Source organism: Olea europaea, chromosome 11 (genome assembly GCF_002742605.1).
Source record: "Olea europaea var. sylvestris chromosome 11, O_europaea_v1, whole genome shotgun sequence".
Lineage (NCBI taxonomy): Eukaryota > Viridiplantae > Streptophyta > Magnoliopsida > Lamiales > Oleaceae > Olea > Olea europaea.
In genome coordinates this window covers 30,224,195-30,296,283 of record NC_036247.1, presented here as the reverse complement: position 1 = coordinate 30,296,283, position 72,089 = coordinate 30,224,195, and the positions used below count along the sequence as shown (strand labels likewise).

The 72,089-nt window shown below is 35.9% G+C and overlaps 4 protein-coding genes and 1 pseudogene across 4 annotated transcripts in view; 1 reads left to right on the top strand and 4 right to left on the bottom strand.

The window, feature by feature from the left end:
* Positions 1-1,907: 1,907 nt before the first annotated feature.
* Positions 1,908-2,794, top strand: LOC111404971 (auxin-responsive protein SAUR50-like). Its single transcript, XM_023033692.1, has one exon. The coding sequence runs from the start codon at positions 2,019-2,021 to the stop codon at positions 2,373-2,375; it is 357 nt and encodes a 118-aa protein (XP_022889460.1). The 5' UTR covers positions 1,908-2,018; the 3' UTR covers positions 2,376-2,794.
* A 10,594-nt stretch (positions 2,795-13,388) lies between these two features.
* On the bottom strand, positions 13,389-16,857 carry LOC111404697 (uncharacterized mitochondrial protein AtMg00810-like). The gene is made up of 4 exons (XM_023033464.1): positions 16,848-16,857; positions 16,389-16,674; positions 16,037-16,217; positions 13,389-13,442 (listed from the first exon to the last, which is right to left on the bottom strand). Exons 1-4 carry the CDS (start codon positions 16,855-16,857, stop codon positions 13,389-13,391), a joined length of 531 nt encoding a protein of 176 aa, XP_022889232.1.
* A 103-nt stretch (positions 16,858-16,960) lies between these two features.
* Positions 16,961-17,381, bottom strand: LOC111404696 (uncharacterized mitochondrial protein AtMg00820-like). The gene is made up of 2 exons (XM_023033463.1): positions 17,174-17,381; positions 16,961-17,118 (listed from the first exon to the last, which is right to left on the bottom strand). The coding sequence occupies exons 1-2, from the start codon at positions 17,379-17,381 to the stop codon at positions 16,961-16,963; spliced, it is 366 nt and encodes a 121-aa protein (XP_022889231.1).
* A 16,044-nt stretch (positions 17,382-33,425) lies between these two features.
* Positions 33,426-57,921, bottom strand: LOC111404694 (annotated as a pseudogene).
* A 14,033-nt stretch (positions 57,922-71,954) lies between these two features.
* LOC111404023 (LRR receptor-like serine/threonine-protein kinase ERL2) overlaps positions 71,955-72,089 on the bottom strand; it is a 73,562-nt gene continuing 73,427 nt past the window's right edge. The window contains exon 2 of the mRNA XM_023032737.1: positions 71,955-71,988. The gene's annotated coding sequence lies outside the window, so the exon portion shown is untranslated. The remainder of the gene's footprint in view (positions 71,989-72,089) is intronic.

The following is a 72,089-nucleotide window of genomic DNA, read 5'->3' as shown; positions in this document are numbered from 1 at the left end:
TGATAAAAACATATTCTCTTGTTTGTTTCACTCGTTCTCCTTTTCTTGAAATTGAATCTTCATAACTAATAAATAAATTCAGTAGTTACTAAACTGTTATTTCTTAACTGCACAAAAATAATTAGAAAAAGAAAAACTTCTGGTAGTTACTGTCTGTTGATCTTTAATTAATAAGTAAATTATTTTTAATTAACAAGTTCCTAATCTCTTATTAAAATAAGTGAAAATTCAGTCAGAATAATTAATAAATAAGCTTCAGAATATGGCAGACTTTCTCTTTGCACATGTCTATCGCTTTCAATAACAATGTTCTGTTCGAAACAAGTTGAAGCTGAAATTAATTAATGAACCAAACTCGTTTTCTTGTTGAATGCGAATTGGAACAAAGCGCTTGACATTGGATGTATGGGTCCCTACGACCGAAATTTAAGTGTTGGTATGTGTATATACTTTCTTACAACTTATATAAGTAATTATTTTGGAAGAGTTTCTAGCGGCTCACGACTCACACTGGTTGGGGGAATGGGTTGAGGAGAGAGATGATGACGGAAAAAAAAAAAAAAGGATTTCTTCTTTTCAAGTAAAAATGACTATTAAATATTTTCTCATTTTTAATCTATAAACAATTGGAGAGCGACACTTGATTGAAATATTAAAAGAAATGTATGAGATATTTCTTCATTAGAGACTTGGTTCTGAAAATTTTACGAACGGTTGCTAAAGTATCAACAAGATACATATAATAAACAATCGTAGAGGTTATTGATTGTCAAAGTTCGTAATCAACGGTCAAGATGTTCAACTATGGCTGATTTGGCATAATGACTAGTTCTCCATAATTGAAAACTAACATATAGCACCAACTACATATCGATGACCTCCATCAACAACTATAATAATATATACAAGATATAACTATATTTATTGTCTGCCTATCAAGAGTTAACACAAGTGACATTTACCGGTTCTAGCCATAGATCATGGCCCGTTGTCAACGACAACATCCATTGTCGATTCTCACCTATATGGGCAATAACAATCATTGCAATTTATCAATCTTGAATCTTTGACATAGAAATAACTAAAATTGAAATTATTTTCCATAGGTAACATACAATATAATGACTTGTGTTCAAACATTCTAGTATTGATTTAACCTACTAATATAAATGCCTATCAAGAGTTAACACAAGTGACATTTACCGGTTCTAGCCATAGATCATGGCCCGTTGTCAACGACAACATCCATTGTCGATTCTCACCTATATGGGCAATAACAATCATTGCAATTTATCAATCTTGAATCTTTGACATAGAAATAACTAAAATTGAAATTATTTTCCATAGGTAACATACAATATAATGACTTGTGTTCAAACATTCTAGTATTGATTTAACCTACTAATATAATGTGGGATTAAAATATTTCAACACCAAATTAAATCCAAACATATTTGAGAAAATTGGAGGTGGGCTTCTTAACCTTTCAAGAAGTGTAGATTTGGTTTTCAACCTTTAAACTAAGGTTCTTAAATTTGTGAATTTTTGAGACGTTAAAATTGTATGCAACTTTCGAGTGACTTAAGGTAAAGGAAAATAGTCAAATATTAACGTGGAGACTCATTTCAGAACTAGCATGACTTTCACGTTTAATTTTAATATTTACATTCAGGGTTTTTGTTAGACAAGAATCAAAATTCACATATTTAAATACATTGGAATCCCTTATCTTCAAGTTGAAAGCCAATACCACATTAACTATGTGATTAGAGAGCCACCCTAATTTTTTCATATTGGATTATAATTATAATTACACAATACGGAGACTTCTATAGGAAATTAATTGTCTATAAAATACATTTTTAATTCCTCCCTTCACCCCACCCACCCCAAAACCCCTATATATAACGGACCTTCTTTCTCATTTCCCAAACCCCACAAATTCCAGTCTTCTTCTCCATTTCTTCATCAAGAATCAATCTCTCTTCCTTTCGGAGAAACTTCAGCTCCTATATAAAATGGCAAAAGGAGGCAAACTCACCAAGCTCAAGTCCATGCTAAAGAAAATGCAATCTTTCAAGCTCGGCCGCTCCAATGAGACCTCTATCAACAATTTCTTAGATGATGATGAAACTGCCCCCGGAAAAGACCTCCACCCCGTCTATGTGGGCAAGTCACGGCGGCGCTACCTCATCACCACCGATGTCATGGACAACCCACTCTTCCGTGAGCTGGTGGAGCGGTCCGGGGCCTCTGGTGACATGATCACGGTCGGGTGTGAAGTTGTGCTTTTCGAGCATTTGCTTTGGATGCTGGAAAATGCTGATCCTCAGCCTGAATCCTTAGACGAGCTTGTCGAGTTTTATTCGTGTTAATGCATTTATTAACTGAAAATAACTTGTGTTCTATGGATCATTCCTATATATGGTATATAGTTTCTAAATATTAATGTTTTTTTCTAACCTAGTCTCGTTTTCCTTTTTTTAATAAAGCAAGATAATTTCTCCCTAAAATGATAATACCAGACAGTGATGGAGGATGGTGTAACATTCAAAGTATACTATGGAAGAGACTAGAGCTAAGCCATTTTACTGGAATCATCTTAATTAAGGAAAATCCTAATGTGTATCATATCAATAATTTCAGTTGTATTGTTGATGTTATTTGTTCATCATTTCAATTTGTAGTTCCCATAAGGCATGTTAACGATAAGAAAATATTTATTTACTCAATCGAACGAAAATAAAATTTAATTTGACTTTTTGTTGTCTCTTTTACCATAAACATTTAGAACATACTTTCTATTAGGCCGTAGGGATTTTGAAAATTGATTTTTTGACCGTTAGAAGAAAAATAGGGACCACCTGTGATAGAAGTCATCCAAAATTACGGTTGAAATAATGAAATAACGGTAAAAAAATCAATTTTTTGGAGTGAAAAATCACTCCCAAACACCTCCTTAATAGCTTATTTTGTACCAATGTTGACAATTTTTTTAGTTGGTATTTGTATTTCATTCAATTTTCAAAAATTATATTCCTTGGAAAATACACATTTGGTTCCACTTTTATTAATCAAAAAAGTTATATCCCTAATGTAAATATATGCAGTGTAATCTCTATAAATTAATAATCTTTATTATATACAAAATTTGGTTCCATAATTAAATAATATATCTATTATACCCAAGTTAAGACAATATTCATCTAAGCTAGTTAATTAGTAAGGATTTAAAACGTGGATTAGCACAATCAAGTCCAGCTTAGTGTTTTAATTCCGAGCACCAAATGCACCATTTGGAACTTTGCGTTTATTATTAAATAAAAATGCATACTTTTATTTACAAAATGCAGAAATTTATATTCTTATTCTTCAAATATTTTTAATATAATATTATTATAGAGCAAGTGAAGTTATACAAAAATTGAGGAGAATCAGACATTAATAAAATGTATATCGATAAGATAATTTATTAGATTAATTTTACGGAGCAAATGATTAGGTTGGTAGGGATGCTGTTTTTGGTGCCCTTAATTTACCATGCGCTGTGTTTGTTGTTAGATGGAATTTTTCATCACACTTTTCGAACAACACAATTTATAATAATGCTGCTAAGTGGAAGACACGACATTTATATTTATTTAATTGATTTTGGCATTTGGTAGCTTCATTATCTGTAACGCGTTTCTACCTTCCCCCACTTAGCTAATCCATTTCCCGTTTGTTCATTGTCGAGTCCACTATAGTTAGGAATGTCAAAAAGGCTCGACGGCTCGAGCGGCCTGCAGCCTTGCTCAAAGCAACCGAGACGAAGCTCGGGCGAGTCCCATTTTGGGACACGGCCAAGCCGAGCTGGCCCGCGAGCCCCAAAAAAAAAAAAATAAAAAAAAATAGCCAGCATTTGCTGCCTTTTTACTGCTTTTATCTGCCTTTAGAAAGGCAGAATTTGCTGCCTTTTTAAGAGAAAAAAAGGGCCAAGGTAGGCAAGAAAAAAAGAAATCGAGCCGGCGCGGCTCGACTCAGAAAAGCCTGAGCTGAAATTTTTTGTTTGAGCAAAAGCTCGGCTCCGCTCGGGCTCATAAAAAGTTCGACCATTTTAACCGAGCCGAAAGTTTTAGGCTCGGGTTCGGCTCGACTCGACTCGTTGACATCCCTAACTATAGCCTAACATATTAAATTCAGGGACGGATCCAAGATTGGATCAAGGATCGGGCTAAAAAATTTTAAACCGGACTAATACGCGAAAAAAATAAATAAATTTACATTTAAAAAACTAAACTGGTTTTTATATATATATAAAAAAGAGAAATTACACCTAGACTTGTTTTTAAAACTTACATTTCATTGGTCAGATTTTAAGTTTAATCTTTCATAAATCAGGTTATAATTATTTTTTTTACATTTATTAATAAATATACTAATAATAACCACTCATTAATTAAAATTACATATCATTTTATTTTCTCTCCCTACTCATACATTTTCTCTCACTACTTAAACACACTTGTAAATCAAATTTGACAGTGGCAGGAGGCAATGGCGTGGTGGTTGCTGGCAGCGTTGTGGAGGAGAAATAGTGTGATTGGTTGAGCTCTAGTGTGTCGGAGGGTAGAGAGGCCAGATTTGTAGCCGCCGCCAACTCTGATCACCACCGCAGTTAAATATGTGTGTATTGATGCAAGATAACGACGGTGCGAGAAGAGGAGAAGTCAGTTGACCGCAATTTAGGAAGGGATCTGTGCCAACTGGGTGGAAACAGGCGAGTATAGATAGTCTGGTGATTGATGCTTTAAACTGATGAAAGCTTGGTAAATCAGAGGAAACGAGCGGGTAAAATTGTCGTTGCCGAAATCTGATGAGAAAAGGTTGTTGAATGACAGGATCTCAAGTTTGGTTAAATTTTCGAGTAATGGCTCGTCTAAAGAATCAACCGTCAACATCTTCATGGTGGATCCTTCTTCTCAATGTCTGGGATGTCATGAATTAGAAAATACCAAATTCCCTAAACCTATTTCGTACAATCACAACAATAATAAAAAAAAGGTGATAATATAATTAACTGTAAATCTGCAAACAAAATCACAAAATGTATAATCTAGAAATTAAATTCTGAAAAATTGAATACAAATTCACGACTTACCTGAAATAGATGTAGCAAATTGATAAATTGGAAACTAATAAATAAATCCTGAGTAAACCCAATTCTTTTGTAACTTTTGTGTGTGTGTGTGTTTTTGTTTTTGTTTTTGTTTTTTAAATTTCTTCTGAGGTCAATTACAGCTATGAAGTATTTGATAAATAATGGTTTCAAGAACGGGTGAAAAGAATTCTTCTGTCAATTTAAGAAAGGTACCCGATAAATTGAAAGAGAGTTCAAACAGGAATAAAATTATTACATTAAGCCGGTTTGCGACTTTTTGTGAGGGTGGGATGTGGTTTTGAGGTTGGGGCGTAATCTGGATTTTTTGTGACTTTTTATGATTAGATTTGTGACTATATATAATTTGATTACATACAGTCACAAATTAGACTAATCTAATCACGGCCAGTCACGATGAAGCTAACTTTGGTCACATTTAATACAGGATAGTGATGGCAGTATTTATGGTTGTGGATTTGAGTTGAAGGTGGTAGTGGTGGTGTATTAGAGGTTATGGTGGCGGCGGATTACGGCGTTGGTTTGTGGTGTGTGCATATTTGTTTTTGGTGATACTCTATGACCAAGTATGTGCTTATTGCAATTGGTTATGATCAATTTTGTGTTAATTGTGGTCGATTGCGACTTGATCACATATCGTCATGGTTAAAATTGACCTGATCACATACACTCACATTGAAGACAAATTTAGTCATAATAAAGACAAAGTTAGTCACAATTAGTCAAAGATAGCACACGTAAGTGACTAGGTTGCATACAATCATAGAAAGTCATACTGAAGACAAATTTAATTACGGTTAGTAACAAATAACACAAGTTAGTTACTAGTTTTCACAAAATTCAAAAATGAAACCAAAACCGATCAATTGCAAATTTAGAAGGGAAAGAGAAATAAGTTTGGAGCGAGAAATTGTGAGATTAAATTAGTGGAATTTGTAAATAGAATATTGAGACGACAACAAAAGAGCAAATGCTTGAAGGAAGTAGTCTATACGTGTAAGAACTGATAAGTGTGCATTAAATATTCATGTTTTGTGATAATTTTTGACTAAGAAAATTATCCAAAATTGAAGATTCATGGTTGTTCGCAACATTAAATATTAATGTTTCATAATCACTTCGTGAGTTATATAAGGTTTGAAAATCAACAGTCGAATTAATTTGTGACTGAGAAATAAGTCCTAATTAATTAATTTGATAAATTATGCAGGAGAAATAACTTGTGATTTATTGATTGTATGTTTTGTGTAGTATATGACTAGGTTCTATTTAATAGTGACTATTTGTGAGCTGGACTGTGTAAGGTATTATGGTCTATGACCATATTTGTGTAAGATGTTATTATTTGTGATCAAATTTGTGTTATCTGTGACTATTTGTGATTGACTCAGTATTCATTGTGACTGTTTATGATCAAATTTGTCTTATTCGTGTCTGTAAGTGACTAAGTCCGTGTTAACAATGAAATGCGTAACCAGACATTTATTAGAAGTTATTGTTTGTAACATAACATGTTTACCTTGTAAAACTAATGACCATTTATATGTTAATTGTAATCTTCTATGATTAAGTCAGCGTTAATTGAAGCCTTTCGTCACCAAGTCTATGTTAAATATGACCTGTTGTGACTGAGTTCGTCTTCATTGTAACTGATTGTGAATAGATTTGTTTTAACTCTGAGTGTATGTGACTAAGTCTCTGTCAACGATAACATGTATAATCAGACATCTGTTAACCGTGAATGTTTATGACAAATCATGTATACATTTGAAGTTCATGATAATTTATATGTTAACTGTGATTGATTGTGACCAAATTTTGTGCTAATGGTGACCGATTTTGACCAAATATGACTTCATTATGATTGTTTGTGTTCAGGTTGTCTTAATTTTGACTGTTTTGTGTGCATTCCACCTAATATACGAGATTTCAACCAAATCACAAATTTATAGGCCACAACTATTTATCGATCACAAATTTTCAAATTAATAAGTCATATATTATTTTTCGATTACAAATCAAAAATTTTATGTCACACTTCTTCATCAATCACAAATTATAAATTAATATCCCAGATTGCAAAATTTATATGCCACAATTAATTTCATGCTAACAAATTATCAGATTAATTAATCACAAATTATTTCTCGATCACAAATTATCAAATTAATTTCTTAGAACTTAACAATTTGCAAATCATGATTGAAAATTTAGTGGGAATCTCACATTTTTCAGGTCACATGTCATTTATTGGTCACAATTATCAATTTTATCGATCATATATTATATATAGGCCACATATCAACCAACGTATTGGTCACACTCAACCAAATAATTTGTGACCTCCACCATGGTTCGACACCCCTGTTGTTAAAAATTGAATCAAGATATTGCTTCCAAATGATCAAAAAACAACTATCTGTTGCAATAATTATTATTGAGTAATCACCAGTTTGAAGGTGTGTAGAAATATGCTCTGTCTAAAAGTTCAAGCTTTTCAATTGCCTTCTTTATGACTTTCTGGCTTCCATCATTTCTCATACACTTGGTGCTAAAACAACGTTATTTGATCAATTCACTCCAGTCAAATAAAAAGGTATCTTCTATTATTCATCTAAAACATTGCCTATAATTGGTGTAAGCAGTGAGCACCAGCTCCATTTTAGTCTCCTTGGTAATAAACACTAACAAAAAGACAAAACAAAAATTTACTATTCTTTAGCTAGAATTAATGTACAGCTGCCTGTACCAACAACCAATCACCTCATCACCGTCGCCACCATCGCAATCGCAAATGCACCACCGCCACATCACACCCACAACACCTCAGCAAACATGATGACAATAAAACAAAGGTAGATTAGAAATAAACCTAAATTTTCCCAGATCAATTTACCTAGCTACTAGAAACCTCCCAAAACCTTCTTCCCACAACAAATTCATCACCAAAAGGTCCACGTTGAATTGCCAAAATGCTACCCAAATCGAAAATACACATCGCCTCCTCTTCCCAACACCATTGGTGCCACCTCCTTCTAATGGTCCTCCTCGTTGCGCTCAGCGGCAACTATAGGCAATGATGTGAGGGTCGCCACAGTAGTGTTTACCACCGCAGCTGTGCTTCTTTGGTGGTTGTGATATAGAGAGAAAGGGGAGGGAGGGAGGGAGAGAGAGAGATGGGAGAGACATTGTGGAAGGGGGGATGAGTGAGAAAAGAGACGAAAATCGTTTAGATTTTGAGGGTTTGGGTTGGGTGGGTAAATAGATTAAGTTAATTTTATAATATTATTGATTTTTAATATTAAAATTTTGAGTTAAACACCTGAATTTTGAAATATTTTCACAAGATTGCAAGGTTTGAAATGTAATTGTTATAGTGTAGTGTAATTGTTATACTGTAGTAGTTGTGTAATTTTCCCTAAAAGAATACCCTTAAAAACTTCTTGGGCTTGAGTGGGGGAACTACAGCCCATCCTAGCCCCGCAAATCCGTCCCCGATTAAGCCCCTGTTTGGGCTCAATTTTTTCAAAAAATATTCTTTCAAAACTTATTTTCAACCACACATTTCAAAAAATACGTAAAGAGTCATACAAGATTCACTCTTTCCAAATCCATGGCTTGCACAAAAGAAAATAAAATGGAAAGAAACAAAACGAGCTAGCAAACATAAACAAAAAGGGGGATGTAATTACCTCAAATTGCAGAGCACTTGCTTTGCATGCGAGAGGCAATGAGTTCGTTGCTCACATTTCTGTGACTCGATGTTAACATTGGCCTGCCTCACTATTATTGGTATTGGACTATTATGTTCGGTATTGGGCTGCTGGAACTGGGCTTCCGGGTTGTGATGTATTGCACTTTATAAATGTGACTTTGTCTCTCTTAAATGATTGATATCAGGCCCTACACGTGGCTACTCTTCAACTATCGGATTTGAGTAATTTTTGGGTGATCTTTTAACTCCCAAAATGCGTTCATTTGAAAGGTCAGCTTAGTGTGTTGTGCATTTGTCTAGGGCTTTCTCTCTGATTTTTTGTACTTCTTTTTCGTGATTCAATCTCTGTTCTTCTTTGTGAAGGATTCTTGGTTGTATTTAGTGTACAAATTGAGAGATTGTAAAGAGTATTGTTTTTGTTATATAGAGAGGCGAGAGAAAAACATTGTGAAGAAATCTATAATTTCTTCATACCTTTGTACATATTCTTGGTTGATTCTAGTTAATTTGGAGCATACACTACTTTGGAGAAATCACCCAAGTTTTCAATGGAACAACAATCGGATGCTCAGATTGCACCACAACAGATTGCACCGCAAGGTTTTCAGCAGACTGAAAATAAGTATTCTTTGGAAGATCTTATTACTAAATTGGCGAAGATGTCTAACCAACACATTCAAAGAACAAATAAAACCTTGCAAGTTCATTGAGCTACCATCATAAACTTAGAAATTAGATGGGACAAATAGCTGAAGCACTTTCGGAGAGACTATTAAGATTATTGTTCAGTGACACAGAGACACATCCCAAACAGTAGGTAAAGATATTAAAGGTTGTGAAGGAAGAGAAAATTGAGACAATAACTACCTACAATGCAGTTCAACTGCCAGAATGTAATATAAAGAAACTAGTTGCTACAAAAGAAATGTACATATTACAATTGAGGAACATTTGGAAAAATCTGAGCATAACAAAAAAGTAGTGACAGAAAGAGCATTAGAGAATCCAAAGGTTAATGAAACTGCTCATACTAAAGAATTTGTGCCACCACTACCTTTTCCACAAAGACTAAAAAGAATTTTATCGATCATATATTATATATAGGCCACATATCAACCAACGTATTGGTCACACTCAACCAAATAATTTGTGACCTCCACCATGGTTCGACACCCCTGTTGTTAAAAATTGAATCAAGATATTGCTTCCAAATGATCAAAAAACAACTATCTGTTGCAATAATTATTATTGAGTAATCACCAGTTTGAAGGTGTGTAGAAATATGCTCTGTCTAAAAGTTCAAGCTTTTCAATTGCCTTCTTTATGACTTTCTGGCTTCCATCATTTCTCATACACTTGGTGCTAAAACAACGTTATTTGATCAATTCACTCCAGTCAAATAAAAAGGTATCTTCTATTATTCATCTAAAACATTGCCTATAATTGGTGTAAGCAGTGAGCACCAGCTCCATTTTAGTCTCCTTGGTAATAAACACTAACAAAAAGACAAAACAAAAATTTACTATTCTTTAGCTAGAATTAATGTACAGCTGCCTGTACCAACAACCAATCACCTCATCACCGTCGCCACCATCGCAATCGCAAATGCACCACCGCCACATCACACCCACAACACCTCAGCAAACATGATGACAATAAAACAAAGGTAGATTAGAAATAAACCTAAATTTTCCCAGATCAATTTACCTAGCTACTAGAAACCTCCCAAAACCTTCTTCCCACAACAAATTCATCACCAAAAGGTCCACGTTGAATTGCCAAAATGCTACCCAAATCGAAAATACACATCGCCTCCTCTTCCCAACACCATTGGTGCCACCTCCTTCTAATGGTCCTCCTCGTTGCGCTCAGCGGCAACTATAGGCAATGATGTGAGGGTCGCCACAGTAGTGTTTACCACCGCAGCTGTGCTTCTTTGGTGGTTGTGATATAGAGAGAAAGGGGAGGGAGGGAGGGAGAGAGAGAGATGGGAGAGACATTGTGGAAGGGGGGATGAGTGAGAAAAGAGACGAAAATCGTTTAGATTTTGAGGGTTTGGGTTGGGTGGGTAAATAGATTAAGTTAATTTTATAATATTATTGATTTTTAATATTAAAATTTTGAGTTAAACACCTGAATTTTGAAATATTTTCACAAGATTGCAAGGTTTGAAATGTAATTGTTATAGTGTAGTGTAATTGTTATACTGTAGTAGTTGTGTAATTTTCCCTAAAAGAATACCCTTAAAAACTTCTTGGGCTTGAGTGGGGGAACTACAGCCCATCCTAGCCACGCAAATCCGTCCCCGATTAAGCCCCTGTTTGGGCTCAATTTTTTCAAAAAATATTCTTTCAAAACTTATTTTCAACCACACATTTCAAAAAATACGTAAAGAGTCATACAAGATTCACTCTTTCCAAATCCATGGCTTGCACAAAAGAAAATAAAATGGAAAGAAACAAAACGAGCTAGCAAACATAAACAAAAAGGGGGATGTAATTACCTCAAATTGCAGAGCACTTGCTTTGCATGCGAGAGGCAATGAGTTCGTTGCTCACATTTCTGTGACTCCATGTTAACATTGGCCTGCCTCACTATTATTGGTATTGGACTATTATGTTCGGTATTGGGCTGCTGGAACTGGGCTTCCGGGTTGTGATGTATTGCACTTTATAAATGTGACTTTGTCTCTCTTAAATGATTGATATCAGGCCCTACACGTGGCTACTCTTCAACTATCGGATTTGAGTAATTTTTGGGTGATCTTTTAACTCCCAAAATGCGTTCATTTGAAAGGTCAGCTTAGTGTGTTGTGCATTTGTCTAGGGCTTTCTCTCTGATTTTTTGTACTTCTTTTTCGTGATTCAATCTCTGTTCTTCTTTGTGAAGGATTCTTGGTTGTATTTAGTGTACAAATTGAGAGATTGTAAAGAGTATTGTTTTTGTTATATAGAGAGGCGAGAGAAAAACATTGTGAAGAAATCTATAATTTCTTCATACCTTTGTACATATTCTTGGTTGATTCTAGTTAATTTGGAGCATACACTACTTTGGAGAAATCACCCAAGTTTTCAATGGAACAACAATCGGATGCTCAGATTGCACCACAACAGATTGCACCGCAAGGTTTTCAGCAGACTGAAAATAAGTATTCTTTGGAAGATCTTATTACTAAATTGGCGAAGATGTCTAACCAACACATTCAAAGAACAAATAAAACCTTGCAAGTTCATTGAGCTACCATCATAAACTTAGAAATTAGATGGGACAAATAGCTGAAGCACTTTCGGAGAGACTATTAAGATTATTGTCCAGTGACACAGAGACACATCCCAAACAGTAGGTAAAGATATTAAAGGTTTTGAAGGAAGAGAAAATTGAGACAATAACTACCTACAATGCAGTTCAACTGCCAGAATGTAATATAAAGAAACTAGTTGCTACAAAAGAAATGTACATATTACAATTGAGGAACATTTGGAAAAATCTGAGCATAACAAAAAAGTAGTGACAGAAAGAGCATTAGAGAATCCAAAGGTTAATGAAACTGCTCATACTAAAGAATTTGTGCCACCACTACCTTTTCCACAAAGACTAAAAAAGAAAAAGCTCGATGATCAATTCTAGAATTTTGTGGATATGTAGAAAAAGCTCCACATCAACATCCCATTCATCGATGTAATCCGACAAATTAGATGTTTGCAAAGTTTTTGAAAGACATGATATCTTACTGGGAAGAAGTGACATTGACCATGGAGTGCGGTATGCAGCAAAATAAATTGTCACCAAAACTCAAAGACCCAGGGGGTTTCACTTTACCTATTTCACTAGGAAAAGCATTTCATTTTAATATTTTATGTTACGAGTGCAAGTATAAAGTTAATGCCTTTGTCTACTTTCAGGAAACAAGGAGTTGAAGAAATCAAAGGATCGAATGTGATGCTACAGCTGACAGATAAGAGCATCAAATACCTATGGGGCAAGATTGAGGATATATCAAGGTTGGAAAGCTTATATTCCTAGTGAACTTCCTTGTTATGGACCTCGAAGACGACCAAGATATGTCAATAATATTAAATCGACCTTTTTTTAGCAACAAGTCGAACCTTGATTGCATGGAAAATGGTAAGTTGATTGTAAGGATGAAGAACGTCCATAAGATCTTTAAACTACATAATCCACCCGAGCAACCATTAATCCTGGAGGAGGTCAAATATGTTGTTTAGGAAGTTCAATAGGGGTTGAAGGAAATAAAGTCTAAATGTCTAGGGAGTCTCGCTCCAGAAGAAAATGGAGAGCTTAAGGTTTAGAGGACAAAAAGAGGATGTAAAGCAGGAAATTACAAGGAGTGTAAGATTGTAAGATTCCTTCCAGCATGAATTCCCATGATCAATTCCTCCATAAAATCTAGTTAAAGACTATAAATTAAGCGCTTATTGGAAGGTAACCCAATTTTCCAACCTTTTTATCTATTATGCTTTCAGTATTTGCATTGCATGTAGTTATTAGGATGCATTAGTTGTAGGCACGTTTCGTTTCAATAACTGGATCATCATATCTACACTTATCCTAGATAAGAGAATACTATATTTGAGTAAAAAATAGTAGAAAAATCATGTGACACACACTTCTAAGTTCCAGAGACGTAAAAAAAATCTATTTATCATACACACCACATTTTCACTATCTTATGACCCTTATAATTATTTTCTCTCATCCTTGATTGGTATTTGGATATCAAGATGAAGAAGCTTAGCAATTTGATAAATGAAATGTATTGTTGCAATAAGTTACTTTAAAAATATCAGACAAAAAATTTAGGGAGTACTGTTTCCTATTATTTCCCACCATTTTATATGCTTACTTATACTTTGAAACATTGAGGACAATGTCTACTTTGAGTTTGAGAATGGAAAAACATTGCGTTTTTACTTTTATGTCTTCTTATGTGTTTATTGCTTTAGTATATAATAGAAAAATTTAAAATAAAATAAAAAAAGTTGAAAATTTTCAAGAAACAAATAAATTATTTTTTCGTTTATTAGGTTGTGTGCTTATGTGGCTTAGATAATCTGACCAACAATGATGATTGAATTTAAGATTTGGTGTTGATTTATGAATTGTGGATAGATTAAATGCTTAAATTGATTGATTCTTAACCATGTAAAACTTGATGTTATATGCACACTAGCATTGAGTGTTACATCATGACGCAATAAGTTGACTTGTGTTGGATAGGTTGATAGATTGAACATAGATGCTATACCCAAAATTGTCCTAAATTAATGATCCTTAGACGAGATTTAACATAGTTTGAGGGTGATTTAATTGTTGTAAGAAGATATGAATATGAATGGGGATTACTTATGTGAAAAAAAATTTGTAGATTGTCTTAGATTAATGGGATAAAATTGGGCAAAAGTCTTAAGTTGGAGGTTAGTTTGTTTAAATAGGTGCTTGATAAGAGACATTGTATTAATCAAAGCATAGATTTTTTGAAATGTGAAACTTCTCTTTTAAACCTTTATGCCTTGAGTAATTAAGCCAGCTAAGGTATCTTAAAATTTGGTACTCTAAAGTCGTCTGACTTAGAAGTCATCGACCTAAAACTCGATACAATGGTCGTTTAGAAAACAAGTAGACAGGAAGCTACACTAAAAAATATTTGTTCTCTTTGAAGTCTGTAGAGGTGTTTAAAATTTGGTGATCTAAAATCATTTGATTTGAGAGTCATCAGCCTAAAATATGCTACTTAGGTCATCTAGAAAGCTTAACAGAGGGAGTGCAGGAAAAATGCTTTTAAAAATTAGAAAAAACAAGTGCATGAAAGAAGCATAATGACTAAATGCTGTGGTAAGTCTTATACACTTGTTCGAGAGAATTTGACTTTTGAGAAGGATAATTAACCTAGTTGAGTCTTGGAGGTCAAAACAATCAAATAAATGGAGAATCCTAGATTACTGATGTGTTGACTTACAATTGGTGTAATCCATCTATACCATAGAATGTGAGGAGTTAGAATATCCTAACTTAGATCACACAGTGGGAAAATAGTGGGAAAAAAATTGGTGATGTGTAAATCATATGAGAGATGAAATAATATATTTAATCACAAAGGGTCACGAATTGAAGCAACTTGTAGATTTATAGTTGTCTACTTAATTCTTCATACACACACGTCGATTTTGTATTGGAGAAGTGGATATTAGTTTTGGTATTATAACTTTAAAGCTGTTTGTAGATTTAATATCATAATTTCAAATCCTAATGTAAAAAGCCAGATTATCTAACCAAAACATTTTGCATGTTTGTGTCTTTGTTAAGTTAGATTACAATTTTGTTTGAAGACAAACAAATGTTTGTGTTTGAGAGTGTTTGGTAAGTGTATTTTATACATTTATTTGGACCTAAAAATATAGACATTTAATAGGTCTTTTAAGCAATTATAGTCTAATTTATTGTATAAACATGGAAACTTAAAGAATCTTAGCTAAATCAATCAATACAGAAATTAGCTTTTTTAAAATGAAAGAACGTAGCCCTTAAAAAGTAAACCATGCTGTTGCCAGATTAAATATCACAGTTAATAAAAGATGCTTTTGGAATTTAATTCTTTCAATCAGGTTAAGTAGCTTTTAATTTTTGTCTCTGAAGAGTTGACGGAGAAGAAGGTTCTAGAACTTGGAGAGAAAATAAAATGGCGGGAAAATTTTGTTATTTACTCCATCTGCTTGATTGATAGAGGTACACTAGCACATACGTATATATACATGGATATAGAGACTAAGGCTAAGACTAGAATGTGTGCAATGACTTAAATACCCCTATGCTAACATGACTCAATACTCCTCCTCAAGATGGAGAGTGTATATTCAATATTCGCATCTTGTCCAACAATGACTTAAATTTTGCTCCTCCCTATGGTTTAGTTAGCAAGTCTGCTAGCTGATTTTGTGACCTTGTATGTAGCATCTTTACTTCTCTTACCTGCACTTTGTCCCTTACAAGGTGGTAATCAATTTTTATGTGCTTCGTTCTTTCATGAAAAATTGGATTGCTAGCTATATGTATGGCAGATTAGTTATCACAAAAAAGTAAAGCAGCCTTAGTATATATAACACTTAAGTCACTTAGTATTTTTTCAGCCAATTCAATTCACAAACCATAGCTGCCAATGACTGATATTCTGCTTCGGCTGATGATCTAGAGATCGTGTGTTGTTTCTTGGATTTCCATGACACCAATGAATTTCCCAAAAATATAAAGTAACCAGTAACAAATCTTCTTGTATCTAAATATGTGGCCCAATCTGCATTGCAGAATCCTTTAAGTTGTAAATCATATCTGCTATCAAAAAATAAACCTTGGCCAGGTATTCCGTTTAAGTACCGCAACACATGATGAGCAGCTTCTAAATGAGTCTATTTTGGTGATTCAAGAAATTGACTGAGAACTTGAGCTGCATATAATAGGTCGGGCCTCGTTATCGTCAAATATAGTATCCTTCCCACTAACCTTCGATACATGCTAGCATCTGCAATAGCTTCCTCTCCATCTTTGCTTAATTTTAGGTTGTGTGGCAAATGACTCTTTGTTGGTTTGGCTCCAAGATAATTAACATCTGCCAATATTTCTATTGCATATTTTCTTTGACAAATGGATATGCCTTTGGAGGTTCTTGCTACCTCAAGTCCTAGAAAATACTTTAAAACTCCCAAGTCCTTGAGTTTAAATTGATCATCTAATGTCTTCTTGAACTGCTCATTATAAGGCAAATCATTCCCACATATGACAATATCATCTACATAGATAAGCAACACAGTGAATGAGTAGCCATTTTATTTGCTGAATAAGGAATAATCAGATTTTGATTGCTTAAAACCCTGTGACAAAATGTAGGTTGTTAACTTGGTATTCCATTGTCGTGATGCTTGTTTGAGTCAGTATATGGACTTGTTTATTTTGCAAACTAACTTCTCTCCATTCTCCCCTTGCTGCTCATGACCTGGAGGCATCAACATATAAACTTCTTCATCAAGTTCACCGTGAAGAAAGGCATTGTTGATGTCTAATTGATGGAGATGCCACTATTTTTGTGCTGCAACAGCCAGAAGAGTTTTCACTGTAACTAGCTTGGTAATAGGTGAAACTGTTTCTTCATAATCCAAACCAGCCTGTTGGGTGAAGCCCTTAGCCACAAGCCCTACCTTCTTCCTTTCCTTTGTGCCATCTGATTTGAGCTTAACTTTGAAAACCCATTTGTAATCCATAGCCTTCTTATGTACTGGGAGTGGACTAACAGTCCCAAGTGTTGTTGAAAAGTAGAGCCTGATACTTTGTATCCATGGCTTGACACCAATCTGGGTGTTGAGATGCCTTGGCAAAAGATTTAGGCTCATAGATGGTAGATAGGGCCAATGTGTATTTCCTCTGTGTAAGAGACAACTTGTCATAGTTCAACAAACTTGATAGAGGGTATTGCCTACTAGATTCAGGTCCTTTCTCCATAGAATCTGGTTGAGAAATAGGCACCTGAGACACCAAGCTACAATGGTAGTTTTAAAGATAGGATGGAGGATGTTTAGGCCTAGCGGATCTATGAAGAGGAAGTATGATGGACTGTGAAGAGGGTATTTCTGATGGAACAATCTCAAGTGAAGCTTCCTTATGTGAAGTATGTGATATGGAAAGAGAAGGGTGCTCAGGTGAAGATGAATGATGAGTATTTTTAGGGGCTAAGTTTGAAGTTGTGAGTGAAATATCAATGTATTGGTGTGATGAGACTGGAAATAGAGTCTGATTTGGATGTGAGTGATCAGTAGAACGGGAAAGGAGTTTGAGAAAGTTCGGATGATGAAAAGAAAATATTGTCTCATGGAAAGAAACATCCCTTGACGTAAAGACTGTATTTGTCTGTAAGTTATATAGTTCGTAGGCCTTCATGCCATAGGGATATCCAAGGAAAATACAAGGTACAACTCTTGGATCAAATTTGGTTCGATTTCTTTTAAGATTGGAGGCATAGTAGAGACAACCAAATACTCTAAGTTGTGTATAAGATGGTTTAGTTTGATATAGTACCTCATAGGGAGACCTGTTGGCAAGAATTGTGGTTGGTGTTCGATTTATAAGATTTGTGACAGTAAGAATGCAATCTCCCCTGAACTTGTGAGGTGATTTGGCTTGAAATTTAATGGCTCTAGCAATGTTGAGGATATGTTGGCGTTTTCGCCCAACTACACCGTTTTGTTGCGGTGTTTCTACAAAACTTACTTGGTGTAAGATACCTTTGGAGTGAAAAAAGTAAGTCATAAGAAATTCTAATCCATTATCTGATCTGAGGTATTTTATATTACATTTGAAATGTGTTTGGATCAGGTAGAAGAAGGATTGAATAATGGACCTGTTTTGAGACTTATCCTGCATGATATAGGTCCTGGTCATACGACTATAATCATCTACAATAGTTAGGAAATATTTGGAGCCATCCAAAGAGGAAACTGAATATGGGCCCAGATATCACAATGGCTGAGTTCTAATGTCTTGGAAGTTCTTGTTTCACTATGTGAAAAAGGTAATCTGTGTTGTTTGGCTATAGGGCAAATAGAGCAATGCATATTGTCATCAAAGGTAATGGCAGGAACAGATTTATGTAAAAAAGACAGTTTAGAAATAGAAATATGTCCTAATCGACAATGCCAAATATCAATATTCATATTTACAGCTCTATCATTTACTGAGGTACAAACAATTGGACTTTCTTTATTACATTTCAAAGGTAAGACATAATTATGGTGTGGAGATCCTTCATTGCCTTGGTGTTCAGGATGCTGAAGATGATATAGTCCACCTTCAAGCTTGCCTACCCCAATCGTCATCCATGTTAAAAGATCCTGAACAAAACAATAATTGTGAATGAATGTTAAGAAACATTTATGCTTGAGTGTCAATTTGCTGGCAGATATTAGATTGAACTTAAATGATGGCACAACCAAAACATTTGTCAAAATCAAGTCATCAGATAACTTCACTGTCCCTATGTGTGGGACAGCAGTAGTGCTACCATCAGGTAGCCTAACAGATCCATTAACCGTAGCATTCACAGTGGCTAAGTATTGAAGAGTACAAACCATGTGTTCTGAAGCTCCTGTGTCTATGATCCACTTGCCTGCAAGAGCGGGATTATTGGAGCATGTATGATTACCTGAAAATGCAAATGCATTAGGCATTGAAGGAGGAGATATCACATCTTGAGTCTGTTGGTTACAGGTTGGAATCTGTCCCTGCAACTGTGGTGCCAATACAACCAAAATTTGTTGACATTGATATGTCATGATGGTGAGGTTGGAAAGGAAATTCATCATCTATGAACTGTCAACCCGTGGGGGTTAACTAACTGCACTTGATACTGGACCTTTTTCTTTAGCAAATCTGTGCCCAGGGGGATAACCAACTAGCTTGTAACATTTCCCTTTAATATGCTCAAGCATTCCACAGTAGTTACAGATTGGCCTTTCCATTTTTTGTAATGTATTAGCTCTTTGAACATTGGACTTGGGAATTAATCAGTTGGAAATCTTTACCTTATTCTCATATTCTAAATGACAAGAAAGCCAAAAAGGAAAAGGAAATAAGTCAATTTTTATAGCCTGGAGACAGCAGCTAACGTACTGCAATGTGCATATAATAACATTTCTTTGTCATTTTCCAGTTTAACCCAATTTAACCAAATGGTGATGCCCTAATCTATATTTGGAGGAAATCAACTTCCCTGACCAGCAATATTTACCACATTTATCTCTATTCTCCATACTTGGCTATCATAGAAAGAAGAGATCGCCAAAGAATAAAGGTAAATGCCTAGAGTTCCAATGGTACAGGGCATGCATCCCCGAAGAACATTTCACTAAAATTAATAATTCTGTTCTGTTGTAGGAAAACTTGTTGATGAATAAAATGATGAAATCTACTGCAAATGCACAAATTGAAAATACACTAATCTAAATGCATGCCACGTGTATACTTGATCCCCATATACTTAATGGACTCCCCTGCATGTACACCAAGCCTTACAGCTCGGTGTAAATCCCCCTTACATGAGGGGCAGGACCCGGGCATTAATTGGGCATGGGCCCCTTCCCCCATGTGAGGGGAGTGTACACCTTGGTGTACAAGGGGCTTTATTCTACTTAATGGTCATTATATTTGATAGTTGTGAGCATTTCAATTAAAGGTTGTTCTACGGTAGTAATACCCGTCCATTAATAGATTGCCAAAAATATCCTTTAACACTGGTATGATTCATACAATACAGGCTTGATCTCATACTCCCAATGGATATGACAAAAATTGCCTAATATTAATGTTGCAAGAAAACCATAAGTAAAGTTTTCTTGCCATATGAATAGTGAGATTTTTTACCCCCCACTAGGGACAAGAGATCAATTTCATCATGCAATATACCTTACTTCTTTCCAAAAATGAGATACCCGCAAGTATTTTTGATTCATGAGGCATAAAATAGGTCTCATTGATAGAGAGAAACTATTCATAGGCATTTCATTTTCATGAAGCTTACGTAAGTATGCTCTCATCCATGAAGAAGCATAATTGCTTCCTCCACAAGTCCACCATTCTACCTTGACAAACCACTAATTTCAGTAGCTATATATATATATATATAAATTGCCAAAATGCTACCCAAATCGAAAATACACATCGCCTCCTCTTCCCAACACCATTGGTGCCACCTCCTTCTAATGGTCCTCCTCGTTGCGCTCAGCGGCAACTATAGGCAATGATGTGAGGGTCGCCACAGTAGTGTTTACCACCGCAGCTGTGCTTCTTTGGTGGTTGTGATATAGAGAGAAAGGGGAGGGAGGGAGGGAGAGAGAGAGATGGGAGAGACATTGTGGAAGGGGGGATGAGTGAGAAAAGAGACGAAAATCGTTTAGATTTTGAGGGTTTGGGTTGGGTGGGTAAATAGATTAAGTTAATTTTATAATATTATTGATTTTTAATATTAAAATTTTGAGTTAAACACCTGAATTTTGAAATATTTTCACAAGATTGCAAGGTTTGAAATGTAATTGTTATAGTGTAGTGTAATTGTTATACTGTAGTAGTTGTGTAATTTTCCCTAAAAGAATACCCTTAAAAACTTCTTGGGCTTGAGTGGGGGAACTACAGCCCATCCTAGCCCCGCAAATCCGTCCCCGATTAAGCCCCTGTTTGGGCTCAATTTTTTCAAAAAATATTCTTTCAAAACTTATTTTCAACCACACATTTCAAAAAATACGTAAAGAGTCATACAAGATTCACTCTTTCCAAATCCATGGCTTGCACAAAAGAAAATAAAATGGAAAGAAACAAAACGAGCTAGCAAACATAAACAAAAAGGGGGATGTAATTACCTCAAATTGCAGAGCACTTGCTTTGCATGCGAGAGGCAATGAGTTCGTTGCTCACATTTCTGTGACTCGATGTTAACATTGGCCTGCCTCACTATTATTGGTATTGGACTATTATGTTCGGTATTGGGCTGCTGGAACTGGGCTTCCGGGTTGTGATGTATTGCACTTTATAAATGTGACTTTGTCTCTCTTAAATGATTGATATCAGGCCCTACACGTGGCTACTCTTCAACTATCGGATTTGAGTAATTTTTGGGTGATCTTTTAACTCCCAAAATGCGTTCATTTGAAAGGTCAGCTTAGTGTGTTGTGCATTTGTCTAGGGCTTTCTCTCTGATTTTTTGTACTTCTTTTTCGTGATTCAATCTCTGTTCTTCTTTGTGAAGGATTCTTGGTTGTATTTAGTGTACAAATTGAGAGATTGTAAAGAGTATTGTTTTTGTTATATAGAGAGGCGAGAGAAAAACATTGTGAAGAAATCTATAATTTCTTCATACCTTTGTACATATTCTTGGTTGATTCTAGTTAATTTGGAGCATACACTACTTTGGAGAAATCACCCAAGTTTTCAATGGAACAACAATCGGATGCTCAGATTGCACCACAACAGATTGCACCGCAAGGTTTTCAGCAGACTGAAAATAAGTATTCTTTGGAAGATCTTATTACTAAATTGGCGAAGATGTCTAACCAACACATTCAAAGAACAAATAAAACCTTGCAAGTTCATTGAGCTACCATCATAAACTTAGAAATTAGATGGGACAAATAGCTGAAGCACTTTCGGAGAGACTATTAAGATTATTGTTCAGTGACACAGAGACACATCCCAAACAGTAGGTAAAGATATTAAAGGTTGTGAAGGAAGAGAAAATTGAGACAATAACTACCTACAATGCAGTTCAACTGCCAGAATGTAATATAAAGAAACTAGTTGCTACAAAAGAAATGTACATATTACAATTGAGGAACATTTGGAAAAATCTGAGCATAACAAAAAAGTAGTGACAGAAAGAGCATTAGAGAATCCAAAGGTTAATGAAACTGCTCATACTAAAGAATTTGTGCCACCACTACCTTTTCCACAAAGACTAAAAAGGAAAAAGCTCGATGATCAATTCGAGAATTTTGTGGATATGTAGAAAAGCTCCACATCAACATCCCATTCATCGATGTAATCCGACAAATTAGATGTTTGCAAAGTTTTTGAAAGACATGATATCTTACTGGGAAGAAGTGACATTGACCATGGAGTGCGGTATGCAGCAAAATAAATTGTCACCAAAACTCAAAGACCCAGGGGGTTTCACTTTACCTATTTCACTAGGAAAAGCATTTCATTTTAATATTTTATGTTACGAGTGCAAGTATAAAGTTAATGCCTTTGTCTACTTTCAGGAAACAAGGAGTTGAAGAAATCAAAGGATCGAATGTGATGCTACAGCTGACAGATAAGAGCATCAAATACCTATGGGGCAAGATTGAGGATATATCAAGGTTGGAAAGCTTATATTCCTAGTGAACTTCCTTGTTATGGACCTCGAAGACGACCAAGATATGTCAATAATATTAAATCGACCTTTTTTTAGCAACAAGTCGAACCTTGATTGCATGGAAAATGGTAAGTTGATTGTAAGGATGAAGAACGTCCATAAGATCTTTAAACTACATAATCCACCCGAGCAACCATTAATCCTGGAGGAGGTCAAATATGTTGTTTAGGAAGTTCAATAGGGGTTGAAGGAAATAAAGTCTAAATGTCTAGGGAGTCTCGCTCCAGAAGAAAATGGAGAGCTTAAGGTTTAGAGGACAAAAAGAGGATGTAAAGCAGGAAATTACAAGGAGTGTAAGATTGTAAGATTCCTTCCAGCATGAATTCCCATGATCAATTCCTCCATAAAATCTAGTTAAAGACTATAAATTAAGCGCTTATTGGAAGGTAACCCAATTTTCCAACCTTTTTATCTATTATGCTTTCAGTATTTGCATTGCATGTAGTTATTAGGATGCATTAGTTGTAGGCACGTTTCGTTTCAATAACTGGATCATCATATCTACACTTATCCTAGATAAGAGAATACTATATTTGAGTAAAAAATAGTAGAAAAATCATGTGACACACACTTCTAAGTTCCAGAGACGTAAAAAAAATCTATTTATCATACACACCACATTTTCACTATCTTATGACCCTTATAATTATTTTCTCTCATCCTTGATTGGTATTTGGATATCAAGATGAAGAAGCTTAGCAATTTGATAAATGAAATGTATTGTTGCAATAAGTTACTTTAAAAATATCAGACAAAAAATTTAGGGAGTACTGTTTCCTATTATTTCCCACCATTTTATATGCTTACTTATACTTTGAAACATTGAGGACAATGTCTACTTTGAGTTTGAGAATGGAAAAACATTGCGTTTTTACTTTTATGTCTTCTTATGTGTTTATTGCTTTAGTATATAATAGAAAAATTTAAAATAAAATAAAAAAAGTTGAAAATTTTCAAGAAACAAATAAATTATTTTTTCGTTTATTAGGTTGTGTGCTTATGTGGCTTAGATAATCTGACCAACAATGATGATTGAATTTAAGATTTGGTGTTGATTTATGAATTGTGGATAGATTAAATGCTTAAATTGATTGATTCTTAACCATGTAAAACTTGATGTTATATGCACACTAGCATTGAGTGTTACATCATGACGCAATAAGTTGACTTGTGTTGGATAGGTTGATAGATTGAACATAGATGCTATACCCAAAATTGTCCTAAATTAATGATCCTTAGACGAGATTTAACATAGTTTGAGGGTGATTTAATTGTTGTAAGAAGATATGAATATGAATGGGGATTACTTATGTGAAAAAAAATTTGTAGATTGTCTTAGATTAATGGGATAAAATTGGGCAAAAGTCTTAAGTTGGAGGTTAGTTTGTTTAAATAGGTGTTTGATAAGAGACATTGTATTAATCAAAGCATAGATTTTTTGAAATGTGAAACTTCTCTTTTAAACCTTTATGCCTTGAGTAATTAAGCCAGCTAAGGTATCTTAAAATTTGGTACTCTAAAGTCGTCTGACTTAGAAGTCATCGACCTAAAACTCGATACAATGGTCGTTTAGAAAACAAGTAGACAGGAAGCTACACTAAAAAATATTTGTTCTCTTTGAAGTCTGTAGAGGTGTTTAAAATTTGGTGATCTAAAATCATTTGATTTGAGAGTCATCAGCCTAAAATATGCTACTTAGGTCATCTAGAAAGCTTAACAGAGGGAGTGCAGGAAAAATGCTTTTAAAAATTAGAAAAAACAAGTGCATGAAAGAAGCATAATGACTAAATGCTGTGGTAAGTCTTATACACTTGTTCGAGAGAATTTGACTTTTGAGAAGGATAATTAACCTAGTTGAGTCTTGGAGGTCAAAACAATCAAATAAATGGAGAATCCTAGATTACTGATGTGTTGACTTACAATTGGTGTAATCCATCTATACCATAGAATGTGAGGAGTTAGAATATCCTAACTTAGATCACACAGTGGGAAAATAGTGGGAAAAAAATTGGTGATGTGTAAATCATATGAGAGATGAAATAATATATTTAATCACAAAGGGTCACGAATTGAAGCAACTTGTAGATTTATAGTTGTCTACTTAATTCTTCATACACACACGTCGATTTTGTATTGGAGAAGTGGATATTAGTTTTGGTATTATAACTTTAAAGCTGTTTGTAGATTTAATATCATAATTTCAAATCCTAATGTAAAAAGCCAGATTATCTAACCAAAACATTTTGCATGTTTGTGTCTTTGTTAAGTTAGATTACAATTTTGTTTGAAGACAAACAAATGTTTGTGTTTGAGAGTGTTTGGTAAGTGTATTTTATACATTTATTTGGACCTAAAAATATAGACATTTAATAGGTCTTTTAAGCAATTATAGTCTAATTTATTGTATAAACATGGAAACTTAAAGAATCTTAGCTAAATCAATCAATACAGAAATTAGCTTTTTTAAAATGAAAGAACGTAGCCCTTAAAAAGTAAACCATGCTGTTGCCAGATTAAATATCACAGTTAATAAAAGATGCTTTTGGAATTTAATTCTTTCAATCAGGTTAAGTAGCTTTTAATTTTTGTCTCTGAAGAGTTGACGGAGAAGAAGGTTCTAGAACTTGGAGAGAAAATAAAATGGCGGGAAAATTTTGTTATTTACTCCATCTGCTTGATTGATAGAGGTACACTAGCACATACGTATATATACATGGATATAGAGACTAAGGCTAAGACTAGAATGTGTGCAATGACTTAAATACCCCTATGCTAACATGACTCAATACTCCTCCTCAAGATGGAGAGTGTATATTCAATATTCGCATCTTGTCCAACAATGACTTAAATTTTGCTCCTCCCTATGGTTTAGTTAGCAAGTCTGCTAGCTGATTTTGTGACCTTGTATGTAGCATCTTTACTTCTCTTACCTGCACTTTGTCCCTTACAAGGTGGTAATCAATTTTTATGTGCTTCGTTCTTTCATGAAAAATTGGATTGCTAGCTATATGTATGGCAGATTAGTTATCACAAAAAAGTAAAGCAGCCTTAGTATATATAACACTTAAGTCACTTAGTATTTTTTCAGCCAATTCAATTCACAAACCATAGCTGCCAATGACTGATATTCTGCTTCGGCTGATGATCTAGAGATCGTGTGTTGTTTCTTGGATTTCCATGACACCAATGAATTTCCCAAAAATATAAAGTAACCAGTAACAAATCTTCTTGTATCTAAATATGTGGCCCAATCTGCATTGCAGAATCCTTTAAGTTGTAAATCATATCTGCTATCAAAAAATAAACCTTGGCCAGGTATTCCGTTTAAGTACCGCAACACATGATGAGCAGCTTCTAAATGAGTCTATTTTGGTGATTCAAGAAATTGACTGAGAACTTGAGCTGCATATAATAGGTCGGGCCTCGTTATCGTCAAATATAGTATCCTTCCCACTAACCTTCGATACATGCTAGCATCTGCAATAGCTTCCTCTCCATCTTTGCTTAATTTTAGGTTGTGTGGCAAATGACTCTTTGTTGGTTTGGCTCCAAGATAATTAACATCTGCCAATATTTCTATTGCATATTTTCTTTGACAAATGGATATGCCTTTGGAGGTTCTTGCTACCTCAAGTCCTAGAAAATACTTTAAAACTCCCAAGTCCTTGAGTTTAAATTGATCATCTAATGTCTTCTTGAACTGCTCATTATAAGGCAAATCATTCCCACATATGACAATATCATCTACATAGATAAGCAACACAGTGAATGAGTAGCCATTTTATTTGCTGAATAAGGAATAATCAGATTTTGATTGCTTAAAACCCTGTGACAAAATGTAGGTTGTTAACTTGGTATTCCATTGTCGTGATGCTTGTTTGAGTCAGTATATGGACTTGTTTATTTTGCAAACTAACTTCTCTCCATTCTCCCCTTGCTGCTCATGACCTGGAGGCATCAACATATAAACTTCTTCATCAAGTTCACCGTGAAGAAAGGCATTGTTGATGTCTAATTGATGGAGATGCCACTGTTTTTGTGCTGCAACAGCCAGAAGAGTTTTCACTGTAACTAGCTTGGTAATAGGTGAAACTGTTTCTTCATAATCTAAACCAGCCTGTTGGGTGAAGCCCTTAGCCACAAGCCCTACCTTCTTCCTTTCCTTTGTGCCATCTGATTTGAGCTTAACTTTGAAAACCCATTTGTAATCCATAGCCTTCTTATGTACTGGGAGTGGACTAACAGTCCCAAGTGTTGTTGAAAAGTAGAGCCTGATACTTTGTATCCATGGCTTGACACCAATCTGGGTGTTGAGATGCCTTGGCAAAAGATTTAGGCTCATAGATGGTAGATAGGGCCAATGTGTATTTCCTCTGTGTAAGAGACAACTTGTCATAGTTCAACAAACTTGATAGAGGGTATTGCCTACTAGATTCAGGTCCTTTCTCCATAGAATCTGGTTGAGAAATAGGCACCTGAGACACCAAGCTACAATGGTAGTTTTAAAGATAGGATGGAGGATGTTTAGGCCTAGCGGATCTATGAAGAGGAAGTATGATGGACTGTGAAGAGGGTATTTCTGATGGAACAATCTCAAGTGAAGCTTCCTTATGTGAAGTATGTGATATGGAAAGAGAAGGGTGCTCAGGTGAAGATGAATGATGAGTATTTTTAGGGGCTAAGTTTGAAGTTGTGAGTGAAATATCAATGTATTGGTGTGATGAGACTGGAAATAGAGTCTGATTTGGATGTGAGTGATCAGTAGAACGGGAAAGGAGTTTGAGAAAGTTCGGATGATGAAAAGAAAATATTGTCTCATGGAAAGAAACATCCCTTGACGTAAAGACTGTATTTGTCTGTAAGTTATATAGTTCGTAGGCCTTCATGCCATAGGGATATCCAAGGAAAATACAAGGTACAACTCTTGGATCAAATTTGGTTCGATTTCTTTTAAGATTGGAGGCATAGTAGAGACAACCAAATACTCTAAGTTGTGTATAAGATGGTTTAGTTTGATATAGTACCTCATAGGGAGACCTGTTGGCAAGAATTGTGGTTGGTGTTCGATTTATAAGATTTGTGACAGTAAGAATGCAATCTCCCCTGAACTTGTGAGGTGATTTGGCTTGAAATTTAATGGCTCTAGCAATGTTGAGGATATGTTGGCGTTTTCGCCCAACTACACCGTTTTGTTGCGGTGTTTCTACAAAACTTACTTGGTGTAAGATACCTTTGGAGTGAAAAAAGTCAGTCATAAGAAATTCTAATCCATAATCTGATCTGAGGTATTTTATATTACATTTGAAATGTGTTTGGATCAGGTAGAAGAAGGATTGAATAATGGACCTGTTTTGAGACTTATCCTGCATGATATAGGTCCTGGTCATACGACTATAATCATCTACAATAGTTAGGAAATATTTGGAGCCATCCAAAGAGGAAACTGAATATGGGCCCAGATATCACAATGGCTGAGTTCTAATGTCTTGGAAGTTCTTGTTTCACTATGTGAAAAAGGTAATCTGTGTTGTTTGGCTATAGGGCAAATAGAGCAATGCATATTGTCATCAAAGGTAATGGCAGGAACAGATTTATGTAAAAAAGACAGTTTAGAAATAGAAATATGTCCTAATCGACAATGCCAAATATCAATATTCATATTTACAGCTCTATCATTTACTGAGGTACAAACAATTGGACTTTCTTTATTACATTTCAAAGGTAAGACATAATTATGGTGTGGAGATCCTTCATTGCCTTGGTGTTCAGGATGCTGAAGATGATATAGTCCACCTTCAAGCTTGCCTACCCCAATCGTCATCCATGTTAAAAGATCCTGAACAAAACAATAATTGTGAATGAATGTTAAGAAACATTTATGCTTGAGTGTCAATTTGCTGGCAGATATTAGATTGAACTTAAATGATGGCACAACCAAAACATTTGTCAAAATCAAGTCATCAGATAACTTCACTGTCCCTATGTGTGGGACAGCAGTAGTGCTACCATCAGGTAGCCTAACAGATCCATTAACCGTAGCATTCACAGTGGCTAAGTATTGAAGAGTACAAACCATGTGTTCTGAAGCTCCTGTGTCTATGATCCACTTGCCTGCAAGAGCGGGATTATTGGAGCATGTATGATTACCTGAAAATGCAAATGCATTAGGCATTGAAGGAGGAGATATCACATCTTGAGTCTGTTGGTTACAGGTTGGAATCTGTCCCTGCAACTGTGGTGCCAATACAACCAAAATTTGTTGACATTGATATGTCATGATGGTGAGGTTGGAAAGGAAATTCATCATCTATGAACTGTCAACCCGTGGGGGTTAACTAACTGCACTTGATACTGGACCTTTTTCTTTAGCAAATCTGTGCCCAGGGGGATAACCAACTAGCTTGTAACATTTCCCTTTAATATGCTCAAGCATTCCACAGTAGTTACAGATTGGCCTTTCCATTTTTTGTAATGTATTAGCTCTTTGAACATTGGACTTGGGAATTAATCAGTTGGAAATCTTTACCTTATTCTCATATTCTAAATGACAAGAAAGCCAAAAAGGAAAAGGAAATAAGTCAATTTTTATAACCTGGAGACAGCAGCTAACGTACTGCAATGTGCATATAATAACATTTCTTTGTCATTTTCCAGTTTAACCCAATTTAACCAAATGGTGATGCCCTAATCTATATTTGGAGGAAATCAACTTCCCTGACCAGCAATATTTACCACATTTATCTCTATTCTCCATACTTGGCTATCATAGAAAGAAGAGATCGCCAAAGAATAAAGGTAAATGCCTAGAGTTCCAATGGTACAGGGCATGCATCCCCGAAGAACATTTCACTAAAATTAATAATTCTGTTCTGTTGTAGGAAAACTTGTTGATGAATAAAATGATGAAATCTACTGCAAATGCACAAATTGAAAATACACTAATCTAAATGCATGCCACGTGTATACTTGATCCCCATATACTTAATGGACTCCCCTGCATGTACACCAAGCCTTACAGCTCGGTGTACATCCCCCTTACATGAGGGGCAGGACCCGGGCATTAATTGGGCATGGGCCCCTTCCCCCATGTGAGGGGAGTGTACACCTTGGTGTACAAGGGGCTTTATTCTACTTAATGGTCATTATATTTGATAGTTGTGAGCATTTCAATTAAAGGTTGTTCTACGGTAGTAATACCCGTCCATTAATAGATTGCCAAAAATATCCTTTAACACTGGTATGATTCATACAATACAGGCTTGATCTCATACTCCCAATGGATATGACAAAAATTGCCTAATATTAATGTTGCAAGAAAACCATAAGTAAAGTTTTCTTGCCATATGAATAGTGAGATTTTTTACCCCCCACTAGGGACAAGAGATCAATTTCATCATGCAATATACCTTACTTCTTTCCAAAAATGAGATACCCGCAAGTATTTTTGATTCATGAGGCATAAAATAGGTCTCATTGATAGAGAGAAACTATTCATAGGCATTTCATTTTCATGAAGCTTACGTAAGTATGCTCTCATCCATGAAGAAGCATAATTGCTTCCTCCACAAGTCCACCATTCTACCTTGACAAACCACTAATTTCAGTAGCTATATATATATATATATATATTTTATTAATTTCAACATATCCTGCCAATTTAGGTCTGCCACATTTCTCGTTTCTTAATTCCCAAATCCTCGTAGTTTCAAGTTGCAGTTTCAAGTTACAAGTGTTTAGCGCTTATTTAGAATATAAGTATATTTCACTATGCTGATACATCATAATGCACAAATAAATGCAAAAACAAAAGGCAACTTCAAATTTCAAACCATAAAGAAAGTCCCCTCCCTTTAGAATATGCAATTCTATTTCAAAACTAATAGGAAGTGTTACCCAAAAACGATGGGAAATGGTCATGTTGGAGACAGGAGAAGAAGCCGCCCATGATGTCGATTCATCTAGTGCGGGATTCAAGAAGTTGAGGTCATCAGCGCAGGTAGCTGTTGAGGATAGCCGAAGAGTCAAAGCTAACTACAATTGGTAACTCTCCTCCTCCGTCTGCTGTGCCCAGCTCTTTGAAGACCATGAGCCTCCTCCACCTCCACCTGACTTCCCTCTTAATCCGCAGCTTCCGCCATTGATAATATGGCTGAAAAGATGCCATCTTGAGGTTCGAAGGAATTGAAGGAACATAGTAGTCTCCCGAGATCAAACTATCACCAAAGCTACTCCCGCTTGACTGCCTCTGCAAACCGATTGATGGAGGGAACACCGCCGCTCTAATCCGGCTATGCGGAGGCTACCATAACAATGAGTGGTCGAGAATTTAACTGGTCCATTTGCCTCCCATTAATTTTCATTCCATTACATTTCAATGTTCTAGTTTCAACCACACAATTTTCCATAAAATAATATTATACTTAAATCAAAAACTTTTTCTTTTATTTTTCAACCACTCATTTAAAAAAAAATATTATTCCACTCATTTTTATTTCCACAAAATGAGGGCCAAACGAGGGCTTAATAAAATATAATTTGATTGTCTACTGGCATTTCCGTTGTACAAATATGACCAAATTACAAATTTTTTAACTCAAAACCCTAAAACAGCCATGGACGAAGCTCTAAACTTCTCTTTTTTCCTTTCTTGATAGATGTTTTTCTCTGTCAGGAAGTAAGAATGTCTCTATTTAGCGATTTGATGATGATGATGATGATGATGATGATAATAATAATAATATAAAAATACAATAATTTCAACCATATTTAGTGGGAAATAAGATCAAATTTTTAATAAATTTTGATAGAAGCAAGATAAAATGCATGATTAAAATGTTGATTTGAATTAAAATTTTGATTTAATTTCTACCAAACAAGAGCTTAATCAAAGAATTTGATTTTCAAAATGAAATTGTATATACACTGTGAAATTATAATCTCAGGTAGACTTGCCAATCACTTAACATTAATTTTACGATTGTGTTACATGTACAACACAACTTTCAAATTTATTTACCAATAGATGATGCTGCTATATATATATATTTTTTCTAACACCTCATTAATATGTAAATGATGATGAAGTCGAATGGGATTCACTTTGGACATTCTTTCTATTCTTAATCCACCTCTTGCTTCCTGGGCTTTAAATTGTTCGATGTCTACTCGTTCTCCCCTCTTCAATTCGTAATGAACAAAGAATTAAGTTGTACTATTATAGAATTAGTCAATTTGCAATGACCCGGTGATAGAACTTATACCACTTGTTATGAATATTAAAGATAAGAAATATGAGCAAGATGAAAATAATGAATCCCACATGAACACAAGTTTTATGTAGAAACCAAAATTTGGGAAAACCACAGATAGAGATGGAGAATTCACTATGATCAATAGTAAAGAAGTATAAAAATATCTTGCAAGACTCTCAACCTATCTCGAAATATGCAAATCTCTCTTTTTATAACCTAAATGCTCTTACTTTGATGTTCTCTCAATGCTATACAATGTCTTAATATCAGATCTCATGGCTATATCACGTGGAATATATATATAACCCATTACAAGTGTTTTGAATGAAGAAGAGTACAAGAATCTGTATAAAACGAATTTTGTCTGAACCAATGGTGTTGGTCGATGCCTGGGCGTCGATTCCTTACCTTTCTCCACGTTTTGGGGCACCTAGCCACCGTGACTTAGGCGTCATCTCCCTACCCCAAAAAGCTTTAAGGCTTTTTTCATCCATTCCAAAGTCATTTTCTAATCAAATTTTCAATCCTGATGAATTTTGATAATTTTCAAACCGAACTTCCAAGTCAAGAAGACTTTTGTTCATTTTATCAATTAACCAACCCAATTATAATCCAAATAGGAATTTTGGACTATTCCAACAATGTCCATCTTGGCATAAATTTTAATGTAAAGAATTATTCTTCAAGTAATTCTCCAAACAAAGTACTCAAACTCTACCTTTTTCCACCATGCTATCCTGAGCATACTCAACAACTGTGAACAAAATCCAAGCTCTGCTTACCAACAGAACTACCTTGGGCTTCAAACTGACTTAAGTTATCCCTTTCACTACCGACTCCACCTGAGTTACCAAACATGCTCGAATTATCCCCACGAGCAACCCGACCACTGCCAGCTCCATCTGAGCTAATGGTAATCAAACCACAGGCAACCATATCAACCTCATCGAACCTCTCCTAAGGTCTAACATATCCTTTGGTGATAGCTTCATCAACTGTGATTGTGGAACCCTATAAGACATATAAACGAGACTTCTTCTATCCTTTCATTACAACTCGGGCACGCTTGCTAACTTTCAGAACTTTTATCTTCACTGATATTCCTATATCCATTTGAATCAAGAGCACTCAAGAAGATAATATTTCTTTTCAAGACATGTCTCACATTACCAAGTGTTCTGACCTTCCCATCAAACATCTTAATCTTGACACCGACAATACTAGCTATCTTATAAGGCAAATTATTTTCTATTACCACGAAACCCCTTGTAACATTTTCATTTCCAAACCAATCCATGTTTGGACACATATGGAAAGTGTAAGCATATCAAGTATTCAATCATCGTCATATTTGGATTCACTATTAGAAATAGCCAAGAGATCTCCATCATCATAGTCATCTTCCACAAAACTAGTTTCATCGAAATTACCAGGTTCTCCCTTCTGATTTGTACAACAATTTTATTCATATTTTGCCACTTTGGGCAGTCTTTTCTTCTTGCAAAAATAACAGACTATATCACTATGTTAGACATGTCCATTCCATGACTACCCGATTACCTATCATGAACAAGAAGGCTATACAAAAGATGGCATCCTGAATGTTATATATGAAGCCGACAATGAACATAGCAAAATCAACACTAAGTCCTCTTCATCGTACTTAACTTCCACGGTCTCCAAATTAGCGAAGATTTCCTTACTGCTTTAGATTCAATTTGCTGGTTAGAGTTCGAGTCATACATATTGCTCCAACTTCAATCATAATGAGCGATACTGTTCTACTTTACCATATCTTGAAGAATTTAATTCGAAAGATGAAGATGTATCTGTGATTTGTTCATTCTTCGATGTTAAAAATGAAAGCATCTTATCTAGCCCCAACAGAGCATCATCCAAGTCCAATTGTGCAAGAACCTTGCCTTCACTTTATTCAACCCTACTATAGGCTTCAACTACATCATCACACTCGCCCTCTTTGTAAAGGCCTCGCCTTCGCTTATTCAGCCTTATAATAGGTTTCAATTACATCAACATGCTTGCCCTCTTCACAAGGGCCTCGATTTCGCTTTATTTAGCCTCACTACATGCTTCAACTACATTAATAAGCTCGCCTCCTTTGCAAGGACCTAGCTTTCTCTTTATTCAACCTCATAATAGGCTTCAACTACATCAACATGCTTGACATGAGATCTTTTAGGCAAGCCTTGGTATGTGATTTATATGATATTTCGCTGCTATTTTCAACCTTTTAAGCCAAATAGATCGAGTCTAAAGCTGTAAGCTATGAATTATGGACAATAAAATGGTATTAGCATTTAATACTTATGATTGATTGATATCTCCAACAAGAGGCATAAGCCGCACGGATGAGGCCACGTGCATATTTATCCAACGACTTTTATTCATCATTTTTTAATATAAAAGTTCACACTTAGTGCCACTTTAAGGTAATGCAAGTTTAGACTCTTAAACCATAAGTTCGTTAAATTATTTCATAACTAACTTGACTATTGGAGTGTGCGCGGCCAATGCCAACCCTACCAGAAGAAGCCACATGTGGCTAACGATTTATTCAAGTGTACAAGAATTAGACTTGTGTAGACGTGAGAGGCCTTGTGATTTGTTGGCCACGTCAGGAGTATAAAATTTGAGGTCAACACTTACCATAAGGTATCATATAACCATACGAATTATAACGGAAAACTTCTACACTATCATCAACGCAATTTCTAGTTGTTGCAAATATGGAATTTCTTATTGCATACATAGGGAAGTTTATCACTTAAAAGCAAACTTGGAAACTAAATTCAAGTGATGTATGTGCGCATGTATGTATGTGTGTGAGAGAGAGGGAGAGAGTATACTCAATATCCTTCCAGCTATAAGGGGAAAAAAATAAAAATATGTAGAAGGAAAGAGAGACGGACCACTCAAAAGCCCATAGAAGAGTATAAAAGAGTCTAGTTTACTTATGCTATACATTTCTCTGTAATTGCATACAAAACCTCCACTATATTGCATATCACACCACCACGGCATCGCAATTGCACCAAAATGCAGTTATCTGAACTTGTACAAAACCACCACAGCACCTCACAATTGCCGTTGCATGCTTCATGCAGAGACGATCACAACCACCCTAAATCTCTACAAAAAGCACAAATAAAACCATCGGTTATTCGGAGAAATAAAACTTCAAAAAAAAAAAGAGAACATATCCGTACCGCGCATAGTGACGTTGTACTGCTGCACACGAAAGAATGTCGTAGGCATGAAGCAACGACAGGGTGCCTAGCACACATCGACGATTAGTATGAAGAAAAGCTATTGCACATGAAAGAGTGTCGATGCTACCCCTTGAAGATTTTTCAAAGTGGTTGAGCACCGTAAATAGTCATTTGTGGGAGAAATGAAGCAGCAATAGAAATAAAATCAAATTCTGAAAACAATGATTTTTAGAACTATAACTATTTTTTACCCCAAAATAAAATTGTTTTTCAAACTCTTAAAAGAATAAAAAGCAATTCTTATATTGTCCAAATTTGAATTTTATAAAATAAATTGATTAAACATAATGATAAAAGTATCTATATTATGAAGTAATAATTTGAGTGAATAAATTTTTAAAGAAATTATTTCGAAAACAAAAACGAAAACTATAGTCGTTTAGTTATTATTCATTGTAACAAAAAATTAAACAAAAAAGTGGATGGATATAGAATTGAACCCCCTACCTCTTACATACAAAGAAGAACACCTCTACCACATGAGCTGCCCTTGCTTTACTAAAGTTTGATACAATTTTTTATTAATATTTAATTATTCTATTTAAAAATTAAAACGCATGGTGTCGGTCAAGGGAATCGAACTTGCGTATGTTTAATGCTAAAGCGAGATCGTGACCACACAATCTACACACTCCTTTTGTTGAATCTTTTGCACAAAACACACACACACACACACACACACACACATATATATAATTAACATAAACTTTCACTAAATTTTTTCCCTGGCAAATCCAGCACGGGCGGCCCGGTCGGCTCGCCAAGTGTTGGATCCGCCCTTGTCTGTAGGTGTAATTTTCACAAGAAAAATTATAGGGAAACCTAGGACTATGAAGATTGCAGTTTGGGCTTTTATCTAGGTTGGGCTCTTGCAAGTCTTCTTTCTGGGAAACTTAAAAAATACTCAAACATCAATGGCATTTCAAAAAATTATATGAAAACAGTTTTTGAAGTAAAAAAATATTGTGTAAAGTCTAGTGAGACTTTTTAATTAAAAGTGACATAAAGTGTCACTTTCCCATCATGGAAATTTAATTCACATTTAACGCAATACAAAATAAATTAACATCTAAAAGAAATTCTAATAAATAAATTGAAAGCTTAGCCAATGATGTATTGCCTATTAGAAATTGATTATGTCCGACATTAAAAATGGGGCACAATATGCTATGTCACTTTTTAATGAAAATGTAACTTTATTTTTCTTATAAAATCATTGAAAAGAAGAACTTTATTTCACTATGTTATATCCTATTAAATTATATTTAAATGAACTATTAATAAATACATGCTTCAGAAAGATTAAATGATCTTTATTTCAATGGCATTAAATATAGAAACAATTCAATTAAGTGACGGAAATTCAAAAAAGTGACAACCACCAATCAAATAAATCTAGGGGCGGGTACTATTTTTCTACACGTTGTCACTTACAATTCTATTAATTAAACGTAGAAGTTGGAAGTGATAGCAATAAAAAAAAAAAAATACTATCACTTAAAAAAGTGACAAACATTTTCGAGCCCATTTGTGGATGGAACCACCAATATCATCTTGCCAGCTCTACAAATTCCCTTCTCAAACTTCGTGTGTGTGCGGAGCACTTCAAATATTATTATATCCGCACAAGCAATTATAAGCATTGCCACGAATGAAAGCACCGTAAATTTAATAGTTCAACTCACTAAATTCATTTTATTATCTATAACAATATCATTAACCACAAAATTTAGGAAAAAGGCCTGCCAAATGAAATCAAATCTAAGTGTTTTGCATGGTTTTTGTACTTGCTTAATAAATGGTGAGAAGGAGCACATCACTTCATTTTGTTTCAACATTTTTGAAGCAAAAGTAATAGCCAACCAAGGATAAGGGATGTCGAGGAAAATTAAACCCCCGTTTGGCCCCCAATCTTTCCAAATTTTAATAGTTGGAATAATAATTTTTTTTTTGAGAAATGTGTGGTTGAAAAAGAATGAAAAGTTTTTGATTTGTGTGTAATATTATTTTATGGAAGATTGTGTGGTTAAAAATAAGAGAGAGAAAAAGAATGAGAAGGAGAATGTGGGCCAAACGGATGCTAAATCTGTTTGCCACAAAAATTCATCAAGAAAACCCTCGCCCTGTATATCTCTCATCCCCACTGTCACCAAACTACTCAATCCAATCATTTCAAAATCTTCCCTGCTATAAAGGAAGTGTACTTGTAACACTCCCAAATCTTGATACCTAGGTTTGGAAGTATTATCATTTAATTTTTTTTTGTGAAAATCATAAATGTCGAAAGACAATTAGATTTTTCTTGGATGTAATAAATATCAAAGACTTCATTTATGAAAATAAATTGTACTTAATAAGAGTATAAGGCAATTAATTTAAATGTTAACATTAACTTCAAAACATATTCAATATTATAATATGTAAATATTAAGTTCATGTCACCACAAGTCGCTGTCTCAAATCATCTTATCTTCATCATCTAAAAATGGGGAAGGATAACATGAAATCAGCTGATGCCCAATAAGCAAACCTCATGCATATGACATACATACAACTTAGAAATAAAAGCATTTCTCAATACATATCCCATTTTCTTTCATTCTGTTGTAAAAACTTAACATTAATATCGTGAGCTCACTAGTATATCACCTAGCCAATCAAAATGCAGTGGACAATTATTATTTGAAACTTGATTGAATCCTATCGATAGTACCGCGAAGCGATTAACATTTTCATTATCATTGAACATTGATCAGGTGCGTCGGTCTCAAGCCCCATTTTCTACTCACACGTTTTATGGCAGAGACATACACCTCGTAACAAAAATATTTGGAATACATAGCCTCAAAAACATTCATTAACTCATTGACATTTGAAAAATGTTATTTCTTAAAACTTCATTATGTTTATGGATGCATTGACATGTATAAAATGTCATGAGAAATATTTATGACATAAAGTAATGATCAAATATTATGTTCTCATAAGGACAATTTAATAACATGTTTATACATTTATACGTGCACATGAAATTCATGGGAGGTTTACTTATCTGAAATCTTCATCAATTTAATTTTAAATTGGCAAGTGGAAATGTACTTAGCCACCCACGATATCAACGTGCCATTACCATTGATTAAAAACGACTTCTACTATTTATCGTTATATTAGATTAACTATATAATCAGATTTTTAAGTAACATTGGATAATTCAGCGATTAATAGATGACAAAAATCATATACCAACAAAGTAAGAGTTGAATTTATATTATCTTCGATACCACCACCTTATGATAATGAACTTACAGCAAGATGCTTACGAAGTATAGGCGAAAAGAAGAAGTCATTAAAGAGAGACAAATACAAGGACGACAAGAATCAATAGAAAAGTCATGTTAACGTGTGATTAGATCTCTGTTGACACATAAAAATTCAGCCCAAATCGAACAGCCCAAGGAGTAAAGCCCAATTGAAGGACCCCAAATCGGATAGCCCAAAGAACGAAGTCCAATCGAACGAATCAAGGAGAAGGCCCAAATAAGGGGCCCAAGAATGCGGTAACGCCATCGCCCAAGTTTGCAAGTCGCCCAGAATCTGAATGAATGGAGTGTCATACGGTCGCCCAGAGCTGTTATTCTACTCTCGCCCAAACCTTCAAGTCGCCCAAGGTATCAACAAATATAACGCATCGTGGTTATCAAGGAATGCAGTTATCAAGGCAGTTGTTAAAGTAGCCTTATCACGTTCCACGACTCAAGGAATTCAATCGAAAGCAGTTGAACGATGAAAGATAATGGCAGCAGTTAAAAGGCAGTTTCATGACAAAATGGCCACTACAAAGAAAGTGGGTAGTTATAGAACGATCAAGCAGTTTTTAGGGTAGTTAATCATAAAGAGATCGTCTATGAGGTATAAAAGGGAGAAAGGACGCAGAAGCAAAAGAGGAATCCAAAACTCTCGAATAGAGAATATGTAATTTTCATTTCCTTAGCTTTTGGACTTAAACATTTTTCTTTCTGTAACTCGTGTGCTTGCGCCCCTTGGAGGCATGTTGTTTTTCATTCCCAATTGTAAAGTTCATCGCCAATAAAAGAACACCCCTTTTTGGGACTTTGTCTCAAGAGGTTTCGTCCCTTACACAATCGTCTGATCCTTTTTAATTGTTAGCGACTTAACCTGCGCGAAACAATCTCATAATTAGCAATTAGGACCACACTCTTTATCTAATGTTCACAAAATTTCACAGAAATAAATCTATATCAATTCCACTACATGTGCAAATAGTTTTAAAATTTAACAACGGGTACAATAAGAATCAAGTTGATTTGGTTATGTTTGTGTTAATCTTAGCAGATGAATTTAAGTAAGAAATAAATAATTAATATAGATAAGAATTACTTATTTTTTTCAAGGATTCTTTTGATGGACTTCAACATGAGTATCTTGTTTAAAATCTTGATGAGGAAAACTAAATATTCACATATACTCTCTAGGTAGATTTTAAAGCAACAGTCTCTATAACCTAATTAAAAGATGTGTTTAAGAACAACTTATTAATCTCTGTCACTATAGTAAATTATTACACAAACTTTACCTATATATAACCAAATAGATGACCACATCAGCCAAGTAGTAGAAATCAGGTAATGAAACAATAATTAATTATTAATAATTGGCACAAGAACAACGAAGAAATGGATGGTGTGAAGAAAATATATATTTGCATACTATATATACAAAGACATGTACAGGAACAATAAATTAAACTTCTTAACGATTAAATGAAACTATATGATTTCTAGAACCCAATTAAATCCACTATTAAATAGAAATAATAAAATAAAAGTAAATCTTAATACCTTATGACATGAAGTAAGATTCGAATTTCGGGAGCGTGAAGAACTATGTAACTAGGGGTGGCTGGTTTATCTTGGTGCATCCACGAGGGAGTGATAAAATGGGAAACATTGATTTTTAAACTAAATATATTTAGTAGGGTGCAATTTCTACTAATTAACTAATAATACCCCTAATTATCCTATTAATTTATTTAGTCCTTAAGTCAATTCAATTAATTTCCATTATTAACTATCTTGTCATTATTAAATTAATTTATAACAGATTTACTAAAAACGAAAAATGAATATCTTTCAATTTGATGTCTGGTTCAATTCAAAAGCAAGACAGCACAAAATTGATTAAAGTGTATAATATAATTTCATATGAATTAAATAAATATAAACATTATAATTGAACTAATGAGCACGTGATTCATTCAGGGTATCAAGGTACATTCAACTGTAAAAACACAGTTCGTTACGAAGATGATAAATACATTAATTACAAATAAATATCATATGAATGGAAATAATTCAGATAGATAGGATAATCACGACAAATTAGTACGCGACATTGCAACACTATATCATAATCAAGATACTATAGACATTAACTCACACAAAGAACATACATTTTTGGAACATATGCATGAAATACAACCATAATCAAATAAACATATTCAATTCTTTTTCAATCTGCAGAAAATCTAGTTGTATCCTATATTGTATCAATAAATATACTTATAAGCATTAATCTGGATTGAAAATTCTTACTTGCAGAGGCGGTCCTTTGTTCATGAAAATCAAAAGTGTAAACATGTCTATTGGGTGCAATAGCTTGAACAAGCGAGGTAGTCAAAGAACTATTTTCAGTGCCCGACTTGAGAACAAGCAACCTAGAACTATTTTCAAGTGCATGACAACAAAACTAATATCGACAACATACAAAATTTGAGTTTTGTGGCATAAAACCAGAGTCCATAGCTCAATAGTTGGGGCAAACATTTACACAAATCCATCTTTATTACTGACCTGTTGTGCAAAAACTTCGAGAAATCTTGAATCCGAGCTTAGTTTACGCACGAAACAAACACCATTTGAGGAGGCTCCGACCCACAACTTGTACACTCCGGTTGCCCCCACAAAGGAGGAATATGGTGGTAGCAATATCACAAAGGGAGGAAGAAAATAGGTGCAATGGTTGAACCCTCAACGAACCACCAAGACGGCTACTTTACCATTCTCTTCTATTACACACACAACCAAACAAAACAACTGGACTGTGTTGGATACATAGTGCCTGTTTGAGCCATGTTGACGTCAAAATTAGCAAGGCTAATCTTAAGCCAATTTTAAGAAAAAGGTGATTTATTGTTGAAAAGGACCACAAAATATGTTTAGAAAGTGTAATTGTGCCAAGAGTTGTTATATGAATTCACTTGCCCTTTACAAGAGTCCTATTAAACTATTTATACATAATTTCAGCCAAAATCACATCAAATCAGTCAAATTAGCAATAGTACCGAGCTCGGAATTCGGGTCATCGAATTCTCTTATGATTGGTCGACGAGGCCGATGGCCATGTGTTAATGTTTTCCCCAGGTAATGACGACCTAAAAGGGGCTTGAGGATTAGGACGTAGGATTGGTAGTTTCGGGCAGTGATCTACGGCAAGTGTATTTGATTGATAGGGTGATGTGACAAGGGGTAATCATGATGTTTTTTTGAGATAACGGCGGGATTGTCCGACCTAGGAGTAGGAACTGAACTCCCATTTGCCCAAGGTGGGGTTAGCGAACTGTTTTAACTTAGATCGAAGTTTGGTTGTCAACAGTTACCCCCCAGGTCAGTTCTACTGTGGGGGGCTGACCTCAGTGATGCTTTCTCTAAGAAGTGCATTTATTGCTGCTCCAAGTGTCATCTTTTGGTGGGGATGAGCTATACCGAATTTGTAAGTAGCTTCTTCAGCAAGCTTGGTTAAAACTACATCGTTTTGGTCTCTCAGGCTTCTGAGCCGTTGATTCCCCCCCCCCATTTCTAGATAGACGGTTAAGATCACGCCCTCTCAATTTTTCTTTCTTTAAATTCCTTTTGGCCAGTCATTTTGCCTCCTATTTCGCTGGTTTATTCTTTCTCAAATAATCGGGCAATCTCCTGAGTTTGTTTTTTCATTTTCGAGTGAGGTCGTTTTCCCAGTTCATTTCCCAGGTATTCTTCTGTCCTTATTTTTCTTCCTCCTTTCAGTTTGTGCTTTATTTCCTAGTTTATACATGAGTTTGGATGAGTCTAGAGTTCATTCCTGGGGAAACCAACAGGAAGAGTCAGCCTCCCTTTCGATGAGTTCGTCCTCTAGTAGTAGGAAAGTTTCCACCACTGTTCCTATTTCCATAATTAACCCAATCGACTTAGGACGTCCTGTCATGGACTTTGGATGTGACGGTTCCAAGGGCGAGAGTAGATCCAATAAGGATGTTGAGGAGAGTAATTCTGGAGAGTGGGGGGTGAGTTCTTACAGGTCAGTCGTAACAGGGGATATGTTAGCCAGCTGGCTAGCTAAATACGCTATCCCTAGTTCGGTAGTGATGATAATACCAGAACCATTTGACCGGGCTGACACTCCTCCTAAGGGATGTGTTGCTCTGAACTCAACTATCCTTCAGGCTAACCTTAGACTTCTCTTTCCTGGGGCATAGCTCCCATGCAGCTATGCCCTAACGGGTGGCGAACGTTAATAGCCGTCCTTATTCTGTGGGACCAAATGGGGAATCCCGAGCTTAGTGTCCAGTAGTTCGACTCTCTGTTTACTTTGAAGGAGGATGGGAAGAACATGGGTTGGTGGAACACAAACATTAGGCCCAGGACGGGAGGTTCTCTGGTGTTAGACATCCCTTCCTCAATTAAGAAATGGAAGGAAGAGTGGTTCTATGTATCGGGGGAGTGGCAGTTTCATTCTGCTGAGGTGAATAGAGAGGACATGGTCCCCATGCTCTATCATTCCTTATGTAAGTGTTTTTGGGCTTTAGTCTTTTAGCAAGATGTATGTTGACGAAGTACTGACCTCTGTATTTTTCCTTTGTGGTAACGATCTTATTACCTTAGCTCGTCTCTGTATATCTTTGGTTAACGTCTCCTTCTTATAATTATTCTGGGACGGCTTGGTGCAAGTACAAGCTTCAAGTTCGGCTCCTTCCTGTTCAGGTAATATTTTGACCCTCATTCGCGGTTGTGGTTATATATATATATATTATTTATTTATTGAGCGTTTCACTATTTTCTTAGCTCATCAAGACTAGATGCGGGCCTACAAGGTAGCAAAGGCAGTGGCTGCGGCCAAAGGAAAAAAGAGAGATGTCCTAGAACGGTCGGGGAGCCGTTCTGAAGAGGTGGAGGAGGAGGTTCCACTGAAGAGGAACCGATCTGCGCCCCCGGCAACACTGAGGATTCCTGAACCTGTGCCTTTATCGAGCCCATTTCCTACTCTGCCATCGCCTTCTTTGCCATCCCCAGTTGCACCCTCTGCTGTCCGGACCAGTTTTGTGAACTCACAGGAGAGGTACCCAAATTTACAGAGGTCGAGCTTGGAGAGTTTGGTGGGACACCGACCAGAGATATTTCTTGATTATCTTCGAGCTCATTCTTCTTCCAGGGAGGTGACTGCCACACTCATTTCACCATTGAGGAAGTCAGCTAATCTACTTACCCAGAGCTGGGGTGAGAGAGAATAGGGCTATCTGAATGAGATGCCCATTGGTGAGGCCTTGGTCACTGCTCAGCTCCATGGTCACCGATCAATTTTATACATGATGGTAGTGACAGACAAGGTATACTTCCTACTTTATGGTGTTCTTTTATTTTTTTGACCAACTATTTTATTGACTTACTTGATTTTTGATTTTTGAAAAACAGGTGAAGTTTGAGCTAGACAAGCTTATAGAGGCAAAGGATTAGGCCTTTAGTCTTTATAACAGCATGGAGGCTGCAAAAGGCCCAGTTTGCTCTGAAGGAGAAGGAGTATGAAGAGAAGTCGAGTCAGATGGGGGATCCAGCTGAACTCCAGGATAGATGTCGAGGAAAAACTGATGAGAGAGATCAAGGCCTTGAGGGCCTCAGAGGAAGAAGCCAGAGCTCGGGTTGAGAAGGAGCGTGGCAAGGTCAGGGAGGCCATCCAGAAAGTGCAAGAGGCCAACGAAAAGGCAAGGGAGGTCACCAAAAGGGCTGAAGAGGCTGAGGCCAAGGCTGATAGAGCAATGGAGGCTTGGAAGGAGTCCCTCGAGTTTGACGTCGTAGCCCAAGACGTCTACGTGGTAGCACTGGAGGAGTTGGTGGGGGCACATCAGGAAGGAGAGGCCTGACATTGACGTGGCCTTTCTGGATGAAGCGCTGGAAGGGTAGAAAGAGGAGCTGCGAAAGTTGTTTGAGGCTGCTGGAGTTCGGATATTACCGGTTGTCCAAGATGTTGAGGGTAGCACCCCCAAGATCCCTAGGAAGTTGAAAACATTGTTTGGTATTTAATTTTGTAATATGTTTTGGCTTAATAGTGAACTTCGTTTTGATGTTTCATGGCATTTTGTTTGGAATGGATGACTGTTTACGCTTCTTTAGTAGCGATCTCGTTTATATGTGACAATACCTCACAAGCTTAGCTAAATTTGTATGAGTGTCATAGTAGCATGTAGAATTGCTTCGAATGAATTTTACCTAATTTTACAGCACTTGCTTTCCAAATAAGGCTTATGCATTGGGCATTTCTACTAACTGTCATACCACATACGACCTTAGCTCGACCTGCGTATGGAGCAGGGCTTTGAGAATTCCTAAGGAGGAATTTTCTCTAAGTGTCGCAGTACATGCGTCCTTAGATTGGCCTGCGTATGGAGCAGGGCTTTGTAAGATTCCTTAGGAGGAATTTCCATTAAGGGTCGTAGGACGTACGACCTTAGATCGACCTGTGTATGGAGTAGGGCTTTGTAAAATTCTTTAGGAGAAATTTCCACTAAGGGTCGCAGCACTTATGATCTTAGATCGGCCTACGTATGGAGCAGGGTTTTATAAGATTCATTTGGAGGAATTTTCACTAAGGGTCGTAGCACATATGACCTTAGATCAGTCTGCGTATGGAGAAGGGCTTTGTAAGATTCCTTAGGAAGAATTTTCACTAAGGGTCGTAGCACATACGACGTTAGATCGGCCTGCGTATGGAGCAGAACTTGGTAAGATTCCGACAGAATGTAGAACAAAATGTTCAAAAATAGATAGTCCCTTTTTATTGATGCGATTGACATTACAAGTGGGCTTTATGTGTCATGGACTTTTCCCGTTCACTGATAGTACTGCTTAAGGTGTTCGGCATTCCAAGGATGGGGTAAGGCTCTACCCCCAAGTCTTCCAGTTCGTATGCCCCTTTTAGTAGGACCTTTGTGATCAGATAGGGACCTTCCCAATTCAAACCCAAGCATCCACCGCCTATCTCTCTTGTGGAGAGGAATACCTTCCGTAAGATGAGAGTTCCTACCTTGAATTCTCTTTTTCACACTTTTTGATTGTAGTACTTGGCATTCCACTATTTGTAAATGACATTTTTGAGTTCGGCATTGTTCCTTTTCTCCTCGGCTAGGTCGAGTTTCATATGAAGAGCTATATGGTTCCTTTCTTCATCGTAATCAGTTATGTGCGACAAATGAATGTTGACTTCTAGCGGCATCACAACCTCTATGCCGAAAGCGAGTGAGAACAGGGTTTCCCCCGTGCTAGTCCTTGTAGTGGTTCGATAAGACCATAGCACACTGGGGAGTTCTTTGACCCATCCTCCTTTAAACAAGTCGAGTTTTGCTTTTAATGTGTGCTTAATAATCTTGTTAATGGCTTCGACTTGGCTGTTTTCCTGCGGATGGTTCGGCATTGAGAAATGTTTCTTGATGTAGTGACAGACAAGGTATACTTCCTACTTTATGGTGTTCTTTTATTTTTTTGACCAACTATTTTATTGACTTACTTGATTTTTGATTTTTGAAAAACAGGTGAAGTTTGAGCTAGACAAGCTTATAGAGGCAAAGGATTAGGCCTTTAGTCTTTATAACAGCATGGAGGCTGCAAAAGGCCCAGTTTGCTCTGAAGGAGAAGGAGTATGAAGAGAAGTCGAGTCAGATGGGGGATCCAGCTGAACTCCAGGATAGATGTCGAGGAAAAACTGATGAGAGAGATCAAGGCCTTGAGGGCCTCAGAGGAAGAAGCCAGAGCTCGGGTTGAGAAGGAGCGTGGCAAGGTCAGGGAGGCCATCCAGAAAGTGCAAGAGGCCAACGAAAAGGCAAGGGAGGTCACCAAAAGGGCTGAAGAGGCTGAGGCCAAGGCTGATAGAGCAATGGAGGCTTGGAAGGAGTCCCTCGAGTTTGACGTCGTAGCCCAAGACGTCTACGTGGTAGCACTGGAGGAGTTGGTGGGGGCACATCAGGAAGGAGAGGCCTGACATTGACGTGGCCTTTCTGGATGAAGCGCTGGAAGGGTAGAAAGAGGAGCTGCGAAAGTTGTTTGAGGCTGCTGGAGTTCGGATATTACCGGTTGTCCAAGATGTTGAGGGTAGCACCCCCAAGATCCCTAGGAAGTTGAAAACATTGTTTGGTATTTAATTTTGTAATATGTTTTGGCTTAATAGTGAACTTCGTTTTGATGTTTCATGGCATTTTGTTTGGAATGGATGATTGTTTATGCTCAGTATGGTTTCTTTAGTAGCGATCTCGTTTATATGTGACAATACCTCACAAGCTTAGCTAAATTTGTATGAGTGTCATAGTAGCAAGTAGAATTACTTCGAATGAATTTTACCTAATTGTGCAGCACTTGCTTTCCAAACGAGGCTTATGCATTGGGCATTTCTACTAAGTGTCGTACCACATATGGCTTTAGATCGGTCTGCGTATGGAGCAGGGCTTTGAGAATTCCTAAGGAGGAATTTTCTCTAAGTGTCGCAGTACATGCGTCCTTAGATCGGCCTGCGTATGGAGCAGGGCTTTGTAAGATTCCTTAGGAGGAATTTCCATTAAGGGTCACAGCACGTACGACCTTAGATCGACCTGTGTATGGAGTAGGGCTTTGTAAAATTCTTTAGGAGAAATTTCCACTAAGGGTCGCAGCACTTATGATCTTAGATCGGCCTACGTATGGAGCAGGGTTTTATAAGATTCATTTGGAGGAATTTTCACTAAGGGTCGTAGCACATATGACCTTAGATCAGTCTGCGTATGGAGAAGGGCTTTGTAAGATTCCTTAGGAAGAATTTTCACTAAGGGTCGTAGCACATACGACGTTAGATCGGCCTGCGTATGGAGCAGAACTTGGTAAGATTCCGACAGAATGTAGAACAAAATGTTCAAAAATAGATAGTCCCTTTTTATTGATGCGATTGACATTACAAGTGGGCTTTATGTGTCATGGACTTTTCCCGTTCACTGATAGTACTGCTTAAGGTGTTCGGCATTCCAAGGATGGGGTAAGGCTCTACCCCCAAGTCTTCCAGTTCGTATGCCCCTTTTAGTAGGACCTTTGTGATCAGATAGGGACCTTCCCAATTCAAACCCAAGCATCCACCGCCTATCTCTCTTGTGGAGAGGAATACCTTCCGTAAGATGAGAGTTCCTACCTTGAATTCTCTTTTTCACACTTTTTGATTGTAGTACTTGGCATTCCACTATTTGTAAATGACATTTTTGAGTTCGGCATTGTTCCTTTTCTCCTCGGCTAGGTCGAGTTTCATATGAAGAGCTATATGGTTCCTTTCTTCATCGTAATCAGTTATGTGCGACAAATGAATGTTGACTTCTAGCGGCATCACAACCTCTATGCCGAAAGCCAGTGAGAACAGGGTTTCCCCCGTGCTAGTCCTTGCAGTGGTTCGATAAGACCATAGCACACTGGGGAGTTCTTTGACCCATCCTCCTTTAAACAAGTCGAGTTTTGCTTTCAATGTGTGCTTAATAATCTTGTTAATGGCTTCGACTTGGCTGTTTTCCTGCGGATGGTTCGGCATTGAGAAATGTTTCTTGATGCCGAAATCTTCACAGAAATCTAAAAGTCGTGCGTTGTCAAACTGTTTTCCATTATTCGTAACAATGGAGTGAGGTATACCGAACCTGCAGATGATTGATTTCCATGAAAAATGGTTGTTTTTTGTTCGGTGATCTTGGCAAGTGGCTCCGCCTCGACCCATTTGGTAAAGCAATCAATTGCGACGATGGCAAATTTTACACCTCCTTTTCCAATGGGCATAGGTCCAATTAGGTCGACCCCCCTTTTTGCAAAGGGCCAAGGTACTGTTACTAGTTTCAGTTCATGCGGTGGAGTATTTATGATGGGGATGAAGCGCTGGCACTTGTCGCATCTTTTGAAAAATTCAAGGGAATCACGTCTTATTGCAGGCCAGGAGTATCCTTGGCTTATGATCTTGTGGGCTAGTAAGAGCCCACCTGAATGGTTTCCACATATTCCTTCATGAACGTCTTGCAGGGCGTGCTAAGCTTCTTCTTCATTCAAACACCTTAACAAAGGTGTAGAATATCCCCATTTATATAGTGCATCATCCATGAGTGTGTACCTGGCCGACCTGATTTGGAGCTTTCTAGCCTCTACCGAGTTTTCGGGACATTTCTCTATTTTTAGGTAGGCGATGACCTCGTCTTGCTAGGTTGGTTTGGGGTCTATCATCATAAGGACCACTTCGGCCAGCTCGGTGGACGGTAGAGATATTCTTCCCATGAGGATGCTATCGAACTCTTCGATTCCCTGACTGGTGGCTAGGCAGGCTAGTGCGTCAACGTGACCGTTTGGAGATCGAGAAATTTGTTTGACTTGGGTAGTGTTGAACCTTTCAAGTTCTTTCCTTATAACTCATAGGTAGTTGTCCATTATTTCTTCTTTCGCCATATATACACCGTTGACCTGATTCAAGACTAGTTGAGAGTCGCAGTGTATGATTAGGTCAGAGATCCCCAACCATGAGGCCATCCTTGCTCCGGCAATGAGAGCTTTGTACTCAACCTCATTGTTTGAGGCTCTAAAGTCAAATAGTAAGGCTTCATAGAATATACGATGTTCAGGGTTGATTAATATGACGCGTGCCCCAGATCATTCTTCGGTGGATGAACTGTCGATATAAAGTTTCCATGGGGTTTATTTCTGTAGTTCCTCGATTGGGACGTTGTAGAACTCAGAGACAAAGTCGACGAGTGCTTGGCCCTTGATGGAGGAATAAGGCGTGTATTTGATGTCAAATTGTCCGAGCTCAACGACCCATTTTACCATCCGACCTGAAGTGTCGGGTCTTTGCAGTGTTTGCCTCAATGGAGAGTTGGTGAGGACCTCAATGGGGTGTTCCAAGAAATATGACCTTAAATTTTGCATTGCCATTAGCAGGGTGAATGCCAGTTTCTCTTCAGGCGAATATCCGAGCTCGGCTTCGTGAAGCGCTTTGCTTACGTAATAGACCGGGTGTTGAACGCCGTTTTCTTCTCAAGTTAGAATGCCACTAATGGCATGCTCTAAAACAGATAAATAAAGCTTCAAGACCTCGTTTGCCTTAGGTTTTGAAAGCAACAGAGGCTGAGCTAGTTGTCTCTTTAGCTTGTTAAAGGCGTCCTGGCATTCTTTGGTCCATTCAAACTTCTTTCCTCCTCGTAACGTGTCAAAGAAGGGTTTGCAACGATTCGTAGACTTGGAGACGAACCGACTGAGGGTGGCAACCCTTCCGGTTAAACTTTGTATCTCTCTGGGTTTGGTTGGAGGCTTCATTTGGATGACAGCTTGTATTTTTTCAGGATTTGCCTCGATCCCTCGGTTGTTTACAATGTAAACTAGGAACCTTCTAGAGCTGACCTCAAAAGCACATTTCCTTGAGTTCAACTTCATTCCATACTTCGTCAGTATATTAAACATCTCAGTCAGGTGTTGACAATGATCTTTGGCCTTGATGCTTTTTACCAGCATATCATCAACATACACTTCCATTGTTTTTCAGATCTGCTGGGAAAACATGGAATTCACAAGTCATTGGTAGGTGGTGCCAACATTTTTGAGACCAAATGGCATTACTCTGTAGTAGTAAAGAGCTCGGTCAGTTACAAACGAGGTATGTTCTTGATCTGGGTTGTACATCGGTATCTAGTTATATCCGGAATACGTGTCCATGAAGTTGAGTAGTTGGTGTCCGACAGTGGCGTCAACCATTTGATCTATTCTTGGCAAAGGAAAACTGTCTTTGGGGCATGCTTTGTTGAGATCGGTGAAGTCTATGCATACCCTCCAATTTCCGTTGTGTTTTTTCACAAGGACCGAATTTGCGACCCACTTCGGGTATTTCGCCTCAGGGAGGAAACCGTTTTGCAATAGTTTTTGCACCTCTTTGTTGAGTACTTCATATCTTTCAGGGTTTAGAGGTCGTCGTTTTTGCTGCTTTGGCGAAACTGAAGGATCCACCTGTAATTTGTGGCATACGATATTGGGATCTATTTCTCTCATGTCCCGTGATTCCAGGCGAAGACATCAAGGTTTTGTCTAAGGAAGGTCACAATCTCGCTTCAGGTGGAGGGCTGCAGCTTGTACCCGACTTTGAGCTACTTTGTTGGGTCCTTGGCACAGACTTGAACTCCTTCTAGTTCTTCGATGGGTTCTCCACCTTCGATCCTGCTCCGCGGGTCGAATGGAATGAGTTCGGATTCCCATATGTTCACCATATGCACTCCGGGGGGGTGCGTTGATGGCTGGTATTGGCTTTCCATTGACATCTTTCGACGAGCTCTTTGTTTCCTTTGACTTTACCCATACTATAGGGTGTGGGAAATTTGATAGAATAGTGATATAGGGAAACTGCTGCCCTTAGGCTGAAGAGTAGAGGCTGTCCCATCATAGCATCATAAGGGGAGGGAGTATCGAATACCCCGAACTCGAAGTTCGTCTTCACCTGCCGGGGTGCTGATCCTGACTCAACTTTGAGTTTGATCGATCCTTTGGCAAAAGTCAAGGCTCCACTTAATCTTAGGACCATATTTGGGTATGGTCGAAGGAAGTTAGCGGGGATACCCATCCAGTTAAGGGTGTTACTTAATAAGATGTTCAGAGCGCTTCCTGTATCCACCAAGACTTTGGGGATGTTTACCCCGGCCACAGGCAACAAGATGACCAGAACTCCGGGGTAAGGATATGGGTCTGCCTCCTTCTCGTTAAAGGACAATGGCTCATTTGTGGCTTTTTTGAGGTTTTTCTCAGTTATGCTGATCTCCGATAGATCTGTAACGATTGGTCTCTTCAATCTGGCTTTCCCGGCTTGCATGTTCATCCTACCCCTTAGCATGTTAACTTGTGGCCTTGGTAGGTCGACATTGCAGGCCCTTACAGCAGCTTGATCTCCTCAGATAATTCCTATCCCGTAAGGAGTGGGAAATTTCATGCAATAATGATAAATTGATGTGGTAGCTTTTAGCTCGTGCAAAATGGGTCATCCCAATATTGCATTATAATTGGATGGCAAATCGACCACCACAAAATCTACTAGGATCCTTCTTTGGCGAGGAGCTTCGCCCAGCTCCACAATAAGGACGATATGATCTCGGGCTTCAATAGGATCCCTAAAGAATCCCTATAGTTTTCTTGGGTACGATTGGAGGTAGCGTTATGATATTTCCAACTGCCTCAAAGTTTGTGAGCATAGTATGTTGACTGAACTTCCATTATCTACCAAAGTGCGGTGGACTTTTACTCTGGCAACTATCATTGTAACCATTAGGGCGTCATTCTGGTCTTGAAGGATTCCTTTAGAATCTTCTTCCGTGAACTAGAACCATTCAGGGTCTATATCGATCTGAGGGGTTTGATTCCAGTAGTTCGGCATGGTTCTTGTACTTCGGGCTTATCTTCGTCTCGCCCTTCTGGATCCCTCAATATATTTTGATTTCGGCATGTGGGGATGGATTATGGTTAGGGTTTACCTGCTGAGCTCGTGTGAGAGGCCCCTACAGCAGCGGCTGCTGCGTCGTAGGTCAATCTGCTTCTTTTGGCTTGGCAACAAACTCCTGTAACTGAACTCTTCGAATTAAGGACTCAACTTCCTCTTTTAAGTCTCGGCAATTATTAGTGTCATGGCCCACCATCCTATGATATTGGCAGTATCGTCCCTGATGTTTTCCTGCCTGTCCGTACTTTAGGATCATAGGTCTGCGAAATGCCTCTTTTGCATTGGCTTGCATGACTGCCTCTTCCAAGGAGGCTTTGAGTGGGTGGTACTCCTGAAATTTGTATTGCTGAGCCCTAGGACGTTCTCTTTCTCTCCTGTCCTTCTTTCTTTCGGGCTGGGGACTGCGACTTAGTTTTTTCTCCTTCATCGTATTGCTGAGGTCGGTTTCGCATCTTGCTTCCTCTTGGTCAGAGGTTGCTTTTTCAGCACTTATGTATTTATCAGCTCTGTTCAGAAACTCGTGATAAGTCCTTGGACCGTCCTCGTGTATTGACTACCAGAATATCATTCTGGGCCTTAGTCCTGCTAATACGGCCATGAGTGCCGCATCATTAGATTTTTTTCCACTTCCATGGATTGCTTGTTGAACTTGCTCAGATACCTTTTGAGGGATTTACTTCTTCCCTGCTTAATTCTCACTAGTTGTTCTTTGGGCGTGGTTTTGGCCTTGGAGCCCATGAACTGGGCCAAGAATGCCGTGGCTAGATCATTCCAATTCTTTATTGATATCTCGTGTAGTCTCCTAAACCATCTCTGAGCTTTGTTTCCCAGGGTCAGGGGGAATGCCCGGCACATGATTGCATTACTTTCCCCCTGTAGTTCCATCCACGAGGTGTATTTGTCAAGGTGGCTGAGGGGATCACCATCCCATTCGTATGCGGCCATCTGGGGGATTTTCAATTTTTCAGGTAATGGTTTCATAAGGACATCCTCAGTGAAGGGGGAATGTTGTTTGGTTTGGTAATCTTCAGTGCCGCCTTTGTTTTTAGCCTCCAGGTCGGCGATGCATTTTTTAAGCGCACTTAGTTCGGGTTCTATTTGTTCCAAAGGACTTTTCAGGTCGATTTGTCCTTGCATAGGAGTCAGCGAGTGCTGGGTCCCCAATCTGTCGAACACACTTGCAGTCCTCCTCGCCCCGAGTTCCTTACTTCTAACCTTGTCAGTTCGGCTTCTTGAGGATTTTCTTCTTGAAAAGTGGAGAGTCCTCCTGGTAGGGGGACGCCTTGCCTTTGTCCTTATAGCGGATTCCACCTCGGTATCTAGTGGGTATGAGTGGGCTTGACTCCTTTCCAATCGTCCCACTACCTTAGTTAATTTTTCCAGGGCTTCCGTCACGACGGTCATTTGAGGGTCCTGCCATCGTGGAGAACTTGGTGGTGTATTCGTTTTATGAGGGTGGGTGTGAGATGGATTTCTGGAACTTGAGCTATGACTCATGGCTCTCGAATTTTGTGGAGAGGATGAGACTATTTTTCACAATTAGGGCCCTCCTTCTAGCGCCAAACTATTGACGTCAAAATTAGCAAGGCTAATCTTAAGCCAACTTTAAGAAAAAAGGTGATTTATTGTTGAAAAAAACCACAAAATATGTCTAGAAAGTGTAATTTTGCCATGAGTTGTTATATGAATTTACTTGTCCTTTACAAGTGTCCTATTCAAATATTTAAACATAATTTCAGCCGAAATCACATCAAATCAGTCAAATCAACACAGTACCAAGCTCGGAACTCGAGTCGCTGAATTCTCCTATGATTGGTCCACGAGGCCGGTGCCATGTGTTAATGTTTTCCCCAGGTAATGATGACCTGCAAGGGGCTTGAGGACTAGGACTTAGGATTGGTGGTTTCGAGCGGCGATGATGTCACCTGCGGCATGTGTATTTGATTGATAGGGTGATGTGATAGGGGGTAATCATGATGTTTTTCCGAGATAACGATGGGATTGTATGACCTGGGAGTAGGAACTGAACTCCCATTTGCCTGAGGTGGGGTTAGCGAACTGTTTTAACTTAGATCGGAGTTCGGTTGTCAACAAGCCACATTATTCCAAAAAAATATATTCTTAAACAGTGATTTGACATCATTTCAACCATACATTTTTTAATAAAATAATATTACACGCAGATAAAAAACTTTTCCTTATTTTTTAACCACACATTTCCCATCTATACACTATTCAAGAATGCATTATTACCAAAATAATGTGGCTCAAACACCCCCATAATGGATCAATTAGGCCATCTTATATACGCCAAAAATCATGTAAATGGGCTACCACTTAACTAAATTAATGGGATAATATCCAAGTCCATACTTCCCACTAAATGGGTTACAAAACCAAAATCACCACCAACCACTACGTGGGTCATCCACGAGTGTTAGGCCACTAGCAACATTAACATAATTAAGAGCTTGTTTGATATAATTTATTTGAAAATAATGAGTTATTGAATAGTATTTTCTGGAGAATGTGTAGTTAAAAAGTAAGGAAACTTTATTGATTTGTGTGTAGAATATTTTATTGTGTGAATGTATGGTAGAGAATGGTACTATAGCAAACAATTTAATTTTTTAAAGGATGACAAACAAGGGCTAAGTTGCTTCAAATGGCCCCAAGTTGTTTTCGGATTGAGTCATCACTAAGATATTGATATAACTTATCCAACATCGGTTTATCATCATCGCCCGGGATATAATGAGTACCAAAATCCAATAAATTTCCACCTTTATACCCAATCAACCTGCAAGTAACCAAAATGCAAAGTTTATACTTGCATAATCAAGATAACCATTAAAATTGGGATTATGAACTTTACCTCATGTTTCGAACCCAAAATACATACCATACTTATTTCATGTACTCAACAAGGCTATAGTGAAGAAATACCAAAGCAGAAGTAAGAAATCATAGTAATCAATCAATAATATATAAACATGCGATGGAGAAATAATGTAGGATAACACACCATTCTTTTCAAAATATATTCGCACAAAACAACAAACTAATACAACAGCCAACACATATGTAACAAATGCATAAATAATTTGACGAAAAGATTTCATCACCCTTATCCTATCCCATTCCGTGTTTCTCACACCTCGAGAGCACATATCTTCTCTTATCGTCCATCATGCTCACTAGACCGATCACTAACATATGTTTAACTAGTAAATAAATCCTAAATTCACAAGATAATCGTCTATCTCTTATCACTTCTCTCAACCTAAGTAGATAATGGGTCTCTACCTCAAAGAAGTGATAGAAGTGTCACTCTTACACTCCACTTGATCAAGACTCTCATAAATAAATGATTTCAGATATTTAATCATATCTCTACTTCTGATTCAAAAGTCACACTTCACATCTCCTCATACATACCACTAGTGTACCCTTAAGCATCTATACTTAATCTCACCTATAAACACACAACATACTTACTGCTTATTTATCCCAACCTACTATGTATGCAAACACATTACATCAAGTAATCAAATTGCTCTCAAATTCATACGAATGCATATATCAACATATTGAAATGTGACATATAACCATGCAGTAGAATTAAGCAATATACATGTGCAGAAAGGATTACACACTGATACATATACAACAATCAAGTTTACTATCAATAAACCTCACTAGGTTCATCACTTGACCCAGTGACAACATTCGTCCCACTTCTCTCCTCATCTTTCCTTATCCTTCCTAAGATAGTCTTTTTCAACATGTCCAAAATTACCACAGTTAAAACACTTTTTTTTTTTGCACTTGTGTTAGACCTATATATGCCATCAATACCAAATAATGACCACAAGCAAAGTACATGCACAATTCACACAATAAAATCAAACAAACTTTCCTAAAGTCATGTACAATTCTAATAATGTAGAAAATTCAAAGCAAATAATTAACAAATAATCCCTAAGTCTAGTAACAGGCAATGGTTACCCCAATCCTAATATCATCTAACATGATGACTATTAATGTGAAAAGTAAATTGTTACCTTATACAATAACTAAAATGCAAAAATAAAAGGGAAAGAACATGATACCGAGTGGGCCATATCTATGGGTCCGTAAACTAGGAACTATATGAATTCATTACTTTAGGGCTGCCACTATTCATCATTAAATTTCCAAGAACTACGCCAACGTAAAACGACACTCGGCACTCGAACGTCCAAGGGCAAAATCATCCAAATTTTACCTTTTCGATCAAAAATAAAAAGGGACACCACCATAGGGCCTGTCACATCTCCGGGAAGAAACCGTCCCTTGGAACCACTGTGAGAATCCTTCAGATACACCACTACGTGCCTCATCGACGTTCTGTGCATAGGTTCCACATGTTGCCACACAAGCCACGGTCAACCACCATGCGGCCAACCCCAGCTGCATCTCTGCCTACTAGTTCGAAATCTACCCTCAGTTTTCTCAGATGGTCACTAGTTTGGCCAAAAAATGTGTTTATAGGTCCGAGTAGAATGATTTAAAATGATCCAATTTTTCGTCTATTTTTTGCCGATTTTTAGGTTTAATTCTTAGCCTTTTCCAGTAGGTTCAAGAAAATCACAAGTTTCTCAACATCAAGCCTCTGATACCATTTGTTCTGCTGAAGCTCGCTCTAAGATATTCAATCCAGGCTTAGTTTACTCACCAAACAAACATCAACCTAGGAGGTTCCAACCCATAACTTGTACACTCCAGAGGGCACAAGTTTTACTCGTACAAAGGAGAAAGATGTCGGTAGCAATATCACAAAAGAAGGAAGAAAAGATATGCAATGGTTGAACCCTCAACGAACCACCAAGATGGCTACCTCACCATTTCCTCTATTGCACATACAACTATATGAAATGTATAGAATGAAATAGATAGATAATGGATCAATTAGGTCATCTTAATTGGGCCAAGACTCATGTAAATGGGCTGTCACTTAACCAAATTAATGGGCCAATATCCAAGTCCCTACTTACCACTAATGGGCTACAAAACCCATATAACCACGAACCACTACTTGGGCCATCCACGAGTGTTGGGCCACAAGCAATATTAACTTAATTAAGTTGCTTCAAATGGCTCCAAATTATTTTTACGTCAAGCCATCACCGAGGTGTCAATATAACTTATCCAAAATTAGTTTAATATCATTGTCCAAAATTTATTGGGTATCAAAACCTAGCATGAACACTTTGTGGAACCAAATGGTTTCCTAATCCAATACGAATGCTTAAATACATCGAAATGATTTTGCAAAACCTCGGTTTCTAAAACTTTTATAGCCTTTATGTTATCATTTTTCTCATATACTATTGTTTTTTGAAACTTTTACAGCCTCATGTCATCATGTCTCTCATGTACTATTACCAAATCACCATGACTTATGTGGCGAAAAATGACAATTTCTTTGACGAATTAAATGAAAACATTGTCAAATTTTAAGATCAAATTTCAATGCAGTAATCTACATTACAATTAAAAAGAAGCAACGTTTTGAAGTCGTATTTCAAAATGTCAGAAGTTTATCAGATGACAAATTAACATATAAATGGTTCAATAAATAAATTTCTTACTCAAGTTGCTTGAGGCAACTTACAAATGCTTTCCTAAAAAATCGATTGAAACTTTCCGAATCCATTACTTGAATTATCCAATTCGCAATCGCCATTGAATGAATCCACAAATGTTTCTTTTAGAATCACTTTCATGTCCTCATCTCATATTTCAACTCCCCCGTTTCTCAGTTTTCTCAAAGAAAAATGATCTTCATTTCACCGTCCTTGGAATCTTAGGTGGAGAAGTTTAACATTGTATAGGAACAGATTTACATAGCTTGATGCATATTTAGGTAAAATCCTGAATCAGTGATGGGGTGTTTTAGGGGGTTTTATAATGAGTTAATTACGTTCTTAAATGAATTAATTAGTTATTAAGACGTTAATCAAATTAGTAAAATTCTTGGGGAATTGACGCTATCATCGACCAGACTATCTCATCTCATCACTGAAAATATATACTAAAGATTTTGGCATCAGATCTCTCCCTCTCTCTCCCATTTACAAAGCCATGTCCAGTTGCTAGACTAACAATACGAGTTTGAAAAAGTTCTATGTATAATCACTGCAACGAAAAATCTCAACTGGAACTCTGCCTAACAAACTTAAGAAATCATTGAAAACTTTAATGAAGTGTGAAATTTTGATCGAGTTTTATGCTTATATTTACTAATTTATGACCCTCCAAGTGATTTTGGATCTTCATGCCGCGTGTCAAGCGGTTGGGCGTTCAGTGTGGGGCAGTGGTGAATCTAGGATGTTGAGTCAACACGGGCGGCCTCTGACCGTGGATCACCGACTTCAATAAAATATTAAGAGCTCGTTTGACGACCTTTTTTTTTTTTTTTTTGCAAAAAATTGCATTTTGGAATAGTGATTTGATGGAGAATGTGTAGTTAAAAAAAAGTTTTGAATTTGTGTGTAATATTATTTTATTAGCGAATGTTTGATTGAAAATAAGAGAAAGAAAAATGTATTATGAAATAAATGGGAATCAAACAATGCTTAAATTTTAAATAGAATAATTATTTTGCCGAAGTTGAACATATATAATTCTGTTATAAGAATAAATCGTACTCACCAAATGACATCGTTGCTTTGTATAATTCAAAGGATAAGCACGAGTTCAATATTTTCGAATTGCATCAAAATCCCTAAAATCTAACATATATTATTTTGTTAAATTTAATGGCACAACTTAGCAATTGCCATAGTGGTCAAGCATTCAACATTTTCAAGAATAGCTCACAGATTCAAATCTTCTCTAGTGCAATCATTATTACAAGAATTTTTTTATAAAAATTGGATAACTAAAAAATGTTATACAATAAATTGGGTGGCAAAAGGTTCGAACCCTGGACTTCCAAGACACCATTCCATGTGCTAACCAACTTGCCTAGAAGAAGTGATTGGAATAATAATGAATTACCAGTAATATATTCTAAATCTTTATCTATTTTCAACAAAAAAGGGCTCCCAGCGGATCCAGCACGTGCAGCCGCAGGGGTTTGCCAGGTGCTGGATCCGCTAGTAGTGTGGGGTTGATGCTGGATTTTGTGTGAAGGCAGGAACAGAGATCACTGGGCTATTAACCCTATCCTTCTCCGTTCCAACTATCGAAGCCGAGTGGCCCGCCATCTCTCTTGAATTCTCTGTGCTTTTCTTTCAGTTCCATCTGGTGATTTCTCGCAGTATTTTAGTAATACTATAATAACTTCACGCATATGAGCTGGTTTGTCCGAGAGGTTAAGGGGGAAAACTTAAAGATCTTTTGCACATAAGTGCATGGGTTCGAGCCCTATAGCCAGCAGTTTTGCATTATTTTGTTGGTTTTTTCTATAATAAAATATTTCTTGAAGGAAAATATGAAAATTTATAGTGAATTCAATTTTCATAAAAGTTTAGTTATATTTATATTTTCCACTTTCTTAGTGGTGGTGTTGAATAATGGTAACCAGTACCTATAATTTAGTAATGAAATCAAATATCATGTAGATATAAAAATTACGAGTTCTAAATTTATTATATCTTTAAAAAATATTTCCTTTTTGTGATAAGTTATAAAATCATTAGAAATATTTCCAGAACACTCTGCAAGAGGCTTCCCAAAAAGTTGGCTACTCCGAGTATACGTAGAGGACTTCATGCTTTGTTTGTGATTGAGTGCCTAAAGAAATCATTTCAGTCAAATTACTGTAAGATAAATTCAAAACGCTGAGAAAATTTAGTATGTGCAAGTATGTTCGTCGTCTCCCTCAAAGCTATTTTTAAGGCAAGTCAGGGTATTCCAACGTCTCTATTTGACCAACGTTTGAAATGATATTTTCGGTCAAATGATTTATAGATAAGTTCAAGAAAACTAAACTCTTACAACAGAAAACCCTTGAGAATAGTTTCAATTAACTTATTTTCAGAAAGATCAATGCCTTTCAGAAGTCTTAGTCCTAGTGTTATGTATTCTAAATCTTGTCCTTTCCATTGAACAAAAGCATTGTTAACATGCGAGTTTCTTAAGGTCAATCTTTTTTTAGCAAGGAATATGCAGTTCAACGATGACTCTATTTCATATATAATTATTGAGGTCATTGAAATCAAGGTTGTTATCTATGAATTAATCACAATTAACAATTTACTCACCCATTTTCTTTTACGCGTGGTTTAGTAGGAATGTACTAATTTTTAGAAAGACCACCCAATCTGCGATAATGCATCAAAAAAACATTGACTTGTTCTAAAAATTTAATTTTTTAATAAAAATTCTTCATACATTTAAAAGTGGTTCACATCAAAAGCTTTCTCATTGAATTCACCATTGTCTTAAGTGGATGATGTAACGCCTCGAATTTTAATTATATTTTCATATGGGTTAAATCTAATGTTGGTCATCTAGAAAATGAAATAGTCCATGACCAACCTTGTCATCACACCAAACGTTGAAGCGATAAACTCGACACACTTATTTGCATAAATGCTTTATTTGCTTACATGTACTTTTTAGAATTTATTGTAAATTATTTGGGTCAAATATTTAAGTATTTTAGAATTTGATAAAAATATATTGATATTAAGCTGATTTTATAGCTCGTGTTAAATAATATAATTCAGGCTTAAGGAAAATTAATTTTGAGCTAATTATGTCTAAGTTACTCAAATAGAAAGAGGATGGTTATCTTTTAATATTTTATTAATATATATAATATATAAAAATAACATTTTAATGTCGAATTGCATTAGTAAATTAATTAATGAAAATGTCGAATTCTACATTTAAGTCACAAAAGTTTGATTGATTAATTGATGGAGGCAATAAATTGATTTATTTAATCCTTGAATTTTTTCAATTTTGAGTTGAGACGTTTTGGCTTTTTGGTTGATGGATGTTACATTTATTATATATAAGTAAGTTATTATTTTCACTTAATTTTTTTTTTATATCACTTCATTCTTTGCAATATCACTTCAGATGTATACCGTTGAGAAAATTTCATAACATCATTGTTTGCATTTTCAATTTTTTTGAGTATCAGTTAAGGTAAAACTACATGGTACAAAGTAGTAAATTCTTATTTCTTGATGCTTATATAAATTTTGCATGAAATAATATAAGGTTTCTTAGTCGATTTCTGTGTCAAATCCTAAGGGATAAACCGTTTGGTCAAATATGTAAATTCTAAGGGATATAGAAATTCTTAAGAAATTCCTTGAGATATTAGATGTTACGACCAGCTTGCGCTAAATCTAAGCAAAGTCGGTATGTTATGTCATTTTATATTTATATTATGTCAAAAAGAATATGCACATATTTTTAATATATTTTTTTTCAAAATACTCACTCTTACAATAACTTTTCACATTAGAACAGGCCATATAGACGTGTGACAGATTGATGAAGTGATGCTTATGGGGTCGCCAAGTAAAATTACTAGAAATAAAAATTTGTGAATTTTACAGTCTTGTTTAAAGAAAATTTTTATATTAAATTTTGGGCACATTATTTAGCATTTTTTTTTGTTCGAACATTTGGCATTTTATGTTAAATTTATATTGATGGTTTGAAATTGTAGATTTTAAGATTTTGTTTAATGTGAATTTTTTCACTTACATTGTTTGTTTATCATTATCGACTTATTGATCGGATTTCAAATTTTTGAATAAAAAGAAAATTTTCGCTTAAATTAGAAAAATAAATTTTTTTTTGTTTTTTGTTTTTGTTTTTTGTGACAATTCAAGTCTATTTATTAAAAATAAAAATAAAAAAGAAATAGAATTCGACGCGTTACACACACACACTAGAATTTATTTCCAATATGTTGCATGATATTCGCAAGGCCATATTATGGCTTTAGAATTTCTGAAGTATTAAAATTGGATTGAATGTACATTGTTTGGAAAAAGAAAATTTAAAGCACTTATTTTCTTCAATTTATAAAGTCAAGAATAGTAAGTATTCCATGCGTCATTTGTAGATACATGCTCATGAGATAGTTTGTCCTCAAGTTCACCACCAAAAAAAATAAAAAATAAAAAAAAAAAGAAGGATGCTTCCATTTTTTCTGCAACCAATAATCAGTACATGTACTTTAAAATCAATATAATAATAAAACAGAAAAGTTTACTTAAGCAACAATCATTGTATTCTCCCATAACTTTGATTAAAAAAGAGGTCAAATTTAATCATCAATGAATTGTTTCCTAATATATCTGTTGCCTACTTGCCATTATGTTATATCTAAATGCCTATTGCTACTTTCATTTGGTTTTCTTAATTTGGCAGTAGTTTTTTCTTAAAATTTTTAGCATAGTTACTGTTTAAAAAAAATAGATGGAAAGTATGATGAGTTTAAATAATTAATTTGTTTAATTGAAAAAAATCAATAATGCTAAGAAAAGAAAAGAATTAAAAAAACTAGCTTTACTTTTTTCCAAAAAAAAAAGGATATATTGTTGTATATATTTTATTTGTGATTATGAAATTTTATAATTTTTAAGTCACTATTAAAATAAGACCCATGGCATTTAGCACTCATCAATCAATTACCATCCGACAAACCCAAGGTACGGAATAAAATATCATGTTCCGTTCTATTTTTCAATCATGATTTATAAATCATTTAAACTTGAATTTATGAAATGATTATGAAGTTTAGAATGAAATATGTGATGCATGTTACTATTTTGTTATAATATGCATAAATGTATGATGATTAGTCATTATATTAGAACGCGCAAGAGAATAATGCATAATTTGACTAACAAAGATAAAACATAATTGGACCTTTATGTGACAGACATGTGCTAGAACTTAGTAGACCACTAGAAAGAACATAGTTTGTAGAGCAACGTTGAACCATAGGTCCATCATTCAGTTCTATGAGAATTTCGTAACTGACCCAACTCGTTCACTTGTCGAATACATGCAAGACATCTATGAAAGAAGTATGGTAGCTGTGGATATGAGACTGGGGATCACGCATATCATGGTTGTGAATAACCTTATACACTTACTTTCACCTCAATGGGGAGACATGAAAGTTATGATTTGGGATGAAATGCTAGAAGGTAACCCTTGAGAGCACCAAAACATGATTGAGTTTGGTATATATTATCAAACCCTTTTGGATAGGTAGAGTGAGAGCTTAGAACCCCGACCAAAGATAGTAAATGAGATCGACGATAAAGTTGAGCTTGAGTCTGAGCCTGAGCCCATGTCAGAATCTCAATTTGAATTGAACCCAGAGGAAGATCCCGAATGGGAGCATGGGGATGACTTTGGGTTGGAGTTAGAGAATGATTATGAGTATGGACCTAAGCCACTGGTTGAAATGGACATAGAGTTCGGGCTAAAGGTAGAAGACTCCTTCAAAGATGAAGCTCCACTAAAGATTAGAAACTTAGATTCCATTTCCTTAGTACTATGATGTCTTTTCTTTTATATTATTGGAAATTAAAATTTTTCGAACTATGGTACATCCTGATTTCAAGGAGTACTATTAATAAAAAAATTTAATTTTCTTTGAACATATTGAGCTACTTTGTTGTCCAACATTTCTAAGGTACAATTTATTTTTTTTGATTTAAAGGAAATGGCAGGACAATAAGACCAACTAGCCATGTTTAGGGATCTAATGAGGACAGTGCATGACCTTGGTAGGAATCAAGCACCCTTACTAGCACCTCCTCAGAATGGATTAGCAAATGCCAACAACATAGGTTCAATTGTAGAGCGGTTTTTGCCATCTCAAACCTCATTCTTTTGACAGTAAAGTAGATCCTTTGGCAACTAATGAGTGGTTAAGATGGCTAGAACGAATCTATAAACACATGGCAAGTATTGGCACACACAAGGTATTAATGCTGAATTTATGTTGGTTGGAGCAGCAGGCCACTGGATGGAGTATGCTTTGTGCACCAAGAACGGAAGCACAACAAAATGCTATGACTTGGGCACAGTTCAAAAAAGAAGTAATTAACAAAGTACTTTCCCCAATCTTTGAGGGATCAGAGAGAGGCAGAGATCTTACAGCTGAATCAGACAAATATGTTGCTTCATGATTATGAAAGGAAGTTTGAATAACTTTCTAGGTATGTTACACACCTTGTGGACACTAAGCCAAAGAATGCTAAGAGTTTCAAACTAGGGTTGTACCCAGAGATTGGAGGAATCATTGCATCTTACCATATGACTACCTATAGTGAAGTGCTTCAATTGGATCAATCAATTTCTAATCGTCTAGAAATAGATTGGATGACCGAGAAAAGTAATGAATCTTATGGAAAAAAGTGGAATGGATCAAATAAATGGAAAGGTTTCGGACAATTCAAGAAGGTCAATACAGGATTGGGATCAGGATCAAGCAAACCAAATAAAGATCTTGCTAGGGATTTTAGTAACTATATATGGAACTCAGCAATCAGAGTTCACTATTTGTGACGTGCCAATTATACGAGATTTCATTAATGTATTCCCTGATGACTTACCTGGTATACCACTTGATAGGCAATTGAAGTTTACAATTGATCTCATGCCTGGAGTGACTCCAGTGTCTAAAGTTTCACACAAAATGATGCCAAAAGAACTACAAGAATTAAAGATACAGTTGCAAGAATTATTGAATAAATTACATTCAACCAAGTACATCTCCTTGAGATGTACCGGTTCTGTTTGTGAAGAAAAAACATGGATCGATAAGATTGTGCATTGATTATTGGGAATTGAACCGATTGACTATAAAGAACAAATATCCCATTCCTTTGATTGAAGATCTCTTTAATCAGTTGAAAGGTGCAATAGTATTTTCCAAGATTGATTTAAGGCTGGGCTATAAACAATTGAAGATGAAGATAGATGACATTTCAAAGACGGCATTTTGAAATCGTTATGGCCATTATAAGTTTACGGTAATGCCCTTTAGATTAACAAATGCTCCTGCAATATTTATGGATTTGATAAAGAGAGTTTTCCATCAGTAATTAGATCAGTTTGTCATTGTCTTTATCGATGACATTTTAGTGTATTCAAAGAATAAGGATGAACATGAAATACAACTCAAGATCGTGTTGGAGATACTATGAAGGGAGAAAATGTATGCTATCAAGAAATGTGAATTTTGGCTCGAACATATAGTTTTCCTTGATCATGTGGTTACAACATGAAGGATTGAAGTAGATTCTGCTAAAATCGAAGCAGTACCAATTGGCATAAATCGTCAAATGTAGGTGAGGTTTATAGTTTCTTGGGACTAGAGCCGGTTATTATCGGAGATTCATTGAGGGATTTTCCAAAATAGCTGAACCGATGGACCAATTAACCAGGAAGGGCATAAAATTTTAATGGACAGAGAAGTGTGAAGAGAGCTTTCAAGAACCAAAACATAAACTGGTTATAGCCATAGTTTTTGCTATACTAGAAGGATCAAATGAATTCATTATATACAATATGCATCCAAACAAGGTTTGGATGTATACTGATACAATTTGGGAGGTGATCGTATATGCCTCAAGACAATTAAAATAACATGAACAAAAACTACCATACTCATGATCTAGAGTTGGTGACGATAGTACATGCTCTAAAAATATGGCTTCACTACCTCTACGGGGGAAAGTACGATATTTATACGGATCATAAGAGTTTGAAATACTTTTTCACTCAAAATGATTTAAATATGAGATAGAGAAGATGGTTGGAATTAGTTAAGGATTATGACTGCACTATCTATTACCATTCGGGTAAAGCTAATGCAGTCGCAGATGCTCTTACTAGGAAGACAGTGGGACAACTAGCAGTTTTACCCACAACTCAAGTATAGTTGGTAAAGGAGTTCGATAAATTGAAATTAGAAATTGTCATTCCATTAGCTCAAGCTACCGCAAGGATTACAGCATTAAAGATTCAACCTACTCTTAGGAATCGAATCCAAGATGCTCATAACAACGACACATTTTTGACGAAAATCAAGGATAAAGTTGGTACAAGTAAAAGAAAATGTTTTGCAATAGTAGATGTCAATGCTTTAATGTTCGAGAGAAGGCTATGTGTACCGAAGGATGAAGGGAGAAGAAAAGAAATCTTAGAGGAAGCTCACTGTGCTCCGTATGTTGCACATTCCAGTGGTACTAAAATGTATTGAGACCTTCGTGATGTATTTTGGTGGAGGCATGTGAAAATGGGGATTGGTCTCTTTGTTGAAAAGTGTATTGTATGTCAACAAGTTAAAGCAGAACATCAAATATCATCTGGACCTTTAAATCCATTGAAAATTCCTAAGTGGAAATGAGAGTAAATAGCCATGGATTTTGTGGTGGACTTTTTCGAAGTCAACAAAATGACACGATGCCATTTGGGTAATTGTGGATTGATTAACAAATCACCTCATTTTCTTTCAGTAAGAATGAACTACAGTATGTATCCGTTTACTCAATTATATGTTAAGGAAATTGCTAGGCTGTATGAAATTCCATTGCCTCATATTGAGATCCAAGGTTTACTTTCAAATTTTAGAAGAGTATGCAATGAGCTATTAGAACAAAATTAAATTTTAGCATTGCCTATCATCCTCAATCTAATGGACAATTTGAATGGACTATTCAGATTTTAGAAGACATGCTTCGAACATATGTTTTAGATTTGGGAGGTAGTTGGGAATTATACACATCATTAGTGGAGTTTGCATACAATAATAGCTTTCATGCTACTATTGGCATGGCTCCTTATGAAGCCCTCTATGGTAGAAGATATAGATCCTCAGTTTATTGGGATGAAGTCGGAGAAAAATGAGCTTCGGGTCTAGAAATTATTGCAAGGACAGTGCAAGCAATTGATAAAATTAGAGACAAAATAAAGTATGGTCAAGATATGTAGATCAATGAAGAAAATTGATAGAATTTGAAGTCGGTGAGAAAATGTTTCTAGAAGTGGTACCAATAAAATAGGTTCTTAGATTTGGTAAAAAGGAAAAGCTGAAACCTCGATTTATGGGCCCTTTCGAAATTCTATACAAAATTGGTAATATGGCGTAACTTCTAGCATTGCCACCTGGGCTGTCAGCGATGCATAATGTATTTTACGTATCAATGCTTAAAAAGTATGTGCATGATCCCAAATATGTTATAATCTATGACTAATTAAAAGTACATAAGAATCTGACATACGAAGAGGCCCCTTTGGATATTATCAAAAGGAAAGTACATACGCTAGGCTTGATGGAAAATTCTTGGAGTCAAAGAGGCTATGTGAGAGAAAGAAGAGGAAATAAAAGCAAGTATCTAGAGTTTTTCAACTAAATAACGTAATTTTGGGGATGAAATTATTTTAAGGAAAATGGATATAACACCCAAAATTTTAATTATATTTTCGTATGGGCTAAATTTAATGTTAGCCATCTAGAAAATGAAGTACTCCATGACCAACTTTGTCGTCAGACTAAAGTCCAAAAGTTGAAGTGATAAACTCAAACCACTTATTTACATAAATAATTTATTTGCTTACGTGTACTTTTTAAAATTTATTGTAAGTTATTTGGATCGAATCTTTAAGTATTTTAGTAGTTGATACAAATATATCGATATTATACTCATTTTGTAGCTCATGTTAAATAATAAAATTTGTCCTCAAGGAAAAGCAATTTTGAGCTAATTATGTCCGAGTTACTCTAATAAAAAGAAAATGGTTATCTTTAATATATATATATATACACACACACACACGTTAATATCAATTTGAATGCATTAATAAATTAATTAATGAAATTTTAGAAGAGTCAAGCTATACTTACAGGGAGAAACTTCACAGAAGTATTACAGATAAGACTAAATAGTGAGGTGAGTGGTTTACTTTTTGGAATAAAATATTCACATGGGGCCTACACCCATGTGAGAGCCTGTAAAACACTGAGAATAATCCATTGTTGAATTCTACATTTAAGTCACAAATGTTTGATTGATTGATTGATTGATGGAGGCAATAAATTGACTCATTGAATTCTTGAATTTTTACAATTTTGACTTGAGACGTTTTGAATTTTTGGTTGATGGATTTTACATTTACGTATACATAAGTAGAATATTATTTTCACTTAAAAAAAGTTTACACCACTTCATTCTTTGCAATTTCGCTTCATACATACACTGTTAAGAAAATTTCACAACATTATTATTTGCATTTTCAGATATCTTTGAGTATCTGTTAAGGCAATAATACATAGTGCAAAGTGGTAAAAATCTTATTTCTTGATGTTTATATAAATTTTAGCATGAAATACTATAAGGCCTCCGAGTCGATTTATACGTTAAATCCTACGAAATAGACCGTTCGGTCAAATTGGTAAATCCTACAGGATATAAAAATTCTTAAGAAATTCCTTGAACTATTGAATATTGCAATTAGTCTGCTTTAAATCTAAGAAAAGTCGATATGTCATTTTATATTTATATCATGCTAATAAGAATATGCAAAAAAAATTTATTGAATATTTTCAAAATACTGATTCTTATAATAACTTTTCAAATTATGATGGGTCGTGTAGATGCGTGGCAGATTGATCGAGTAATGCTTATGGGGTCACTAAGTAAAATTACTATAAATGATAATTTGCAAATCTTCTTTTGTCTTGTTTGAAAAAATCTTTATGTTAAATTTTGTGCACATTATTTAGCATTTTTTTTATTTTTATTTTTTTGCATTTGAACATTTGACATTTTATGTTAAATTTATGTTGATGATTTGAAATCGTAGTTTTTAAAGATTTTATTTAATGTGAATTTTTTCACTTAGATTGTTGGTTTATCCTTATCGACTTATGATCAAATTTTCAAATTTTGAATAAAAAGGAAATTTTTGCTTAAATTAGAAAAAGTCATTTTTTTTAACACTTGAAGTCCTTTTAAAAAAAATGAAATAGATTTCGGGGCGTTACAGATAGTGAGTTATAATCCCTTCACGAATTGAAGCAAAAAAAAGTTTTGAAATAAGTGGTTCTACATAGTATGATGGTAGACAAAGATTCTGAACTCAAGTTCGTAGTTATGCATCTATGAGTGTTATAAGTTATTACAAGTTGTGAATTAAAAATGAGTAATAATTTTAGATCCTATGAAATATATAAATAAAAGTATGCTTAATTAGCTTAAATTATAATTTAAGTTTTGTGAAACGTGAACAAAAATCGTCAATGTGTCATGCTATGAAAAATAAATTTGACTTATACATGGAAATAAATTCGACTTATACGTGGGGCAAGTTGGAAACTAAATTGAAGTAAATAAAGCAACTAAAATGAGGAATGATAAGAATAGAAAAATATTTTAGATCAATCTCCTCAAGGATCATGATGTCTACTATTTAAATGCTTGTATTCCATTATTGTTTTTCCCTCCTCACTCTCTTCTACTTATAATTTCATCTTTCACCTATGAGCATATATCATTTATGTACACAACAACTGACAAAGGCGGCGTCGGACTAATTCAAGATGTCAATATTTTGGGCTTAAAATAATCATGTCCCTTGACCTAGACTTATGGAGTGAGAAACAAAGAATGAGCTGTCTATTGTATATTCTTCTTAAATTTATGCAAAACAAATAGGGCATTGACTTAAGAAAATGTCTTTGTGTGGTCGAGCTATTTCTTGGAAAATTCAATTATTCTCAAGTGAGGTGGGTTTCATTTTGTTTCTTTAATGTAAAATACATGAGCTTTGCTACACAAACAAGGTGAGTAACAGGAGTTAAAAATAGAAGAACATGTGTCAAATTTTCATTGGACAATTTGAAAAAAAAGGAGTCACACAGGTACTGTCAATGCAGCACCTATCAAAAAGCTTGTCATCTAACTCTGTGCAAGGAGCGTTACTCAAAATAAATGGCCAATTTTAACAAGAGATAGACTAAAATCGAAGTCAACATTGGTGGCTTTTGTCAAAATATCACTTTTAGCGTGACATGTGAAACGTATGGAGGATAGAATTGACGATTTTGGGAAAATGATTATTTACCGAACTTTCCCTACTCAAACATTCATATAGTAGGTCATTAATATTATATTGAAAGAATTTCCCAAAAATCTATCCAAATCTTGTAAATTTGTCCTGAAAAACATTCCGGGGGGGGGGGGGGGGGGGGGGAGGGGTTAAATACATTGACTTCATAGATGGGCATAGATACAAGTCAAGTTGTATGTTGATCATATACACAATTTTTTTGAGTATGGGCTTTCAAAGAAATTTGATCAACGCATTGATTCAACTTGATAGATGATGAATTGATGATGATGCCTGAGGGCGTACGATGCACCAAGTCCATCCAGCTTTCGATTGGCTCTAATTGTCTAGGAGGTTTCTATGATTGTGCCAAGTGGTAAGGAAGGACAAAATCAACCATAGCAATGATGTTACCATGTGAAAGAATTCATATTGGTTGGTTTTTATGAGTAATGACTTTTGAGGGCTTAAATTGAAGAAACTATGGCTGCAAGTAGCTACTAGTTACTACATAGTTTTATTACAACTACAAAATAAAGAATTAGTTTTATTGACGGTTTTTATCGAAAAGTTTAATCTATCATTGGTAAATATTAATCCTTGATCTTGCATAGCATTATTTGATTTGCTTTGGCATAATTTCTTTCGTTAGGGGGATTAATATCTATTGCCAACTACAAATTGTTTTCACGTCGATCATAAAATTTGATGTGTTGGATTATATAGTACTCGAAAATAAGACCGAATCCATAAATATGTGACTTCTGCAGCTACTATAATCATAAAAATGAACAAAATTTGACGTGGTTTGTGTTAATCAAATTCATGCGTTCGAGTTGCTGGCTATATCATTGTAGTTTGACTGATTTTGATGCACATATGAAGTGTGCTAAGAGCTGTATACAGAACCAATAATCTCAAAAAATCAAATCCAGGAGTGTTCTGCCAAAAATTTAACATTCTTTTTGTACCCTTCATTAAATGGCATTTGAGAGGTCCCTCTAGTATACTACACTACATATTACCCCTCGATTAAGGATCGACTTATTATCGGGTATATTGAGTATTCCATATTATGTATTAAGTTGTCTACTATTCATACTATTTAAAGTGTTTTAGAGGCCAATTTTAAGTGAACATAAGCCTCCATTGTGGAAAAACAACTATAGTTGTGTGTTTGCTCTGTAAGGAACATACAATTTTAAGTAGCATTATCTATATATTCTCATTAGCACCTCAATAGTCAAGGCTAAGTGATGAATAAGTTTAGATTTCAAAATGTTGTTCTTTGTATTTTTCCCTAAAGCATTAGTGGAACCTCACTATTTTTTTTAGCATACAATCGAATATTTCCAACATATAGTGGAGTTTAAGATTTATTTTTCAGTTAATTGCATTTTGCACTAACGAATCTAGAAAGTGGCTTGAGTTTTTTAGTACATACAAATTAAATAAGTCATATACTTGTATAAAAATAGCTAAACCAACTAATTAATCATGCGAAATTCTCGATCTCCATTAAAATTTACTTTTTACATCAATGATTAAGCACAACAAAGCTAGTTATTTGTATGGATTGAGATCTCACGAATTGATATTATTTTTAAAAATACTTAGAAAATAAGACAATGGTGATAACTAGAATAGAAATAGAAACACTGCCATGTAGAGTCCCTACACCTCTCCAGCCAACATATTGTTTGAATGATATTCAACACTTTCTTGTTTCCCAAAAGGGGCTCCTAATTTCAATAACAAACCAAGTCAAGTTTTGGATATATAACAACCAGATTGATCAAGTAAATTTAAATGTTTACCTTTACGTCTGGAATTTTCTCTTGAA

What these genes read in the sequence shown, in the direction of transcription:
- LOC111404971 (XM_023033692.1), top strand. Translation starts at nt 2,019, where the DNA reads ATGGCAAAAGGAGGCAAACTCACCAAGCTCAAGTCCATGCTAAAGAAA.
- LOC111404697 (XM_023033464.1), bottom strand. An exon ending in GATGCTAGCATGTATCGAAG is followed by an intron (nt 16,218 to 16,388) that starts GTTAGTGGGAAG and finishes TTTTGATAGCAG; the next exon opens with ATATGATTTACAACTTAAAG. An exon ending in ATCAGTCATTGGCAGCTATG is followed by an intron (nt 13,443 to 16,036) that starts GTTTGTGAATTG and finishes TCTCTTATCTAG; the next exon opens with GATAAGTGTAGATATGATGA.
- LOC111404696 (XM_023033463.1), bottom strand. Translation starts at nt 17,381, where the DNA reads ATGGAGAAAGGACCTGAATCTAGTAGGCAATACCCTCTATCAAGTTTG. An exon ending in TTTCAACAACACTTGGGACT is followed by an intron (nt 17,119 to 17,173) that starts GTTAGTCCACTC and finishes GGGTTTTCAAAG; the next exon opens with TTAAGCTCAAATCAGATGGC.